This window comes from Dermacentor variabilis, chromosome 9 (genome assembly GCF_050947875.1).
Source record: "Dermacentor variabilis isolate Ectoservices chromosome 9, ASM5094787v1, whole genome shotgun sequence".
Classification (NCBI taxonomy): Eukaryota; Metazoa; Arthropoda; class Arachnida; order Ixodida; family Ixodidae; genus Dermacentor; species Dermacentor variabilis.
The window spans coordinates 10,770,158-10,842,246 of NC_134576.1; positions in this window are offsets into that span (position 1 = coordinate 10,770,158).

Below are 72,089 nucleotides of genomic sequence, written 5' to 3' on the forward strand. Positions count from 1 at the left end.
AGTTGAATCCCGCCACAACGAATAATTCTTAATTCCCCGTCAGTATTTCATAGAAATTAATGCCCTATGTTTCTCTGCACAATGAGTCATTTTTGGCGAGCATTTCCGCTTCAACGAAATTTTTACGGTCAAAATCAAAACCGAAACAATTGTTATTGGCAAAAGAGAACTGATTCACGTGAAGAAATCCCGTGATTGTAGTTTCACCATTGTGGTATCAGTTATCAGTTCAGCACATGCCTATGATGTAGGACTGTCAATGCTATAGAAGCAGAGGTGCTCTCAAATAAAGCACATTCGTTCCTGCCCTGGCTTCCTGCGTCGTGGTCTTTCCTTGGCCACAACAGAACAATTGGTGACAAAGATGGGATGATGCTACGATTCTGAACCAGGCAGCGGTGCAGCTGTTGCGGCGCAACGGACGGCTGGGCCACCATCAGAAGGTAAACATTTAAAAATGGCAATCCCTGTAGGTTCGCAACGTTTCGGAAGCATGCCAGAGTTTAACCCAAGAAGCGAGGATATCAAGTCGTATTTCGAGAGGTTTTAAAATTTTGTGGCACTTAACGAGGTTCAGGAGACAAAGAAGTTGAGGTTGTTCTTGAGCGTAATAGGCAGCACAGTGTACAGAGAGCTGAAGAAAATTTTAGTTCCTGACAGCCCTACTGACAAGACCTTCTCGGAAATAGTGTACTAGAACAACACTTCAGCGCCGAGTATTCAGTAATAGTCGAGCATTGCAAGTTCAAGAAGCACACGCAGCAGGAAGGAGAATGCTTCAAGGACTTTATGACGGAGCTTAAACGACTGGAGCGTAATTGAGAGTTCAAGGCGTTTCTGAATGATGCCTTGAGGGATAGACTAGTGGTAGGATTACGCGAACAAGAGGCTCGAAGTATACAGCAACAGAAGACTTAACCTTTGAAAATGCATGAAAAATTGCGCTCGAAAAAGAACTTGCTGCAAGGCAAACAAAGGAGCTGCATTGCCAGGCTGAACGCTCGACTGACATAAATGTGGTAAACGAGGGAAAGCGGAAACGAAAGCCAGGCCGTTGGGGCGTAAAAAAAGAAGGGGGCACAAGCAGACCGTTTGTTATCGCTGCGGGAAAGGGCACAATTCATACAGGTGCTGGTACCGCAACGCGGAGTGCCGTTCATGTGCAAAGACTGGGCACCTGCAAACGATCTGCCGAGAGCGAAAAAGTCGGCCAGTTGACTATGCTGAAGCGACGGACGAAGAAGCGGATGATTCCGAGACATTTCACGTGTTACTATGCGCATGAGATGGAAAGCGAGGCTACAAAGTTTCCGTGCAGATTGAAGGGAAGCCAGTTTCTATGCTTTTGGATACGGGTGCAGCTGTCACATCGATGCCTGAAAGTGTTTTCAGACAATGGTTTCCGCGGACTAAATGCAAGCCAAGGTCAGTTTTGAAAACGTATACAGGTGAGCCCGTAAAGCTGCAAGGGAAGGCGACCGTAACCGTTGAGCATAATGGCTGCATAACTGAGCTTCCATTGCATATAGCAGAGGATCAGGGTAAGGCTATGCGTACACTTCTAGGCCAGGATTGGCTAGAAAAGTTGCAACTTGACTGGAAAACCGTCAGTGGTGCCACAGAAAACGCTGGTGTCAATTCTCCGCGCGAAATATTTTTGGAAGTTTTCCGCACAACACCGGGCGGGAGTAGTTTCGAATTTCTAAGCCAAAATATCCACAGAACCAAACTACGCCTGTGTTTTGCAAAGCCAGGTCTATGCCTTTGGCTACTAAAGAAATAGTCAGCGAAGAACTTCGGAAGCTAGAAAGTCAAGGCGTCTTAAGAAAAGGTACCACCAGCAAGTGGGTGACTCCCATTGTACCGGTTTCGAAGCGTGGTGGCGGAATCAGAATTTGCAGTGACTACAAAGTAACAATCAATCAAGTGATAAAGACCGATTGTTACCCGCTCCCGCTTCCTGAGGATTTATACTCGATGCTAGCCGGTGGTAAGGCATGTTGTGTGCTGGATTTGTCCTCTGCGTACCAGCAAGTGCCTCTTAGTGAAGGTTCTAAGCCACTGCTCACGATAAGTACACATCAAGGCTTGTACAAAATTCAAAGGCTTTCATTTGGAATTGCGAGTACACCAGCTATATTTCACGCCATGATGGATCGAGTTCTACAAGGAATTCCCAATGTCGGGTGCTATATAGACGACATCATCATCAAGGGTAACAGCGCAGGAGATTTCTACACAACTACCACAAGCGTTCTCAAGAGACTTAGCGAGCACAACATAACGCTGAAAGAGGAAAAATGAAAGTTTTTTCGTGATTCAGTAGTCTAGCAAGGCCACAAGATTTTGAAAGAGGGCATCGATCCCACCGCTGAAAAGATAAAAGCAGTACGAGATGCCCCAGAGCCCAGCACCATCACAGAAGTGAGGACTTACTTGAGTCTTCTAAACTTCTATGGCAAGTTTTTGCGGCATTTGGCAACTGTGGTAGCCCCTCTTTATCAGCTTCTTCAAAAAGATCACAGGTTTAAATGGACGCAACAGTGCAAGAAGGCCTTCGAAACAACTAAGTAAATGATTCTCAACAGTGAAGTATTAGCCTTCTAAGACGTCACAAAGCCACTCGGACTTAGTTGCGATTCTTCCGCTTACGGCTTGGGAGCAACTGCTTGGAAGGTGAGCAACGTGGCTGGCATCTTAAGCAACTTCGTGCCGGCAGACATCTACAACGCCGATGAGACCGGGTTATTCTACGAGATGTTGCCGGCCAGGACGCTCGACTTCAAGGGGCAGCGCTGTCACGGCAGCAAACACAGCAAAATATGTGTGACAGTGCTGCTTTGCACAAACATGGATGGCTCTGACAAGCGTTCGCCATTAGTCCTTGGAAAAAGTGCCAATCCGCGCTGTTTCAATGGATCCCATAGCCTACCTGTGCAGTACAAGGCGAACAACAAGTCATGGATGACCCGAGCTATTTTCACACAGTGCATGGTGGCATTGGACCGCGACATGAAGCGGCAGGACCGTAAAGTTTGCTTGCTTCCGGACAATTGTGGACGATAAAATTATGCCAACTAGCACAAGTTTCAGTTATCTTTCTACTGTCTCTCAAATCCTGCAAAATTATAATGAATACAGTGGAATGCAAAAAAACCTTCCGTAATTTTTAGAATTTATTACTGCAATAACTGCAAGGGTGGTCTCCACAAACTAAGATAATCGGTCTTGTATGTTGCTTACTTTGCCTGCTACATGTAATAATGACATGAGGGATTGAATGCCACATACCTTGCTCGGCTTAGCCTATAGTTGAAGGCCCGTCTTTCATCGTCAAGCTGCCTGGCTGGATAAAGACGAAGAAAATCCTCTCTCAGCTGAAAAGCCTCGTCGCCTACGAAGGCATATGGTGCATTTGTTGCAGAGCCAGGAAGCCAACTCAGTGATGGTATATCCAAGTCTCCTTGAGTGAGGGCACGTCCAAACTGAGTTTTTGAATGTGCCACCATCACTGAGGCGACCCTCGGCTCCCACATCGATGAGGGTGTACTTGCAGTCACTGTCGACCACAGCCATTAGGACCACAGAGAATGTGCCCTGCAATTATGAGCACAAAGCACAAAATCAATACAAGTGCAATAATTGTGACAGCTGCACCAGTCTGAATAAGCACAATATCGGTATATCTCATTGAAGTGCAAAACCAGCTGCCCATATTGTGAAGCCTAGAATCCCAGTAGAACAGTTTGTGTAAAATTTCATCGTAATGCATGACTGAGGAAGTAAAAACACCTCACACCAAGTGCATCCATTCTCCTGTCTTTGAGATTGTTGTCTGCATGTCAGTAAACGGTTATGGCATGTGCAAAGTAATGGAAAGTTTATTGAGCGACTTGAAAGTAATCACAGTTGATAAATGGTCTCTGGCAGTAGCACTAATACATGCACTTGAAATTGTTAAACGTCCTTAGTCACCTGATGCCAAGAATCAATTCTACAGAAGTAACTTGTTAAGCTCTCACAGCTAACATCTTTTCGAACTTTTTTAAAATCTTTTTTGCACCTGTCAAATAATTATGAGGCATCGAGCAGTCCTGCTGCTCCCCGTGATCCCTACTGTATATATGAGATTATATCTGATTTATTTGTGTTTATAGCCATTGGCATATAGCAAGCTTTTGTACATTTACTGCTCTATACATTTTTAATAAAGCACTAGAATATGTTCACCTTTCTTGATTGATTGTGTAGATGTTCTTTGCCACTGTGATATGCATACGATTCGTTTTTTGTTCTTGCTGTTCGTGCTTGCTACCACCCTGTATGCTTTGTAATGTTGATTCTCTTCGCCCCCACCCCCCCCGCTATAATGCCATGAGGCGCTATGGGTATGATGTAAACATAATAAAATTTGGGGAATAATACAGAAAATAAGGCCAAAAGCTTAACAGGATTCTGCTGAACCATGAATTTTTAATAAATGAAATTTATGAGTCATTTGTTCTGCTTTGGCACTGAGTATGTGAAAGTGCCTCTCCACCCGTGCAAATACCAATATTACCAGGTGATCTGAGTAATGTGCTCGTCTGGTCAAATGCAAGTAAACAAAGGTAATGCTACCTTGTAGTTGAAGTAGACGCTGCCAGAGTTAGGAGGGCTAACAATGACAACATATTTGCCGTCCACAGCACCTAGGCAGCTCGGGAACTGCCATCGCATCGAAAAGCCCTGGGCTATCTTCTCCCACTCAGCTCTGCTGGGCACCTAAAAGAGTTGCACAGAATCATCAGTGCTCAACTACACCACACAGTAGCTGATTTGATGTCTGCAAATATGGGATGCTGTTTTGAAATATGATCTCAAAAGTTCGAATGATACATGGGAATGATTTGAGGGGAATACGGCAAAGTTGCTTACAAGTCATATTCAGAAGAAACAGTTTCGAGAAATTTATCGTGCCGGGGCTAAGGCAAAAAAATTAATGTGAGCACTTTTCTAAGTTACGATTCATGAAAAAGCATGGTGGTGACAGGCATACTCACTCTTACAAGCCACTCACTGGATGCAAGGGCAGTGAATTCGCAATTCGCAGCTTTTTATCAACAAAGCAAAAATAGCAAATTGTGCCAGTGAGCACCATGAAGAGAGGAAAGGCAATGAAGATAAATACTGACATAATAAAGATATATGGTTTCGCACTGGATAGTCGCCAATTAAAAGTTCTACGGGGCAGACAATGAGGCTGCAGGAGCCAATGTCGTCTAGAAAAAGGTTCACGGTCATACTTGCAGCCCTCGAACAACATCTGCATCATTTCTAAACAGAACAGTCACCCGCAAAAGTTTACGGGGCAGGGGTTTCACGATGAAGGGGAGTTTCTGCTCTGGTAAAGCGCAATGCTTCCAATTCAATGGCTCACAGTGTAGACAGCAAAATCTACTACGGATCGAAGCTTTTAATTAGAGGCTATATGCACGGGCTTCGCGGAAATGTGTAGCGACTCACATTGCGGTGCATAGCTGAGTATGTGTACGGGGTGATCATTTTAAGTGTTCCAGAATTTTTAAAAATTGTCTGTGAAAGATAGAAGAATTCTTGTCCTTGAGCTGGATTATTCGAAGAGGCAGACGTTACTAGCATGAAAACACATATTTAACTTATAAAGAAAAACTTGCAAGTTAACTTCCTAACTTTAGGGCACATATTGCAATTTATGAAATGTGCTGGTGATTTTAAGACATATCCTTTTAAATTTAATCACTCGGATGACACCAGTTTCGAGAAATAATTTCCAAAGTGTGGGACGAAATACATTGGAGTTTGTTACTTTTGCGCGGAAGAGTGCAATCTTACGGCGAGTTTGATGAGACATATCTCTAAACTGGTCTCATTCTGAAAATTAGTTTAAAGTGTACACACCTTCCAAACTCACCAGGGACAGTTAGTAAATTGCCATATGTAGTGTAAATTAATTGACTGAGAAGTTGAATAGCCAATTTTGACTTCTCATGCAAGTAATGTCGGCCTCTCAATAATCCAGCTCAAGCACTAGAATTATGTTATCTACATCAGGCGACATTTAAAAATCCCGGGAAACTTAAAAATACTCTGCCCATGTTTTGGTGAAGCACACAACAAGCACCACATCTCAGACGCATTATGAAAGCATTCGCTTACCTTCATATAGTGATTCTTCAGTCGTGCCCAGAGGGACCGACATGTGACGTGTATGCACATTCGTGCAGTTTCAATGCCAACACGATATGCAAGTGCGACATTACAGATATCTTGGCCTGATGCCAGGTAACTGTAACACAGAGAAACAAAATCACAAAACATATTTTTGAATATTTAGTTCCATTTATTACCACAATAATTAAGAATGTTTCTTTTTTGAAGTGCTGCTACCATTACAATCTTTAGGTGCCACTTTCTTTCGTGAACAAAGAACAAAAGTGCTCTTGTAAAAGTGCCTAGTATAGTCTAATATGGTACTGCTAGTTGAGCAATTTTTTCTTCAAAAATTGATACCACATTTTAATGTCTTCTTACACATATATCTTAACCTTCCACATTGTATGCCGTTCTGGTGACTGCTTTCTTTTTTACTTGTAATGCCAAGGCAAGCAAGTTCGAGCAAAGATTCCCAAGTTAGACGGGCCTCACCTAGCACTGCTTGTCATAATAGCTTGCAGGTGTTATAAGCTCAGTACAGGAAAAGTTGTGAGAATTAAATTAGGTGCTATGCAACGCATAAATGAAAAAAGAAAACGAAAAGACAACACAGAAAGACTTGTACCCAAGTTTCTTTGCCTCATATGCCCAGTTTTGTGCAGCAAACAGTCCATTAGTAAGTATGAAACTAGTCCCACAAGGTCTCCATTTGTAGAACGCTAATTGATAGCACAACACAGGCACTACCCGCTAGTGAAACCACTACATACGAAGAACTGAATACATACGTACCTTAATGCTATTGCCAGCCGTTCAGCTGGCTCCAAGGGTTCTCTTATGAAGTTCTGACAAGTTAGGTCTGCTACAACAAATGTCAGCAATGTATCAAACATCTGAGGCGTCATACGGTAAAACTTGAAGAAGAAGGCATGGTCGCCTTCACGCATACGCCGCAAATGTCAAAGAAAAAAAAATAGCTGTGAACAGGTTTTCCAGGCTGGTGCCCATCTCTGTGCAGCAAGTATGTCACTAAGTACGCCATACAAGTATGTCCCACTATGTTTTGGTGACATATTTCTAAAGTCTCACAACGCCTTCATTCTCGTGCGGCACTTAAGACAAAAGTCACTACACAAGACCTTTCACGATGTCTGGAGCGTGCCGGAATCGGCGAGAGAGGACAGTTGATAGCCCCAGCACTCCTAGGGCTCGGCGAGTCCGCAACCTACGGACCAGTCCGGGTTCCGTCCTCGATGCCCCGTTAGCCCCTTCGGATTACCGGAGGCGCCAGCAAAGATTACTGAATAATGCTACGTTGTTTACACTTAGTACTCGTCGAAATTTCCTCTAAAAAACCAGATTACACAGCTGTATGGCGCTGAGCCTATCACGGGCCCATTTTTCATCATTCCGACCGACACTGCAGCAACGACTTCGGTGTCAAGCATGCGCATGTGTATTCGGCAGCTAATTGCCTGGCTTGTTTGCTTCACAGGGAAAAAGAACAAAGTTACTTACTGTTGTGTAGTAAAGTCCTTCTTGCTTGCGTGCTGCAAACATGGGCGGAACCCACGATCGTCGCGGTTGTCGTTGGTACCGACGTCGCCTTCTCTTCAGCATTAGCAGCCACGTCATCATTTTCATGACAAGCAACACTTTCTTTTTTCTGGACAACGGTCTCATGATTCAACAGTTAGCACAAAGGTCGAAAGCTTTCAGCGCAGTTCGAGGTCTGACACACCGTACAAACGTACAACCACAACACGCGAGGCGCGTAGCACACGAGTGATGCTATGCCGATGCTGCTGCAGGTTTCGCCGTGCTCACAATACTCATATTAGGTCGCAGTTGAGCTGAATGACCCACAAGGTGTCGTAAAATATGTTTCTGAAATATAAAAACAAATTTTAAGCTAAAATTATTGTGTGTTCTTGCAATATGTAACACATTGCTTAACGTGGCCGTTAAGCGAAGGCTAGACTGCCTTGAACATGGCAAGCTAGCAACACTGCGCCGCCGTGACGAGATGCGCGGCTACGCGCGGCAACCCGTGCATCGTTTGGGTGCGCGCCCTCTTCCTCCGTCGGGCGGACGCGACGTCGAGTCAGCGCGGCGTGTGCGGACGCATTGGAACGCGTACGTCTGATTGAGCAGCTCAGAAACTTTGAATTCTTTATTCGGAACAGCGCGTTCTTTCTATACGTCTTGGCGGTTGCTTATCCGCTTCTGTTAACACAGAACTGCGCTTGTCTGTGCTAATTCCTTTCCCCGCCGATTAAGTTCCCTTCAGGAAGTCCTCCGACTCCTAATGAGCCGGTTATTGTCGTTGTCGTGAATTTTTACGCAGGGTTGCAGAGGCCTCGGCTGGCGTCGGCTGGACGGGTGCATGGTGTAGGGACCGCGCTGGCGGGGGGGGGGGGGAGGAGGGGGGGGGCTTGTGAGCTGAACATTTGCCTCCTCCCCGGGCTTTGTTTGAAGCTGGTTTCGTTCGCTCATCGTCTGTTGGGCTCCCTCCATGGCCTCGTCACACTCGGGCACACCCGTCGGCATGGTGTGGGGGCAGGCTCTCTGGAGTGGCTGGGTTAGATGACTGGCATCGGGTAGCCGTACCTGCGTGCTGGGAATAACAGGCAAGACGTAGATGATCAACGTGCACGAAATGCACTTTGCCCTCCATGTCCACCTATTACGTCACTGGGCTAATGACCTTCACAGTTCGGCCTTCAGTCCTCGCTATTCTCGCCCCTCTGACAGTTTTAACGTAGACGGAGTTTCCTTCCACGAAAAATCGAGATACAGAGCGACCTCGGTCATGTCGAGCCTTGGACTTTTGTTGCGCCTTTTCCATGTATTCTTGTAATGACGGTTTTAGGCGCGACAGCTTTGTACACGGCGCTTTCTTCAAAAACAGTTCAGCCGGTCACCGGCTCGTTACTGCGCATCGAGTTGTCCGATAGGCAAGCAAAAATGGTCTTGTCATTCGCATAGCGTCCTGTGGCTGCCGGAGGTGCTATCGTGGAGTAGTTGCGTGCGCAAGCTTCTTTCTAATGTTAGCAACACACACCTCTCAGCTGCTCCATTAGGCTGCGGGTGATAAGATGGGCTCTATGTGTGACGCACTCCCCATGACTCGAGAAAATCGTTGAACTTCCGCTCCGCAAACTGGGGGACATAGCTCGCATAGCTCTACTTGCTAGTATGCATAGGTTCGATCCAAAACGCAGTAGACGCTCAAGCCCTCTAAAGCTGCGGGCAAGTCTTCCGGTAGCGGAAGCGGTTAGTGCTCTGTTTTGAGCACGGAGAACACTGTGAGCTATAGTCACCACACAAGTGGACACTTGCCTCTCCGTCTTTTGGCACCGCGAACAAAAGTGTTGCCCAATGACTCCGTGTTACGCGCTTCATGACGCCGGATTCCTCACAATTATCCAGCTGATTGCCCACTGGTTCCACCAGAGCGGAAGGCTACTTATGTGCTTTGCAGAACACGGGTTTGCTGTCCGCTATTTTTTTAGTATTTGCGCTTTGAACTTGGAAATTAATCCCAGCTGTTGGGGAAAAAAACGGCGCAAATTTCTGTTTCAGCTCGGTTACGATATCATTTATGTCTACTTTCCCTATGACAGCGGCTTCGTTCCAATTTCGCCTTAGTCGACTCAGCCAGTTTCTTCCGAGTAAGCAGGACCACTGCTTTCTTGCATCATCGACTATTATCAGGGGAAACATGCAAGTCTGCTTGTTGTATTCTACTTGCCCGCCGACCCAACCAAGAATGTGTACAAGCTCGCCCATGTGCGTCCTTAACAGATCAACCACCGCCTCCATAAGCAGGTGCTTCCCATTCTGCCGATACATTGCCATTGGTATAACCGCCACTGAGGCGCCGGTGTCTATTTGCATGGTCACGTTGGTGGCCATCTATCTCCACGGTAACATGGTCGGCTGACTTGTTGCGGGCGATACTACAAATGCGGAAGTTTTCCTCTTACTCTTCCCCGGAGTCATACCGCCAATTTATTTCTTTGTGTGGTTCCCCGCCGGCACATCGTCCCGAGATGATGGTTCGCGCCAAGTTGGCGTTGTACCTGTGGTACCGGCACGTTCTTTCCGTTCTTCCACATCGGAAACATTCTATCGGTTCTGTCCCGATTCCTCGCCTGCGGTTCTAGATAACGGGGAATTGCTGCTGGTCCAAAGAGCTTGCCTATTTGCCTGCATTCAGCTGTGAGGCTGACGCGACGACCTGATTCGGGAAACATAATTTGTTGCCACTGATTCGATGCCAGTTCACAGTCCAGAGCCATCCTGCGAGCTCTCTCAAAGGTCACAACCCCTGCACTGCCGCAAACAGCTCCCACTTGATGTCCGCACACCGCCGCCCTAGTACGAGCCTGTACATCAAGGCTTGGTCAAGAAAGTCACCAAATGCGCAAATTCTGGCTAAATTCTTCGGCTGGAGTATGAATCCCACCACGCTTTTTTGTTCACACTGCACACGGTGGTTGAATCTGCATCTTGACGCTATGCTGGCTTTCTGAGGGCTGTAGCGGTTCTCCAGGACCGCTTTTGCCTCCTCCTACGTTTCTATCGGTGGCGCATGGGATCCCAGCGGGTCTTTAAATACTTCGTACGCTTTCGGTCCTACGACCATCAAGAATGCAGCTAATTTCTTGCTGCCAGCTACATCATTTGCTCCTAGATACAACCCCAACCGTTCCACGTACGAGTGAAACATTTGGGCCTTCTCGCCGAAACAATCGATTGTTCCCACCTTGACTTGCAACGCCGCCCTGCCTGGTTGCCTGCCCTGCTTGATGTCCGCCGCTGTCCCTGGAAGTCACAAACGCCGATCCCATCTTCGTCGCCATATGTCATGCACTGCGCGGAGGGTGACGCGCGCCGGGACGCAGCGTGACGAGCAAGTAGACCAGCTAGCTCCGGACCAGTGATTGCTGTGTTCGGAACAGCGCATCCTTATACGCGGTTGCTTATCCGCTAATGATAACACAGAAGGACGCGTGTCTGTGCTATCAAACTGAGCAGTAGCCCTAGAACTCGAGTGCTTGCGGAGTTCTATTCCCTCCGTATTCGTCTTGCGGAAGTTTTGGCAAGCTGTTCGTTAGACAAAGTGTAGAACTCGCTTACAAAGGCTTATTTTGCTTGCCCGAGAAAATACAATTTATTTCATTGAACACTTTCAAACTTTTTTTTCATATTTCCTCTGGCAGTAGCACAATTCTAGCCCATGAGCTTGTCTACTGGAAGAGGCAGGCATTACTTACAGAAAAAATTGCGATGCGTAATCGAGTAATTAACGAAAATTCACTAATTAAGCTCTAAGCTAGTTACCTTGCGGTACATATTGAAATTAAAAAATTCCAGCGCGTGAGACTGCAAGGCACATCAACTTAAAAAGAATTGTGTGCATGACACCTTTATCGAGATATGCGCCGTCAAACTTGCGGTAAAAATGCACTGTAGCATCTACTTTATTTCCAAACAAAAGGAAATTGACTAGCCATCCCGACCCTGCAAAAGTGCATGGCCATTGAAGCTGCTAGAAAACCACTTAAATGCAGTCTTAGCAGTGGGAGGAAACTGCCCGGTTTCGGTGGCAGAAGTAATTGGCGCCATCTCTGTATTAGGCGAACCCGAAAATCCGTTTCCCTTGCATGGCCTCATAGATCGTCGCGCGCACACGTGCCGATTCAGGTGGCGTAGCCCTTCCCCCCAACTCCTATCCAATCGCGCTCCCTCGTTACTCCCTCGCAACTGCCTCACCTTCGACTATCAGCCCGCTGCATGACGTTTCATGTTTCGTTATCTGCTCTTATCGCGAAGCGTGCGCTGCTGTGCGCTGACCAGCGTGGGTAATTTCGTCAGTTTCGTGGTCCTCGGTAGCTGTGTGCTTGTGCTCCGCGATGTTTCACCCGTTTCACGACTCGTACCGCTCGTGCATCATGCAGTGGTGCACAAATACCTCAAAAACAAGCCCTGTAAGGTTGTTCCGGGTGCCTAAAGACAACAGGTGAGCGCTCAGACCCAAGGACATCAGAAGGCGCATGTACACGAACACAGCCATGTCCATGTGTGGGCTCCATGAGGCTCCGGACGTCGTTGCGCCTTGAATATGCTACACCTGCCTCTTCCCGGTAGAGAAAGCTGACAAATAAATGTTCCTCCTCATTGTCACCTGGTTTATGACTTGCATTTTTCCATGCCAAGTCTCATTCTGCAACTTCAGTAACTTGCCCACCTTTACATACCACCCTCAGTGCTTTTTCTGTGAGTCACGTTCTACAAACGTACTAACAGCGGAAAAACCGCGCGAACAACCTTCATGTGTAGGCATGATGCGCTTTTTTTTTCTTCTGGAAAGCATGAGCATTGCAAATGTCCTACATGCAGATTTTCGCAGTTCGTGTTTATTATACAAACGAGTGCCCAGTAGATACGAGTTAGTGCCTTAAGTGACGCAATTTTATTGCTAACCATTGCATTCGGGTAGAAGGAAAAGTCGTGTTGTTGGCTTATTTTACCTGGTCTTTGATTGAGAAATAAGCCTTTCTGCGAATGTTTTCTATGTGGTGCTGCAAAAGGCGACTACCTTCTGTTCCCGTTGCGGCCGCTACTCAAGTTGTGGCCAAGTGCAAAATGTGATAATGTGTACACCAGTTTTTAGCACAATGTTGTTTTTGTTCTGCCATGTCTTTTTCAGTTCAGCAGTAATGAACATGTCACGCATTTCATATACTTTCGTGCAGATTTATAAGTCAGCTCCTTTTTTTGGTATGGCTCTCAATTAATGTTAGCATTTTATTCTATTTTTTAGGTATTTTGCGTCTCATTGTTTTTCCATTACCAGTGAGTTTTCCCTTTTTACCGTTCGCGGGATCGAATCCCGGCCACGGCGGCCGCATATCGATGGGGGTGAAATGCGAAAACACCCGTGTATTTAGATTTAGGTGCACGTTAAAGAACCCCAGGTGGTCGAAATTTCCGGAGTCCCCCACTACGGCGTGCCTCATAATCAGAAAGTGGTTTTGGCACGTAAAACCCCATAATTTCATTTTTTTTTCTTTTTACCGTTGTTATGACTATGTCATACATGTCGTCCAGTTTTGTGCAATATCTTAGTGCATATATCAGAAGCTCGTCTACATTTCGGTCTTGAGGGCGTTATTTAAAAATGCGCTGCGTAGCGCGCGCATTGCTTGCGAGCTGGCGCGTGGTGCGCCGTAGCGCGCGCGCGATAAATAAAACGCACCTCGTAGAGGTAAAAACAAAAAAAAAGTCAGCGGCGCGCACGGCTTGGGGAAAGGGAGAAGTGAGCGGAGCTAAAGCCCCTTAAACTTCGTAAAGTAGCGACACTCTCGTCCTCCGCCTTCACTCCACCTCGTTTCTCGTCTCTTTCACGCTCCGTCCTCGACCGTGGCGCCGCCTACACTGCTCGAGAGTAGCAACGGCGCCAACATGTGCTCCTCGCCACTCAGTAGACGCTTCTCGAGCAAAAATGGCGCTGATGCACGGCGCGAGGGCCCACGTGATGCTATTAGGCCAATAGCGACACGGCGTCGGCCTAGGCCAGAGCGCGCGAGGAGGAGGCGGCATTCTTCAAAGCGTGGCAGTACTTTACGAAGTTTAAGAGACTGTAAGCGGAGCGGGTAGGCATAATAAAAGCAAAAAGAAAAGAAAACGTGACCCGCCGTGGTTGCTCAGTGGCTATGGTGTTGGGCTGCTGAGCACGAGGTCGCGGGATCGAATCCCGGCCACGGCGGCCGCATTTCGATGGGGGCGAAATGCGAAAACACCCGTGTGCTTAGATTTAGGTGCATGTTAAAGAACCCCAGGTGGTCAAAATTTCCGGAGTCCTCCACTACGGCGTGCCTCATAATCAGAAAGTGGTTTTGGCACGTAAAACCCCAAATATTATTATTAAAAAAACGTTTGGGAGAGGTGGCGCCGCGCGGCTGCTGTCCCATTGTGCTAAAAGTCAAATACACATTATCACATTATTTTGCACTTGGCCACAATTTGAGTAGCGGTGGCAAGGGGAACAGAAGGTAGTCGGCTTTTGCAGCAGCACATAGAAAACATTCGCAGAAAGGCTTATCCCTCAATCAAAGACCAGGTAAAATAAGCCAACAACACAACCTTTCTTTAGACCCGAATGCAATGCTTAGTAATAAGATTACGTCACTTAAGGCTCTAAGTCGTACCTACTGGGCACTCCTTTGTATATTAAACACGTACTGCAAAAATCTGCATGTAGGACACTTGCAATGCCTATGCTTTCTAGAAGAAAGAAAAGCGTATCATGCCAACACATAATGGTTGTTCGCGCGGTTTTTCCATCGGCGGTTACTGAGATAGTACACAAAGACGAACAGTAATTTTTCACCTGTTAGTGCGTTTGTAGACCTGACACACAGAAAAAGTACTGAGGGCGCTATGGAAAACTGGGATAGTTGCTGAAGTTCCAGAATGAGACTTGCCACGGAAAAACACAAGTCACAGACCAGGTGACAATGAGGAGGAACATCTATTTGTCAGCTTTCTCTACCGGGAAGAGGCAAGTGTAGCAGAATCAAGGCGCAATGACGTCCGGAGCCTCATGGAGCACACACATGGACAGGGCTGTGTTCGTGTACATGCGCCTTCTGATGTCCTTGGGTCTGAGCGCTCACCTGTTGTCTTTAGGCACCCGGAACAACCTTACAGGGCTTGTTTTTAAGGTATTTGTGCACCACTGCACGATGCACGAGCGGTACGAGTCGTGAAACAGGTGAAACATCGCCGAGCACAAGCACACAGCTACCGAAGACCACGAAACTGACGAAACTACCCAAGCCGGTCAACGCACAGCAGGGGTGCGATTTTGTAGGAATTCCATTACTTTCTCTAGGCCTTTTGCCGCCATCACTGCGCAGCCATTGGTCGAAACTGACCAGGCCGCGCCCATTTTGTCTGTCAATCACGCGACGTCAGGAACCCGCAAAAACTGTAATCATCATAGTGACGTTGACGCACTCATTATGCGGAGCATAAGGCACGGATTTTTGGCACGGCCAGAGGCAAGGTCGTTTCCGAAGGCATAAAAAAAAATGGCCGCCCCTCTGATCGCTATGGCCGTGGCTCTTCGCCGTCGCCGACGTGAACACGGAGAGCCAGACGACGCGTTTGACATGCCGGATGACCATTTTCGACGGCGTTTTCGCCTCTCGAAGGGAACGGTGCGGTTGTTCTGCGAGGAACTGGGGGGGAAATAGAAGCTGAGCGACCGACGGGACTGTCGGTGGAGCGGAAAGGGTTGTGTGCGCTGCGCTTCTTTGCCACCGGGAGCTTCCAAGCGTCCGTCGGGAGCGAGGAGACGATCTATGTGTCGCAGTCGACGGTGAGCGAGTGCGTGCGACGCGTGGCAGAGGCTGTCGTGAACGCAGGGGCCCGCAACAAGTGGGTCCATTTTCCAAGGACAGCCGAGGAAAAGGCAGCCGTGAAGGAGGGTTTCCTTCGGCGCGGCGTTATCCCCGGCGTCATCGGATGCGTAGACGGCAGCCTCATAGCCATTATCGCACCCAAGGGTGAGCGCAAGGCTGTGTTCATGTGCCGCAAGGGATACTACGCCCTCAACTGCATGTTCGTAAGTATAACTCACGTTTTCTGCGATCCTTTCTGAAAGTTACGTTGCTCTCGTCAACGAGCACTTTCTCTGGTTTACGTTTTACCTCAGATCTGCGGCGCGGACATGAAAATCTTGGCCTTGGACCCTCTGCGACCGGGGTCGGACCCCGACGCTTTCGTCTGGCGGACGACATGGTTGCGCCGGCGGTTCCAAGCGGGGCGCGTCGTGAATCCCGGAGAATACCTCCTCGGTGAGAAAAAACTTTTTTGGGGCGCAGTCACGCTTCAGCAGCGCACAACGCCGTATCCGCTCCAACCCAAACTTTCAACCAAACCACAAGAACATGAGTAAGTCCGGAGTAAAAAAAGAAAACGAAGACATTGACTGCCACCATTGGCAATGTTCGAAGTGTTAAGTTACAAGCACATTATGTGTCTTGCGAGGAGCTGACGAAAGCAACACGTATTAGTACTGACTGCACCCAGTGCCTGCCAGAAGCAGAAGAAATGAACACGCATTAGTGCTACTGCTACTTCTGTCATTGATAGCACCAACAAGTGTTGATTTCTTGTTTGTGGCAGGTACCGAGTAGTGCACTTGTAAATTGGTTAAGAGTTTGTGTCGGGTATGGACATGCTCAACTCATGCTTTTACTCGGGACTTGCAACCCTGAAGTCTACCTTTGTTGAATGATGCTGTAGCTTTCCTCAGTTGACAACTTGCCTCTCGTCAGCGGAGTACTCAATGTACTATTTGCATTTTTGTGCAGGTGACAGTGGCTACCCCTTGGAGCCGTGGCTCCTGACCCCGGTTCCTGGCCATCCTCCAGTGCACACAGCCGAGGGGCAATACAACACAGCACATGCCGCCATGCGTTCCATAGTGGAGAGGTGCATTGGGCTCTTAAAGAGCCATTTCCGCTGTCTTCAGCGATATCGCACCCTCCTCTACGAGCCGGAACGTGCAGCCAACATTGTCGCGGCATGTGCTGTGTTGCACAACCTTCGCCTTTAAGAAGGCGACATAGAATCAGGAAATGACAGTGATGACGACAGCAGCAGCGGCAGTAGTAGTGAGCTTGACAATAACGGCGACCCCATGCCACACAGTCTGCCCCGAAACACGGGGTCTAGAATGCACTACTTGAGAGGGCGGGCGGTTCGCGACAATGTGATTGGCATGTTTGGCACAACTTGTGCGCAGTACATGCGTTATCTGAGGAGTGCGCGGCGGCAGCTGCGACGTCAACATCAGCGTCAGCATCGCTAGATGCATGCACACAGTTTTAAATAATTGCATTGTGCATTTCATGCTGTGAAATTGTAGTTGATGTCTGCGCAATGCAAAGTATTCATGATTTGTTGAGAAATGTAAAAGTTGTTAAAAAAATTAAATTATGGGGTTTTACGTGCCAAACCACTTTCTGATTATGAGGCACGCCGTAGTGGAGGGCTCCGGAAATTTCGACCACCTGGAGTTCTTTGACGTGCACCTAAATCTAAGTACACGTGTGTTTTCGCATATCGCCCCCTATCGAAATGCGACCGCCGTGGCCGGGATTCGATCCCGCGACCTCGTGCTCAGCAGCCTAACACCGTAGCCACTGAGCAACCACGGCGGGTACATAAAAGATGTGTAGTGAAGGGTTATGTAAAGCCTGCATTTATAGTAAGTGAAACAGTATCGTTAGTGGTGACATATGAGATTGAAAGCAAGCTAAAAATAAGTGCATTTTCAAAGTGTCTGCCACAATTTGCTTGTTGGTGCTGTTGTCATCTAGATGCATGTAGCCTGCAGAATTTTTATTCTTACTCGTATCCCCTTACGCATTGATGGACATAAGCGCCTGTCTCCTCACTTTCTACTAGCACAGGGAAGCTCACAAAAGCCAAGATGTACAGTGCTCGTCACACCTTCCGCTCCATGGAACGTGCTGTTGCACGCGCAGCTTCTAGGTCCTCCACCATTTTGTCTCGCAACAACGGCAAAGTTCCTTTCGAGTGACGAAAATGCCGTCCAACTGGTCAACCGACATGTCAAACGCTGTGGCTCCCGTGAAGTGTGTGCACGCACGAGCAGTTGATAGATTTCAGCACTGTGACCTCACTTGTATATAGCAGAACTCAGCAATGTTATACAGTAATATTTGTACAGTGCAAGCTAGCACTAGAAATGTGGTTGCGATGTGTAAATAAAAGCACTAGAGGAAAACTGCACGTTTCTGTATTTCAGCCTTCAACATGCACTTGATTATGTACACATCACATGCGACAGTCTCTACATTGAAGAAGTGTGAGAATCATGAATACTCAATAGTAGAGACATTATGCAACATATCACAGACACGTTGGAATAAATATTGGATCACATTGTTCTTGCATCATAATATATCGCAGGTAACGGCATGCATCGTTTAAGAAAACTGTTGTACGCTGCACAAGTACACAGTAATAACAACTGGCTTAAACTGCACCAGAAACAGAAATGAGCAGGTGCTTGAATGGCACGCCAACCGAATATTTATCACAGCGAAATGTATAGGTACATCACTACATGTGAAAGGAACATGCTGCTGTGGCGCTCTGAAACTGAAAGAACCATAACATCATACTTTGATATCCAGTAAGACAAAGTGCATAAATATTGCACACAAATTGCACCACAAGGGCTACACATACAATGTATCACAACCGGAACGATTACTGAATGACAACAAAATGTTTGATAATGAGACAGATGTGCAAGAAAAGAGACATTCCAGCTCAGTACGTAGTGACACAAACAAATATGCAACAAACAAAAAATAAACATTACAAATGAAAAGAAGGAGCATTGCAAGGAATTTTCATAACTTTCTTTTCTTTTTTGCTGTGTATATTGACAGGTTGCTTCCGACATTATATTAAGGCCTGAAACTTTCACCATTCGATGACAAGGATTAAATTGTAGAACACTTGCAGTGTGGCGTTGTGCTTAAATTGACATGACGATAACTAGGCACCTCAAAATTGCAGTGCCACAGTCGGAATGCCCGCACACACCAGGCCTACTGGCACTTTTGCCGGTGAGCCTGATGGTGTGCACGCTCTTATTGCTGAAGTAAACCTTGAAGAAAAAATTCATGCTGCAATCGCTATGCTACTTATGGTTGCATTAAAGGGTGACTTCACGAATTACTTATTTGCAAACTAGCAATATTTGCCCTTCATGTCATTAATACATCACCAAATTTTAAGATAATCTACAAATTCCTTGCCTATGCTACCTTTGCTTCCCTTGATTATGTGGGGCCTGAGAGGGGCTTGAAAAATTATAGACCGATCAGCTTACTGTCCGTTGCCTACAAACTATTTACTAATGTAATCGCTAATAGAATCAGGAACACCTTAGACTTCTGTCAAGCAAAGGACCAAGCAGGATTCCGTAAAGGCTACTCAACAATAGATCATATTCACACTATCAATCAGGTGATAGAGAAATGTGCGGAATATAACCAACCCTTATATATAGCTTTCATTGATTACGAGAAAGCGTTTGATTCTGTCGAAACCTCAGCAGTCATAGAGGCATTACGGAATCAGGGTGTAGACGAGCCGTATGTAAAAATACTGAAAAATATCTATAGCGGCTCCACAGCCACCGTAGTCCGCCATAACGCAAGCAACAAAATCACCATAAAGAAAGGCGTCAGGCACGGAGATACGAAATCTCCAATGCTATTCACAGCGTGCTTACAGGAGGTATTCAGAGACCTGGATTGGGAAGAATTGGGGATAAAAGTAAATGGAGAATACCTTAGTAACTTGCGATTCGCTGATGATATTGCCTTGCTTAGTAACTCAGTCGACCAATTGCAATGCATGCTCACTGACCTGGAGAGGCAAAGCAGAAGAGTGGGTCTAAAAATTAATCTGCAGAAAACTAAAGTAATGCTTAACAGTCTCGGAAGAGAACAGCAATTTACAATAGGCAGCGAGGCTCTGGAAGTCGTAAGGGAATACATATACTTAGGACAGGTAGTGACGGCGGATCCGGATCATGAGACGGAAATAATCAGAAGAATGAGAATGGGCTGGGGTGCGTTTGGTAGGCATTGTTAGATCATGAACAGCAGGTTGCCATTATCCCTCAAGAGAAAAGTATATAATAGCTGTGTCTTACCAGTACTCACCTACGGGGCAGAAACCCGGAGGCTTACGAAAAGGGTTCTACTCAAATTGAGGACGACGCAACGAGCTATGGAAAGAAGAATGATAGGTGTAACGTTAAGGGATAAGAAAAGAGCCGATTGGGTGAGGGAACAAACGCGAGTTAATGACATCTTAGTTGAAATCAAGAAAAAGAAATGGGCATGGGCAGGACATGTAATGAGGAGGGAAGATAACCGATGGTCATTAAGGGTTACGGACTGGATCCCAAGGGAAGGGAAGCGTAGCAGGGGGCGGCAGAAAGTTAGGTGGGTGGATGAGATTAAGAAGTTTGCAGGCATGGCATGGCCACAATTAGTACATGACCGGGGTTGTTGGAGAAGTATGGGAGAGGCCTTTGCCCTGCAGTGGGCGTAACCAGGCTGATGATGATGATGATGATGATGATGAGAGGGGCGAGGGGCCTGGCTGCCACCATGCCCCAGTGCAGCCAGCAGCAGCTGAAGCAGGCGCTCGTTAGTCTCGCTCGACCGACGCCCCACTTCGAGGCGCTGCCGCTGCAGTTCGAGGCGCTGCGACTGCACTTCCTGCATTCCCGCCACCTCCTCCCTGAGGTGCCGCAGGCTCTCCATGTGGGCCTCGTGGTGCTCTTAGCAAAGATGTGTAATTAGTTTAATTACAGAAGCTCAGTAACAAGGCCTTCGTGTGTTGCATTCATCCGCATTTGCAGGATATTGTCTTGTCATTGTATATTCAAACACTGGAAATATCTTTCTGGCCCATCAAACTTGTGCCGTCGCATTCCATTAAGATGTGTTACATTGCTATACCTGCTTCCTTGAACTTAACGCCACTTTTTTCGTTTTGCCACATAATTGCGTAGATATTTACACATGTTATATCACGCGAATGTGTACAAAATATTACCACAGTACTACACGTATACGTTATGCTTGTTCACTGATTAATATAATCTTTAGAGAGGTCATATGCTCATCAATTTCATACGCAGAAAAATATACATCTGTGGCCTTACACATACGTGCCGGTTTTCCTCCAGCAGTTGTTGGCAGAAGCGGGCGCCCTCTTGAGCTCTGGCTTCCGCCAACTGGCTCTGGCGAACATATTCGGCAGTAGCCGTCACCACGGCACCATCTAGTTCCTGCTGCCTGGGCTGTCTACGGGGTGCCCATGGCTCTCGCGGGGTAGGCTGCGGCACCTGCGGGGTTGGCTGCGGCACGTGGGTGGTAGGCCGCGGCACCTGGGGGGTAGCCGGTGGCTCTTTATGCAAGGCAAAAGCAAAGACTGCTCATTCACTGTTATCCGACCTACACAGATCGATTGTCCTAATCAGTCACTTTGAAATGTCATTATACCTGCATAGCTAGAATAATGAGACACAAAGCAGGTAGTTACAGCAAAAGATGCCACAGAAAGTTGCTGGTAGCAGTAACCTATCAGAAGCACGAGGAATCTTTATTACAACATCATGTCATTTGTAGTCTTGCATTTCTCCTCCATGAATAAGAGCTGGATGCTGGACACAAAGGTAATAACAGCACAGTGACGCACTTTACTTCATAGCAAGATCATGCAGCAACTGTAAACAGCAATGCTACTACAAAAGCTAGGTCACTGCCTTACGTGTAAGGCCACTTGGCCCAGCAACAGCTGCAGGGCCCGACACCACGAAGGCAGTTGTCGCTGGTGGATGTCCTCGGAACTTGTGTCCTGCAGTCAGAGTAGTGTTCGGACATTGCGAGCAGTGTGTGCAATGCGCATCATGTACACAAGTTGCTGCTCAGAGTACATAACCTATAGTGTCACTTGCACAAAAAAGGGCTTAAAACATTTTGCAATATTGTGTTACAACGTAATGCTGAAAATTTGTGAGGCCACAGCAGGTCACGCAAACAACACCTTTTTAAATCCAATGTACGCACCTCGCTATCGGCGAAGAACTGAGGGGGGGGGGGAAACAAGGACCCCTCCTGTCCTCATAAGGACGTCGAGGACGCGGCCGTCGACGCCACCCACTTTGCCACCTCCAGTAGCCCTGCAAACCCGGCAACAACAACGACAACGTGAAACGACGTTACTGTCAGCACCATTAGAAGCTCACCTCTTCTCGCTCGCGGCCCTGGCCGCTTCTTTTTTCGCTTTATGGGCCATCTTGGCCCAATGGTTGCGCCAACGGCTGGTGGTCTTTACGGCTGGCCCCTATGCGTTAAGTACCGCCGCCACCTCCTCCCACAGTTCGTTTTTTCGAGCAGCAGTCATATGTGGCGAGAACTCTGTAGAAGCTCTCGCCAGGTATGGGTGCTGCTCGATGAACTGCACGAGAATAGCCGCCTGCTCTTTAGACACCCGCGACCCTTTTGCTGCCATTTTCTCTTTGTCAACTTGGGAATTTCAGCCGGCCCGGAGCACAGTAAGAAATTTAGAGGCAAACATTCTGTCTAAGCTAAGCGCCTGCATGAAGTGCTCAATACAACTTATTTCTGCCTTTTTATACCACTAATGTAAAAAAAGGTGAAGTCACTACTCACATTTAACGATGTAGCAGCTTCTTTCTCGGAGCGTATCAGTGCAGGAAGTATTACCGATGCAGCGATAACTTTGACGAAGCTATCGTTCTGTCATGGCGGTGCCCCATGGAAAATGCCTTGACAGTTCTCGATCCAGTATGTTGCAAAGTTTGACCTCGGGGGCTACGGATAATTCTTCTTGGCCCTTCTTAAAGTAGAAATTATCACACGTCAGACATGCAGCGAGAACCACACGACAATGCAAGCACTACACGAGCAATAGTTACTCACCTCAATCCTGTATCTGAAAGGGGGGGACGCAATTACGGACAAGCAAGCGGCTGTCAGCTGTTCAGGTAAACAGAGGCTGCCATTTTGCGTGCGCTCAACGGCATGGATTGGATGCACATCCGACTACTATGTGACTACGGCTTCAAAAATAGAGCACTTGCGTTTGCATTTCTTTGGACTGCGGCAGCTTTTGCGTTGTAAGGTAATAAAATGAATTTGCTTTACGCAGCATGGAAGTCCGCTTTTATTAAGTGCCGCTTTACAAAACAAATTGGCTATACAGCCCCGGAAAAAGAGAAGAGAACACGAAAGAAACATCCGGCCAATGAAGCGAGCTCCTGATTGGACGATCCAAGAAACGTCGTGCTTACGTAATCACAATTTCCAAAATCGATGACGTCACGCGAAAAGGCATTGGCATGAAAAAAGTCATTTCTACAAAATCGCACCCCAGCGCACGCTTCGCGATAAGAGCAGATAACGAAGCATGAAACGTCATGCAGCGGGCCGAGCCGCGCGGAGACAGTCGAGGTGAGGGAGTTGCGATGGAGTAACGAGGGACAGCGATTGGAGAGGAGGTCGGGAAAGGGCTCGGGCACCTGGATCGGCACGCGTGCGCGCGACGATCTACGAGGCCATGCAAGGGAAACGGATTTTCGGGCTCGCCCAATACAGAGATGGCGCCAATTACATCTGCCACCTAAACCGGGGAGTTTCTCTCCACTGACTGAGTTGCTAGGCAGGTATCCCTTTTATATATGAAGTTTGGTGACGTCACGCACTGGTTCCTATGCTGCTGTTGCCCCTTTCTCACCGGAGCAGCTTTTGCAACCGTAACTTTACTGGGAAACGCACCCGGGGAGAAGGAACGTGCCTCGCATTGTTCACAGGCGCCTTATCATCCATCATGCGGTTTTGACGCTTGTTTTATGCTTTTCTTTATTGAAATGAATGCCGAGCTGGTGTGTTGTATACCTGATTCCAAAGGAAATATGCACTGTTTTTCGGTTACTTTTTTTTGTTGACGAACACGAAAAATCCCCACCGACAAGAGACTGACAGCTTTGCTGTAAATGTCGTTTTATTATTTGAAGTACAAAAGTTGAAACACGAGTTCATTTCTACAAAAAGTTCGGGAATTCATATCTCGAAACTGGTGCCTTCCTGAGAATTTGTTCGAATTAGATCGGTCTTGCTAACTCCTCGGTTAAAATTTGTAAATTGAATTATGTGCCATGAGGTAATTAGTTAAAAAGATAATTAGTGAATTTATGCTAATTAATTGGTTGTTACATTCAATATATTGTTTAAGTAATGTCCGCCTCTTCGAGCAGACCACCTCGCGGACTATAATTGTACTATCCCACAGGAAATTTTAAAAAAGAAAGTGTTGGCTGAAACATCCGGTACGCAATGTGCACTGTGAAAATAGTTAACTAATGTATATGTTAATCATGCGCTAATGCAGATCACTGGTACTGATATGCTTTCCTTTGAACTAGCGTCATGGTTCAGGATTTCTAGTACATGTACATGTATTGAATACGACTGGTCTTAACTTCAAAATTAAATCAGGCCAAAATCTACTAATCTGAAAAACATTTAGTATTATGGGCTAAATTCCTGTTCTTTCAAATACATATACTATTGCAATCACCTACATAGATTCAACCATATCAAATAAAATTTGTGAAGGTATAACATTGAGAGCCTCTGTATGTGTGACATGCAAACATGTGGAGATATGGCTGCCATATGTCACTTCTGCACCAAACTGAAATTCTTCACGGATGGTCTCTCAACAGCGTAACACTTTGCAAGTAAACAACACCTTACAACTTTGGGTATACTGTTAACACAAGGAAAATTCATGCAGCATACAAGGATGTTGAATGAGGCACATTGAAAAGGCATGTTGTACTAATAGTCTAAAGTGCATTTTCTATAGCCAGCATTTGATGACAATCTGTAGGAGGCAAGAAAATCAGCAAAATACGAATGTTTATTCTTGGAAATTATGTACGTCTGCTTGCCTGGCATTGATTATGACTAAATTTATTAAAGGTCATGAATCCCATGCCACTTTTTGCACTGCTAAACTGGAATATATATATATATATATATATATATATATATATATATATATATATATATATATATATATATATATATATATATATATATATGTGTGTGTGTGTGTGTGCGTGTGTGTGTGTGTGTGTGTGTGTGTGTGTGTGTGTGTGTGTGTGTGTGTGTGTGTGTGTGTGTGTGTGTGTGTGTGTGTGTGTTATGAATGGCATGTCTAGAAAAAACTGACTGCCTATCCGAATCCTAACAAGATTACGGGATAGGGATAAGGAGGACGAAGAAAGGCGTGTCAGCTTATGGCAGACCAAATGGCTTTTGAAGAATATGCGCCTGCCGAAAAACAGAAAAAAAAACATCTATTTAGAGTAAAACCAGCAAATAAAGTTTGAATTATTAACATAAACAAGATTAAGAAATAATCTGTACATTTTGAAGACAATAGAGATGACACCATCCGAAAAGATGCTACTCCCTATTCACAGCTGTCAAGTGTATATTTTAACTATCATTTCTGTAATTCACAAACCATTTTCAAGCAATATACGACTTAATTCATGCAAGTTATCGAATTGTAAAATTTACGACTTCAATTAACACTCACGATGCATAGTTGGTTCTTTTAAGCCTCGCGTTTCAATGACACTGTCTCCTCGCAAGACGGAACAATGGCATAACAACAAATACAACAATAACAAGCACCATTATTAAGGGACCAAAAATATAAACGGGCAGGAATAATCATAATGCCAGAAGCCTGGTATAATTCACTCTATAACTTAAAAAGCCTGTTCAGGTTCACTCAAAGCGTCTCCCATGTTGTTTTGCTCCTTGAAAGCTAACAGTTATGATACCTTTCTTTTACTTTGCATCTTCTTGGCAAGCGACCCTGAACACCAATTACAAATGCAATAACTGCATGTCTTACTCTCCCTCGTATTCCCGAAAATTGTTGTGTCTAAAGTTAGAGAGGCGAACCTCGCAATAATTGACAGCAAGCTCTTACACATGTGGGAAGCAAAGCGAGAACTCCTAAAGAGATGGAAATGTCAAAGACATATTAAGGCGTTCAGCAAACGTATAGCACAGTTCAGTTTCAGTTTATTATACTTTAAATACAATGCATTGGTAAGATACAATATACAGACGAAGGTCCCAAAGTCAAAGACTGCAATGGGACCGTCGGTTAATAATAACAATGTAGAGATGAATTAAAGAAGAGCAAGCTAACTAAAACAAACAAACACAGTCGCAAAAATAGAACATACAAAAATAATACAAATGAAAACAAGTTGTATGTATATAAGCCTATAGTGCACATCATACAAATGACAAATGCAGTGTAATGAATGACGTAAACTTAGTTACACATATAGAACAGCTTAAGGACATGACTAAATGTATGAAAGACTTTATGCTAACGGGTAAACCATTCTACAGTTTTATAGCAGCCAGTGATGATGTCATTTTTTCATACTTAAAATGAACCATAGGTAGTAGAAAATTAGTTAAGTGCAAACCCGGTATTATTGTACGTTATTGATGAGGTGCCTGGAATCAATGAATTGGTATGAGAGCTGTTTAGTAAGTAATTTATAAAACATAATTATTCGATTATTTTGAACAAGTTGGTTACAACAAGGGTGTTTTTTTCATGAAGTAGAGGAGTAGCACTCGTGAAAAACCCACTGTTAGTGATAATTCATATCGCTTGGTTTTGTAAGTGCTGAACAGACGAGGTATGACATATGTGTTTCCCCAGGAAACAATGCCATAATTAATCTGACTGAATGAAGGCAAAGTATAATGCTAATAATGCGTCTTTAAAGAAGTATGGTCTTGATTTGATTATTGCTCTAATACCGAAGGTACACTTTTGCTTAATGAAGGCAATGTCTTGAGAAAACTTAAGGATAGAATCTAATTTGATGCGCAAGAATGATACACAGTCGGAGACGGGAATGTGATGATCATCTAGAGTTATCTCAGGCAAGCCAGGTAGTATTCTTTGGCTGGATCGAAAAATCATGAATTCAGTTTTGAAGGATTGATAATTAATTGATTGGACGAACATCAAGCACCAATATGGTCAAGCTCATTGTTTAGTTTAAGGATTAAGGTTGCTAAAGAATTGTTACGCAACGAGATAGTAGTATTGCCTGCGTATAGTACACAATGTGCCGACTTAAGGCAAGTGGGTAAATTGTTAACATAAATAAAGAATAATAAGGGACCTAATATGGAGCCGTGTTGTAAACCTGATTTAATAACTTTAGTATCAGAATAAGCACCTCCAAAAATACTGTTTGTTCTCTATCATGAGACATCGAAGAACACGCACTCCAGGTATGCAGGGCACAGTGGGATGACACGTGCAGCGGTCTCGAGAGGCAGATGAACGGGGCGAGCGCTTGGCGCCTCTTTCGGCACCTATTAGATCCGGGGGAGACTCGGGCCACTCAAGGCCACAAGACTCGTAGGCTAGTAAGAGATTGTAAAGGCGATAACTTCCTCGACGCAATACGTGACCGTCACTTAAGAAGGCCGAAAGCATCCAGCACACCGAATACGATGGCGTCGCAAACGAGAAACTGGACGCGGAATTTAGCAAAACGGAAATTCGGATGGTCCTGTTCGCACTAAACACCCTATCGGCGCCCGGCCCGGACTGGGTTACCAACAAGACTTTCCGTAACCTAGACGACGAGTCAATCTCCCGACTCGCGACTTACGTCAATGAGTGCTGGCGAGGGGGCTCTCTTCCCGAAGCGTGGAAACGGGCCCGCGTTATCATGATTCCTAATTCAGGCAAGCAAGGTACGCTCGATAATCTAAGACCGATTTCGCTTACGTCTTGCGTCGGCAAAGTCATGGAACACGCAGTTCTCACCCGCGTGGCCGACTTTCTCGAAGACCGTGACGCGTTCCCGCACACCATGCTAGGATTCCGCCCCAACCTCTCCGCAAAGGACGTACTGCTGCAGCTTGAACACCAGATCGTAGACGACACTACCAGCTTCACTAAGGCAATTCCCGGCCTAGATTTCAAGAAGGCCTTCGACAACATTAAACACGAAGCGATCTTAAAAACAATCAGAACATGAGGACTAGGCCAAAGAACGTATAATTAAGTTAGAGATTGCCTCGCGGGCAGCTGCGCATGCATGGTCGTCGGCGATGAGGAATCGCAGGAATTTGAGACGTGTCCGTCCGGCACGCCACAAGAATTCGTCATATCACCAATACTCATTAATTTAGTTCTGCTCGGTCTACCAGAGAAATTAACCGAAGCAGAAAGGCTGCATCGCAGTCTCTACGCGGATGACATGACCCTCTGGGTTCCCGGGGGAGGATGTGACGCTCACGTCGAGCGAACGCTACAGGCCGGAGTAGATGCGGTCCAGAATTACTTATGTGGAACGGGCCTCGAGTGCTCGGCTGCCAAGTCCGAACTCTTAACCGTCGTATTTTCTCCATGCTTAGTATGGTACGTGATGCCGAATGACTCGAGGATGCATCGAGCTGTCTTTGACTTCGATAATCGTTCGTATTGCGCAACGCCGTGCGCCTCGATTAACTCGTCAAGTGAGTTGTGAAGTCCGAGCTCTAGAAAATTGTCGGTGGTCGCGTTGACTGGAACGCCGACCGCCCTCTTGAAAACCTTTCGTATTATGCATTCGACCTTGTTTTTTTCGCCCCGCATCCACTTAAGGTAGGGGGCAACATACGTTATGCGGCTTATCGCGTACGTCTGCACGAGACGGATCGCGTAGTCTTCACGCATACCATTGCGTCTATTCGTGATGCGGCGCAAGAGTCGGATCGTGTCTTCGCACCGTCTCTCCGTTATGGCCATTCCTGCAAGTGTAACCGCAGGATTCTAATTTTGTCTACGTGCAGTACGGGAGTCCCATCTGCCAATATAATGCGCAATTTGGAATATTCCCGTTCCTCGTCGCGCAGGGTTTTACGACCTCTCCTTGTGAGTTTGTAGATTGCGGCCTCGGTCCTCGACCGCCTGATCATCCCGCCGCTTCCAAAGAACATGCACCCAACGCACCACGCCAGTAGACGCAACAAACGAGCAAGCGAAGTTTGGCAACAGCAACGAAGCGGTGTGCGTAGACGCCGCGCAATATGGAGGAGAGAGACGCGCACACGTGGTAGCGGTTGTAGACCGCACGGGTAAGTGCCTCGCGAGCGCCACTGTGACCACGGGACACACGGAGGCGGCCGACGAAGCCGCGATAGCCCTAGCACTCGCCGCGGTGCCGAACGCTGCGATCGTGATCAGCGACTCGCAGGCGGCAATCCGCGGCTTCGCGCGCGGTCGCGTCTCGCGGGAAGCGATCCGCATACTCCAAATTTGTGACGACGGTGACTCGTCATCACCTTCGCAACCCGAAAATTCTACGCTCTTCCTCCTCTGGACCCCGGCACACACCGATGTCCCGCTCGCGGGCAACGAGGCGGCCCACGCCACGGCTCGAGATCTCACACGCCCAGCCGTCGCAGATTATGTGGCCGCCGCCTCCGCCCTCGAGTGCGCGGCATCGGATCTGCCGGATCAGGACACTACGACAGAAATCCAGCAACAAGACTAACTTTTACTGGGTGAACCTGTGCTCACAAAAACTGCTAGGCTACACTTATGGCACAACTATAGCGGCGAACACGGCGGCGGTCGTCGAAAATCTGATCAGCGGGTCAGCGTGTCGGCTTTTATACATCAGTCGTCGAACGTTCCAGAGTAATCGCTGGGACCCGCGTGCCTTCCACAAAATTCTACATTAGTCGCGTTGCGCACACATGCGATTAGACTACACAATGTTCTGTCACAGACAGCGGATGGAAGCATCGATAACATTCCAGAAACTTCCGATACATGCAAGCGCGTCATGCGCAGTGCGGTAACATTTGTTGGGCGATGAAACGTGTCGCCCGTTAAAGACAAACAAGTACACGTGTCAATGTATCATAGCCGCCATGTGGTCAGTAGGCCTCTTCAACTTATCCTGGGCTGTCCAGGACTGCCCGAGATGTTTCACATGCAGCGCTAGTTGGCTGAAATGAACATTTCAGGGAGTCCGGCGCTTTCATGGATGGATAATTTAAGCGGCCAAAGCAGCTCCTTCAGAGTAACAGGAGTTAACGAATCTTAAAGTAAGTGCTTTTGAGCCCTTCATACGACAGAAACTATACGTGGTATGCCGATATCACCCCCAGCGACGGTTACCTCTATAATGAATCTCAAACACCATGGTTCTTGGTGCCAGAAACAACTGCAACAACCTAAAACACGTCATGATAGCCATGACAATACAGCCCAGACAGCACATCAGCAATGGTTCAACCATGGCCCAATGCTGGCAGAAATTGGTACCAATATTAGGCCAATGTTGGCATATTGGCAAAGTGCAACCCAATCCAATGCTGGCCCAGCGTTAAAGCCAAGATTGGACCAATATTATGCCAATGCAGCAGCCATCGTGCTGCCAGCGTAGGACCAGTGTTGAGCCATATCGTTGCCATTATTAATGCCAGCTTTGAGCCAATGCCCTTTGCATGGCGAATATTTTAGATACGCTGACTCTAGAGCATGCAGCCATTCTTACCGCAAACCTTTTGCTAGCGGCATTTTTTAGAACAATTGTCCCCCCCCCCCCCCCAAAGCGTCTTCCTCAATAGTAGCTAGGAAAGCTCGACAAAAAGATGCTATGTCAAGAAGCAGAAGTCTTCTATACTTGCAAATAATAAGAAAAGACTACTGAAATGTACTCTTATGACAGTTTATTTGCAAATAAATTTTCACAAACAGGTATTTTCCGTGGACCTAGATGGGTGACGCTCGGTTATTTTCAAACAGTTTATTTACAGGCAATGCCCTCAGGATGGGAATTGGGCAAGGTGCCCAGGACGGTGCGCTGGCCAGGGGTTAGAGGGCAGGGAGCTGACGTCTGTAGGCAGGTTGGTCAGTGCTTGGATGATGGCGGAATGGTCAGGCCCCCGAGGACCACGATAACGCGGTGGTTTCGTTGAAATTGCTACCATTTCCCATAGCGACTTCACCATTACTTGGAGATGCTTGCACCGTAAAATAAAAAGAAACATTATCAGAGATGTTGGTATGACAAATGTATGTGGCAGTGTTTTCATTTGAAAAATCGCCATACCGCAAGAATATTATAAGTTTGAGCAAAGAGTTCGAAGGGGTAAATCAAGAAACTTTCTTGTAAAAGTTTTGTCAGGTAGCACTTTTTAATATTGCGACATATATAGCATATTTCGTAGAAGGTGTAACAGAGAATATTTAGAACAAACATAAAATGCGCAGAAGCCGGCCGCCATGTTTACACCCCACGCCTAGTCAGTGTAGCACTTTATAATTAAAAAATTGCAGCAAAACCTACTACAGCACAAAAAGCCTAGTTTCAGAGTGCATAGACAAAATGCGGCCTTCGTGCGAAATTTTTAATGTGTAATTTGCGAAGTTCCGTCAGGAAACACTAGCAGAATAGGCATTTATTATACCAAAAGAAATACTGCCGGCTGGAAATGATGATTGACCTAGAACAGTGAGAAGAAGCGCGGTTCCTCGGTATGACTAGAAGGATCAGGCAGCGCGCATGGCTTGATAAAATCAGAGTCGTGGAATTTCGGTGATATTCACAGAGATTTACACGTGTTCTACTCCGGGCACTATTCAAAGGCTGCGAATAAAAAGAGCTATGTAATTACAGGCACTCTACATTAGCCAGAGCTCTTTCAGTAATATGTATACCACGTGATATTGCTTGGGTCATATTGCTCCTTATAAAACTTATAACATGCGCAAAACAAATGCACTCACCATTGTAAGATCCTTGCTTCTGTGTATCCGAGTTGATCCTACATCGAAGACGGTGGCCACCAGCGCCGACTTTTTCTAGTTGTTGTTTCGCCTATATTAATTGTAACATTCACAAAAATTCGTGGCCACTTTGCTGCGTATTTCAAGATGTAGGCTTCTCAGTAGGAATGGCGACCGCAAGCGAGCATTTCGGAACTTTCACGTACGGTGGCGCCGTGGTGCGGCGGCGGCCGGAAACAATCGAAAGATTATACGCGCCGCTGGCTGCCGCCCGTTCGCGTAGCGTATTGGTGTTGCGTATGCTTTTCCTTCCCTTTTGGTTGATGTTTTAATGCGTTCAAAGCTCCTGTGTGATCCTGAAGGACACTTAACATGCTCAGAATTAGCAAACAGAAGTAAACGTACTTGCTGCGTGCCGCAATGGGTGCTGAGCAGTAGTTATGCGGTAGGTGATGTGAGCCTTCACTCAGTCCCACTGGCTGCGTCCATGAGGAAGAAATTGATTATTAAGCTGATGGTCGGCAAAGCTGTCACAGAAACGATGAAGGTTTGCAGTGCGCACTTCATGCCGGAGGACTTTTTTTTTAATACGACAGATGGAGTGACGATTCCGAGCACTTGAAATCGCGAATAGACGCACCTCCATAAAGATGCAGGCATAGCACTATATTACGTGCAGGGAAAGAAATAACGCGCAATCTTAACTCAAAGGTGTTGTAGGATGATTGATGCTTGCGTTCTTGCCACTCATGCCTCTGCGGCTACCTTGGAGCGCAAACGTTCTCCGTGAAGCCTTGTACCTGCGTCGAAATTTCTTGTTCTTGTTAATGCATTCGTGCTCTGCAACACCGGCTTAACATTCCACCATTTTCGAACAGAGAGATGAGTTTCTAATTTGTGCATCGAAGCAAAGTGACGCAGGCGTAGAGGGACCTGGATTTCGTACCACGTCTGCCACTTCGATGCGCGGCTGCAACGTGTGCACAGGCGCGCGTGACCGCACTCGTAAGGTAACAAATCCTAGTCCAACAAACGTTAAACTACTGTGCATGTTCGCGTAACGTACCCTCTGCTGATCTTCGTGTGTATTATTTTATAAAGATAACTGGGAGAATGATGCGAGCATTGCCGCGGACCGGTAAATATCGCCTTTGTATCGCTTGATCGGTCTATCCGTAAAAGTTGCGAAAGTCGTGAAAGCCGTGAAAGTTGCGAAATGTCCTACTTGTCTCCCGCCGTCGCAGCCGCCCAAGGAACGCGTTCGGGCTAGGTCCAGTGGGGGAAAGTGTGGCGTTTGCGCCATTTTCTTCAATCCCCTTTCTTTTTACCCTTTCCTTCTGTGCATCGCTAGCACACCGATTCGGCGCAACAACGCCAGAGTGCTTGCAGTCTTGTCCGTTCTTGTCAGCGCACTCCTATTCGCAACTTTCACGGAGAAATTAATAACTAGAGCAGTCGGTGCAGTGCTGCGGTCGTCTTGCTCAGTGACATCTTGTTTTGCGTCGTCATGTTGAAATGTCACTTCAATTTAGGCCTCCGCTGTCGTTAGCCTGCGTAATGGCTGACATTGGGCGAGCAGAACACAGGATTCGAAGCATGCTTGAAGGTGAGGAAGTCCTAAACGCTGGTCATCTTGTGTGCTGCGGCATAAAAGCGTGCACGTCGACGTCTGTGGTTGTTGAAGGCCTTTGCATGCAAACTTTGTGGCTTCGAAGCAAAGCACACGAGCTGTTGTTTCAGTTTTACCGCGGCGGTGTTATAAAGGGAAGTGACCGTGCTTTCTCTTTGCTATTCTATTAATTCGACCGCTATGAACGGGTACCATGAGCTTTTATACGGTGTGGTTCTCTCTGCAAGTTGTTACTTAGACCGCTTGAATAAGCCGCCGTGTCGAGGAAAAAAAACCTTCCTGGTGTTGCGCGACCGAAGTCCTTTACATCGACGGCATGAGAGGCAGCCCTAAAGCAGCGTTTTCTTGTGCGAAAATTTCTTGCCTAGTTATCCCTGCCTGTGTTCACAAAGCTGGATGTTGAACAGGAGAAGTACGCAAAAAACCAAATCTGACCGCTTTTGTGAGCTAATACGATAACCGCTCACCCTTGTAATTTAATTATTGCGCTTTGTGCGTGCTGTGCAAGCTACAGTCTTGCGGTAGTTTTACAGCCTGCGTGAGTCCTACCGCGTCTTGCCTATAGACAGATCAAGCGATACATAGCCGATATTTACCGGTCCGCGGCAATGCTAGCTTCATTCTCCCAGTTATCTTTATAAAATAATATACTCGCAGATCAGCTGTGGGTTCGCTACGCGAACACTGCACAGTAGTTTAACGTTCGTTGGACTAGGATTTGTTACCTTACTGAGTGCGGTCACGCGCGCCTGTGCACACGTTGCAGCCGCACATCGAAGTGGCAGACGTGGTACGAATTCCAGGTCCCTCTACGCCTGCGTCACTTTGCTTCGATGCACAAATTAGAAAGTCATCTCTCTGTTCGAAAATGGTAGAATGTTAAGCCGGTGTTGCAGAGCACGAACGCATTAACAAGAAAAAGAAATTTTGACGCAGGTACAAGGCTTCACGGAGAATATTTGCGCTCCAACGTAGCCGCAATAGCATGAGTGGCAAGAACGCAAGCATCAATCATCCTACAACACCTTTGAGTTAAGATTGCGCATTATTTCTTTCCCTGCACGTAATATAGTGCTATGCCTGCGTCTTTATGGAGGTGCGTCTATTCGCGATTTTAAGTGCTCGGAATCGTCACTCATCTGTCGTATTCCAAAAAAAGTCCTCCGGCATGATGTGCGCACTGCAAACCTTCATCGTTTCTGTGACAGCTCTGCCGACCATCAGCTTAATAATCAATTTCTTCCTCATGGACGCAGCCAGTGGGACTGAGTGAAGGCTCACATCACCTACCGCATAACTACTGCTCAGCACCCATTGCGGCACGCAGCAAGTACGTTTACTTCTGTTTGCTCATTCTGAGCATGTTAAGTGTCCTTCGGGATCACACAGGAGCTTTGAACGCATTAAAACACCAACCAAAAGGGAAGGAAAAGCATACGCAACACCAATACGCTTCGCGAACGGGCGGCAGCCAGCGGCGAATATAATCTTTCGATTGTTTCCGGCCGCCGCCGCACCACGGCGCCACCGCACGTGAAAGTTGCGAATAGTGACCCCACCGCGTTCCCACGTGCCTGCGAGAGCAGCCAATTCGACACAGCAGCTTGTAGCTGTCTGAGCGCTTGACTGATAGCGTTGACCAGGCTCACGTTGATGCGTTGGGGAGAGGCAAGTGGGGGCTGAAGGACGGAAAGTTAGGCCGAAAAATAAAATCCGGAATACGCGGTGCCAAATACAGGCAAAGACGAGAGGTTGTTGACACGAAAAATCGCAAACGTCAATTAATTTTTCTTTCTGTAAGGGGCATTCATACAAAGAGCTTACTACACATGCACGAACAAACAAATATATTGGAATAGAAGCATGGTGATTATGTCACCGCAACATGCCATCCATGCAAAACAAACAAAAGTTTCACTAACACATATACGCTCCATCTCGATGCAATATACAATGGTTCCATCAGCTCTGTGGCACTGTAATTCTCGATTCTCCCTGGAATTATGATCCTCCTAAGCAGCGGAGTGTACATGCAAAATATACAATGCGCAGGAAAATGCGCAATACCGTTGCTTCTTATGCCCCCATGCACGATTAATAAAGCAGCGGCTAGTTTGCCTGTTATGCGACTTCCCCTGCTTGCTACGCTGTGCACTGGCTTTTCTCTTTAAGGGGCGCACTTCGGTGAAGCCGAAGTGCAAAAATGGCCGTGTACCGTGCATGGAGTTGACATGGGAGAACCAAAAGTGGTTCCACAGGAGGTCACAGCTTGCAAAAATATTTCTGGTTCCTGCGCAGTGTGCCTGTGATCAGTGCGTTAGTTTTCAAAACATGTTGTTCAATCTCAGCAAGTGGTAGAGCACTAAAAACCGACAAGGCAAAAACTGGCTTATTACGGGCCAATGTCCTCTAGTAGCCAACTAGTAACCCTAATTGGCAAATCCGTACGAAACTCGGTCCAATAATTCCCGCCTTGTTGAACGGCAGTGTCAATATTGTTTACTGAGTGTGTAATATGGGCCAACGTTGGATCTCTATTCGAATGGTGCAGCCAATATTCGCGCCACGCGGTTAACCTTAGGCCATCATTGGGCCAGGAACCAGAATGGCACGGCCAATATTGGAACCACGCTGTTAATCTTAGGCCTTCATTGGGCCAGGAACTGCCATTACGTTTCCAACGTTGGCCCGACCTGACGTGCCGCCTGGGAGGTGTCAATGTCTATGTGACTATGTGACTGCGCATGACGGTGAGAAGTGGGTGCACATCACACAGTTCGCACAGGAGCATTTGAAGTGGTGTAAGGACGGCGCGCAGCGAGGTTATTGTACAGAAACTGGCGTCACAGCTTCAGCTGCGAGAAAGCACGAAAGTGGGCGGCGAAAAGTAGCAAAGAACACCAGCTGGTCATTATGGCAAATTATGACACAATGTCATAACATTCGTTTGCGTCTGTTATTTTTGTTTGCTATCAGTGAAGCAGGAAACTACAGGTCATCTTGGCTCTTTTCTTCATTATTATCGCATCAAAAATTCACAATTCCTGGTTTGTCGCACCGTGACTACTTTTTTGACTACCAATCCAAATGAAGCTTTTCCCGCAGTTGGCGATTCTTTGTCTACTTTTCGGAATTTTCCGGCTACTTTTTCTACCAAAGACCTGGCAACCCTGTCGGGGAGCGAGCGGAAAGCTGGGGGCGTCTGCTACGCGTTGAACTTTTCTTGCGTTCAATTTCTACGTAAGACACTTGGAGGCCATTTAACTTCAATCGTGCGGTACGGCATGGAACTTACCCATCTTTGACCGTTCTCTGAGTGCTGGGGCAGCAAGATAATGCAAAAATCATTGAGCTATCTGCCACAGGCAACCTTTAAACATTTTTGAATGCGTTCAACGAAACACCTTGTATATAGGATGCTCTGTTTTCGGAACAAACAGTTGTAAACGTAGCGCTCGTCTTTTCTTTCCTTTTGCCTCTCTGTTTTCTTTTTTTTTCGAGTTCTTGCGCTAAACAGCATCATGTAAAGCATCATGTTAGGTGCCCAAAGTAGGCATTCGATTGTGGCCAACATGCTTCACTTTGCGTTTTTTTTTCGGTGCCCCCACCCCACAGATGAAAAGAAGGCGTTGTTGCGGAGTAGCTAATTGTCGTATGGTGAAAGTTTGATATTGTTACAAGTTCTTTTGCTGAAATCTGTGGGCCACGGGAAGCTTAAGTTGCCAGATACTCTTATTATATTATTGCTGTAGCAACTACATGAACACTACAGGCGCATTCTTGCCGTCGCCATCACCATCATGTTCTGTACAAAGTCGACGGACGATAACATCGTTACCGCGGGCCGCATGCTGTACGTGCGAGTGAAAGCGTAGTGTAGGGGCATGGGTGAGCCTATATGTATACGATGGTTGATCAGTCTTGTGTGCGCAAGGGAGAGAAGCGCAGAGGAAGCGCGCCGCCTACGTAGATTTACGGGATGCCATGTACGTACATTTAAATACCTTGTTGCAAGATTTTGTGTATACATGCCGTGAACTTTGTCTCCAGTGATACTTTTTTGCCCTTTGCCAATCTCTATCATCGCGTTTGCATATTCCATTGTATCTTAGCATTGCTAATGTACTCGTATATTTTGCAGAACTCTTGCAGAACAGAACATACTCAGCTGCAACACGTGGCACAAAGCGAGGATGGTGTCAAACGGCAATGTGGGGTCGCGACCATGCAAAAGATAAAAGGAATATCCTGTGGTGCCATGTCGGGAGGAGTTATACGCGAACGTCACGTAGGCCAGCGTGGCGTCCCAGTCGGGGTGATCGTTGGAGACGTCCATCGACAGCGTCTCTGTGATTCTTCGGTTGAGACGTTCCGTAAGACCGTTCTTTTGTGGGTGGTAGGCGGTGGACAGCTTGTGCTCAGTGCCACAAGAGCTGAGGAGGTCGTCGACAACTCGAGACACGAACGAGCGACCGGGGTCTGTAACTAACTGTCGAGGTGTACCGTGGTGGAGAATGACGTCGTGGAGGAAAAAATCACCGACGTTGGTTGCGCAACTAGTCGGCAACGCCTTTGTTATCGAGTAGCGTGTCGCGTAATCAGCAGCGACGGCGATCCACTTATTCCCTCTAGTCATCGTCGGAAAAGAGCTAAGCAGAACGCTTCAGAGGGAGCTTCAACTGGATGGAGTATTCCGACAGGTGGCAGGGCAGGTTTCTTCCGGCGCTGACACAATTCCCAAGTTGCGACATAACGACGCACAGAGCGGTAGAGACCCGGCCAGAAGAACCGGCGTAGTACGTGGTCGTTTCAACGCAAAACGCCAAGGTGTCACGCCATCGGTGCATCGTGAAGTTCTTCGAGAGCGACGGATCGCAGATGACGAGGAAGGACAAAGAGCAACTCAGGGCCATCAGGGTTGATATTGCGGCGGTAGAGGATAAGTGCAGAACAAACATGCGGCACGTGGCGTCAGTGCTGCCAGACTGCACACCCACGCTGAGGGACTGCAAGGATTCGTCGCGTTGTTGTTCAGCGCGCATGTCGCTCAGGTCAGCAAAAGCGATCACGCAGGTCGCCGGATCATGCGCAGCAGGATCAGCGGGATCGACGGGGTGACGAGAGAGGCAGTCAGCGTCCTTGAGGAGGCGTCCAGTCTTGTAGCTGACAATAATTGAAAATTCCTGGAGCCGCAAAACCCAGCGACCAAGCCGTCCTGTCGGGTCCCGGAGGGAAGGCAGCCAGCAGAGTGCGTTGTAGTCTGTAACGACCGTAAACGTGCGGCCGTACAAATATAGCCGGAACTTGGCGACAGCCCAAACTAAAGCCAAGCACTCCCGCTCGGTGATGGAGTAATTTCTCTCGACAGGTGACAACAGGCGGCTGGCGTAAGCTATCACGCACTCGGTACCATTCTATTGTTGGACGAGAATAGCGCCGATGTCATGGCCGCTCGCATCAGTGTGGACTTCGGTCAGTGTAGACGGATCAAATTGGGCAAGTATGGGAGGGGTGGTCATAACTCTGATGAGAGCGGCGAAAGCGTGAGCTTGCTCAGGGCCCCATGAGAACGGCGTGTTCTTCATTAGAAGACCTGTGAAAGGCCGAGCAACATCGGCGAAGTTTTTATCGAAACGGCGAAAGTAAGAACACAGGCCGACGAAGCAGCGCACGTCTGAAGCAGAACGTGGCATAGAGAAACTGCGTACGGCACGAACTTTTTCCGGATCTGGTTGGACACCGGATGCGTCAATGAGCTGTCCCAAGACGGTATTCTGACGGTGCCCGAATTTACACTTCGTGGAGTTCAGCTGGAGGCCGGCTTTGCGGAAGACCACAAGAATGGCAGCGTGTTGGGTAAGGTGGCTGCCGAACGCGGTAGAAAAAACAATAACGTCGTCAAGGTAACAGAGACAGGTGGTCAATTTGTAGCCTCGCAGAAGACAGCTCCTCATACGTTCAAATGTCGCAGGAGCATTGCACAGGCCAAAGGGCATGACTGCGAACTGATGATGAACTGACGTGATGAAAGCCGTCTTCTCGCGGTCCAGTTCATCAACTGAAATCTGCCAGTAGCCGGATCGAAGATCGATGGACGAGAAGTATTTGGCTCCGTGCAAGCAGTCCAAGGCGTCATTGAAGCGGGGTAGTGGGTTGACGTCTTTTCGCGTGACCTTGTTTAAGTGGTGATATTCGACGCAGAAACGCCAGGTACCATCTTTCTTTTTCACAAGAACGACAGGCGACGCCCAAGGACTGGCTGGTGGCTCGTTGACCCCTTTGCGGAGCATTTCGTCCACTCCTGATTGGATGATTTGATGTTCAGCATGCGATACATGATAGGAACGCCGACGAATAGGATTCGCGTCTCCAGTGTTTATGCGGTGCTGAACAACAGATGACTGGCCAGTCGCCGAAATCAAAGATGTCACTGTGCGATTCAAGCAGGCGACGTATGTCCGTGGCCTGTGCAGAGGTGAGGTCAGATGCAATCATTTTCGCGAAGTCATCCGTTGAGGAACCAGAGCTGTGAGCTGCAATTGGCGCTAATAAACTACTGTCGGCATTCAGAATCTCAATGCTAAATTCGGAACCACTAGAAACACTGGCCAAGAACCTGCCGGCCGGATTCACTTGAGGGCACAGCCTGAAATTCAGAAGCGGTAGAACGAAGTCGTTATTAGTAAGCGTGACCAACGTATGCGGAACAGCAATGTTCCTGTTCAAAAGCACATCGATTATGGGGCGGAGCACATATTCACCGTCAGGAACCTATGGCTGGTGTATCGTATCGCGTCTGACACATGTGCTATGCGTGATAAGCTGAGGGGGCGTAGTCCCACTTCTCTATATATCGTCGCATGGCCAGCTGAGGGGCGTTGCCCCATTTTACTGTTTAAAACAACTGCTCAATAAATCCTCGGCACTCGTGCTCTGGCAACCGAAAGCTTGGGGCCATGCTGATACATGGTGTCAGAAGTGGGATTACGCCCCCTAAGCGTATCATGCGACCGCACACACGGAATACAAGCCAGTCAAGTTCCTGGCGAATGCTGGTTTGTACGAGGGGAACTGAAAATGTGGTAGCATCAGGGCTACGCGAACAGAAAGCTGCAGGCGCCATCGCATCCAGTTCACGTCTAACGATTCGCACCACGTCCTCTGATGGCGATGCATGCTGCTCTGCGGGTTGATCTTGACACGTCGACTTTGCGGCAGTATCAGGAAGTCTGGCGAATGTTTGCAAGACGCGTCCGTTTTTTGCGTGCTCAAATTTTGGCACTCTTTAATGATTGCCTCAAATGTACATCAGCTTTTGCACATGGGCAGATTAAACGCGTCGTCAGCAAAGCCCTTAAGCACGTGCCCGACCTTCTTAGCTTCTGTCATGTCGTGATCGGCTCTACGACAAAATGCCAGCACGTCCTGGATGTACGAGACATAGGACTCATGGGGGATTGGGCACGTGAGGCCAGTTCCTGCTTTGCGGCAATTTTGCGGCCGGCTGGTTTGCCAAAGAAGTCTGTCAATTTCTCTTTGCATCGGTTCCCGCTGGTTAGCGCCTCTTCATGGAATTCGTACCACAACTTTGCCGTACCTCTTAAGTAGAATAACAGGTTAGCTAGCATAAACGTAGGGTCCCATCTGTTGAATGCACTCACGCGTTCGTACATGGCACCCACTCTTCAACGTCGGCTTCATCGGTCCCGCAGAAAGTTCCAGGATCCTTGGGTTGCACAACGACAACCGAAGGTGACAGCGACGTAGCATGAGACGGTAACGTAGGAGACGACAACGACGTTGATCCGTAGTGCTCATCGTCATTCATGGTTCGGACGGTGATGCGACGTCCACTGCGGAGCTTCGTTTGCAGCCGTGGTACCCCGCACCTCCATCAATATGATACGGGGATGTTGGAAGTATAGAAGATTATATTTATAATATATATATACAATATAAGTAACAGTAGTTAAGATGGATGACCCACAACAAAACGCAGCGGGCAGCCTCCCGCGATCTTCTTCCTCTCTTTCTTTATCCTTCCGTAATAATATGCTGTCTATTGGGACTATAATATCGGTGCAGCTACTCAAACTACACGACCGCTTACAGCTGCTCCTGTGCAATACATTGGAACAACAGACAGCTTCATTGAGATTTTTTCATGGCCGTCGCGAATGTTTTTGTATATGCATATATATAATTTTCTGCATTACTAACTCCTGTTTGTTGAATTTACCCGTTTTCCTTGTAACCACTGCCCTCTATAATGATGTGATGGCCCTGAGAAAATGCTGAATAAATAATAAAAGATAAATATCTACAAAAGTGTAAGCAAGGTTCTTGAATGTCAAAGTTTCATAAAAAATATTTTTCTTCAACTTGTTCATTTCATGACCATTTCACATCAGCGGCATTTACTGCTTTGCTGGTTTCGAACTGTTAGAGATCAGTACTTGTAATATATTTTTTACTTAATAACTAGACAGAAAACAAGGAAGCGTTGATATTAGTTATTTCGGACACAATTTTTGGGAGATACGAGCATATCATTTATGACAAAATAAATAGTTTCCTTCTCCTGACAATGTGTAGTGTTCAAGAATTCGTTTGCATATCTTTGGCAATGGCAGTGCAGTTAGTATTTAAGTATTTGACAGGATGACAAATACTATAAGGAGGAGGCCGAGCTGCAGCGTGTGAGATGAACTAGGAAACAGCCGATGCTGTAAAACTCTTATTGCTTCAGGCTTACATGTCGCCTGTAGATTGACTATAGGCAAAAGTTGTTAATCTCGGCCCAACCCGTGGGCTCTTAACCAAGCGCAGGTACCGGCAGATAATACGGAGCTACGTTAGATATGAGCTACTGAAGTTCTGTACTGCTGAGATTGCTTTAGAGTCTATTTGCAGACTTTAGTATACACATAGTGTATTTAATGAGAGCAGCATTCCGCGCAAGTTGGTAATCTATTACTCCAATGGCATTGCGCAACAAAAGCGGACACGGACGTAAGAGAAGACGACACACCAAGCGCAATATGTGTCAATACGACACACAAAGCGCAATTTGTGTCCATTTTTGTTGCGCAATATCATTGGAAACATGGTGTATACCTCCGAATTTGTTGGCCACATGACAGGAACTACGTAGTCATTCTCGGCAATCCCAAGACAAACTTCACAGTTGTCAAAGCGTGACTTTTGCGGCAGTAGAATAAAGAAAACAAAACACCGACGTTAGATGTTAGATGTTATGAGAAATAGATGTTATGAATGCCAACTTTAGTCACAAGCGCATTTCAAACAGGCATCAAGCTCGCAATGTTTGTGGCTGACAATGCGGACTTTGTGAGTGTGCGACGAAACGATGTCGCGCATGTGGCGTGTGCGTTATGTGTTGTCCAATTCTCAGATACTTTTCACGTTGTCCCAACATTTTCACGTTGTCCTGTCACGTTATCAATAATATCGGGTGCTTTTGTTGACTGCACATATTCTGCACTATAAAGCCGTCAATGCTTCTCATTTACTTAAAACATGTGCAAGATCCTCCGAGCCCACCCAGTCCTTCGCGGGCAGTATGCCTGTGCGGCTGAGCATATGCGTAAGTTATTACTGTATTGATTGCTTTCATCTATCATTGGAAAAGAAAATTTGCACTAAGATGCGTGCAGGTATTTCACTTGGCGGTACACTTGAAAATATGCTAGAAATGCACTGTATTACTAATCTTCGTAGGCGATAATGCAAGCGCATGACGCGCCTTGTAACAGTTTCTACAAACAGTGCATTCATCCAAGTGTGCGTTCCAGTTCCATACGATAGTCGACAGCGTTTGTAATACAGCGCGCCAACGCATTTCCTTTCTGCACAGGAAAAAATAACTGAACAATCGAAAACAAACGCAACCCTTTTCTCGTGCATGGCACGCAGAGAGAGACAAAATTGAAAAGGGAAAAGACGCCCGGACTTCTGGGAGCACGCACGCCCACGTCGCCCTGAGCGCCTCCGCATGCTCAATGGCAGCTAAGGTGCCTCGATGCGCTACCCGCTGAGAGCGGGCGCCCACAGAGGCACCCTGATGGCAGCTAAAGCCCCTAGATAATTTCAAAGTAGCGACACTCTCCTCCTCACGGTGCTTGCCTCCTCGATTCTCCTCACCTGCCGGCTGCGCACGGCGCGCTATTCCTCCTGGGCTCCCGCGGACGGGCCGAATGATTCTATGGAGGTGTGTTATTTTGGGCCAGTTGCGCGCTCCAGTGGGGTTAAAAATTTTGAGGAATGCTAATAACAGCATCGATAATGCTGGAGGCAACGTTTAAGAGGAGGTTGCTTTTTTCTTAAAGCCGTATGAACGGGGTATACCGATCTAAAGGGAGCTTTGAGGCGAGTTCTATACTCCCGACAATTTTTCTGCCACATGATCAGATTCTTTACTTCGTGCGTCTGATCTAGTATTGCTTGTGACACATCCCTTTGTGTGTGGCTTATTAAGCGAAAGCATTATACCTCTGTTTCATGGTCCCGTTGTGAGCTACAGAAAATATCACTTGACCGAAGGAAGTCTTGCCGCGGTCACTTAACAGTACACGAACTGCGCCATGACGTAGCACAATGGCATCCAGAAAGAAGGTGGAAACCTCTGAGGCTGAACTAGAGCGTAGAGGAGCGGTCTCTGCGTAACGTGTGAGCTGGTCAACAGCTGTCACGATCCATCGATGACCTGCAGGCGTTAGGACAGAGCGCCGACTAGGTCTATCCCAACGATGGCAAAGGGCGTCTCGGGACATGGGATGGGCTGTAAAAGCCCAGTAGGAGACGAAGTTGGTCGTTCCCCCACTGACACTGGACGCAAGAAGCGACGTACTTGGCCGCAAAGGTAGACATGCCTGGCCAAAAGACACAGCTTTTAACGCGTTGGTAGGTTTCGTGGAAACCCAAATGGCCAGCAGATGGGTCGTCGTGAAAGGCTTCAAGGACTTGTGTGCGCAGCGAACGTGGAAGAACAGGTACCCAGCGGTGCCCGTCGGAGTTGTATATGTAGCGGTGCAGTACATAGCTCTCGAGCTTAAATATTCGCAGCTGTCGACGTAATCTTGCATTTGGTGCAGAAGTAGTTCCGCACAGGCGTTGGACAATGCTGTTGCAGTAGGAATTATAACGTTGACACGAGGCGAGCTGAGTGACGTGATTGGAAGATAACATGCAAGTGACCGCTAGAGGTAATAACGGGAGTCGAGACTTAGTATCATCAAGTGGCGAGCAATCGAGAGATGTACTCAAAGATAATAGTGGCAGGGGGCAGCGAGAGAGAGCGTCGGCGTGTTGATACTTTTTCCCAGACTTGTAGACAACGTCAAAATCGTACTCTTGTAAGCGGACCACCCAGTGACCAAGGCGTCCTGACAAATGTTTGATTGACGACAACCAGCATAAGGCGTGGTGGTCGGTTATGACCGTGAAGTGGCGTCCATAAAAATATGGTCATAACTTTTGTATAGCCCAAACTACTGCGAGACATTCCTGCTCTGTGATCGAGTAGTTCCTTTGGGCAGCCATTAATCCGCGACTGGCATAGGCAACAACAACATAGGCATATGACCTCTCGTGAGGTGATATCACGTTGTAGAATAGTACCGATCCCATGGCCACTAGTGTCGGTGTGCAAACAAGTTGGTGCGTTCTCAGCGAAGTGACAGAGGGCCGGGTCAGTGGTTAATGCTTGGAAAGAAAGTTCGCAGTCGTCTGTCCAAGGCAAAGCAGTGCCCGACGTGAGCAACATGTGCAGCGGCGACGCCATGGCAGCAAAATGACTGATGAAGCGGCGGAAGTAGGATGCTAGGCCCAACAAACTTCTTAATTGTTTTTTTTTTATTTTCATGGCGACGGAAGCGAAGCACGGCAGCAACCTTGTCGGGATCTGGTCGAACGCCATCTTTACTGATGAGGTGGCCAAACACTTTGATGTTTTTTTTCTGGCAAAATGGCATTTCTTTGTGTTGAGTAGCAGTCCAGTGTTTGAAGTGCGTGAGAAAACTTCCTCCAAACGCTGAAGATTCTGACGAAAAATTGTAGAAAAAATAATGATGTCATCTAAGTAGCACAGACAGGTCTTCCACTTTAAGCAATGTGAAACTGTGTCGATCATGCGTCCAAATGTTGCAGGAGCATTACATAAACCGAAAGGCATGACGTTGAAATCGTATCTGCTGTTGCAAAAGCTGCCTTGTCCTTGTCCGCTTCGTGCATGGCGATTTTCCAGTACCCGGATCGGAGGTCTAGACGAGGAATATTCTGCACCCTGAAGGGAGTCAACGGCATCGTCGATTCTTGGCATCGTATATGCGTCTTTGCGTGTGATCTTATTAAGGGCTCGATAATAGACGCAAAATGGTACAGAGCCGTCTTTCTTGCGAGCCAACACAACAGGAGACGACCAAGAAATGGACGATGGCCGAATGAGGTCTCTTTTGTAATCAACGTTATCAGCAATGATTTTCCATTCTGCGAAAGACACGCGATACGGGCGGCGGCGTACAATCGAACTGCTTTCGGTTTCGATGCGATGTACTGCGACGTAAGTGCGCCCCAGAAGCTTGGAGTGAATGCCAAATAAGGCCGTGCGTTTTTACAGCAGTGCCAAAAGGTCTTCTTTCTGCGCAGAAGTCAGATCGGGATTTATCGCGGCCGTTAAAGCAGCGGCAGCAGTATGATCATCAGTTTTGGTAGACAAAGGTGGTGATTTGGTGTGAAGCGGTACCAGCGAAAGAGGTTCGGTGTCAGTAAAGCAAGTCACAGTGGTGCCCGGGCAGAGCACAACTGGCGAAGAAGTAGGGTTACGAACGACGACGAACGCTTTACCGTCCAAAAAACGGCACCAGGCTAGGAGTAAGGCTAAGCCCACCAGAAATGCACCGACCGCTCGGCGCAAGGACCATATCACCATTAACAATAGTGTCGGAAGTCAGTGTCAGAATATGCTCACTGTCCGCGGAAATGAAACAGTCGGTAGACGTGATGAAACGTAGGCGTTGAGCATCGACAGCGGGCGAAGATTCAGTGTCCGTCATGTGAATAGTTCGTTGACGGCAAGAGATGAAAGCTTGGGCGAAGGACAGGAAGTCCCGTCCCAAAATCAACGCGTAGGTACACGGAGATAGCACGACAAAATGAATGTGATGAAGGATGCCATGAATAAAAACACTCGAAGTGCAAACACCGGAGGGGTGAACAAGAACTGCATTAGCAGAACGAAGGGGAGGGCCATTATACGGTGTCTTCACTTTTCGCAATCGAGAACACAAGTCAGTTCTAATAAAGGAAAGCGATGCACCTGTGTCAACAAAGGCTTCAGTTTGGACCACCTTCAACACACACCAAAATTACATTTGACGGGCGCTCCGGAGGAGTTTCGCGTTGTCCAAAGGATGCAGCTTTCCCTGCTGAAGCTGCACTATTTAGTTTTCCGGGCGGTGATCGGAGAACGAAGTAGCCGGTCGAAGAGGGGAAGAGGAGCGCCGCATCGATGATAGAGAGCGACGAAGCGGGAAACGCAATGAACCGGCAGCTTTGAAGTCATGCGGAGCTGGGGAACGTCGTGGATAATAATCGCGGTAAGAACGCCGACGTTGTGGTAGAGGGCCAGAGAACTCGTCCCTTTCAAACGCGTCATAGCCACGCCTTTCATCTTGCTGACGGCGCCGGCAAAACCTTGAAATGTCGCCACGGATTCCGCAATAGTAGCAAACCGACCGAGATGGGCTTCATGCATTGATAGGCAGACGAGGTGGTGGTCTTGTAGTGAAAGGATTCAGAGACACGTGCGGTGCACGTGCCCGTTGTAGTGGCTGATGGGAGGGTGGCACTATAGAGGTAACCTGAACGTAAGTTGGCGTAGGGATAGGGTGCGGGCTCGGGACTTGTGGGCAGGTCACGGCCGCTATCTCTCCCTCACGATATGGCGTAGGCCGTCACCAGGAGCCGTCATGTGGACCTCAGGAGCACGGTGTAAGAATAATATATTTAGGTGTTGACACTGGCCGCCCGCCGCGGCGGAGAGCGCGCACAGATTGTGTTCGCCCTCTAGTACATGCGCCGACCGCAGCGGCGCGGGGGCGCTGCGGAGCAGAGGCCCTTCGCTTTCGGTGCGGCAAGCGGCGTGCACAGAGCCGTATATTCCCTTCTCCGGCGTGCCCTGCTTTAGGTGCCCTTTTAGGCTGCGTTGGTCGATGTTTTGGGCTGAGAGAGTGCATCACAAGCAGTGAACACCACGATCTCAGCTTCCACGTCGTCAGCTTCCATCGCGGACGAGCAAATTTTGCGAGAACTAGCTTTTTGTGTCGCGGTTTGGCACAAGCCGGATTGACAGTTGTGGAAACGCACGTGGTGGCGCGGGCCGACGCCATGGACGGTCGTCGCGGCCTATGTGCATTGTGTCTGTGATCTGTTGTTTGTTGCTGTGACACACCTGTCAACTTCAGCCGGGTCCAGAAGTCTGCTAGACGCAATTATGGGTAAGAAGTGCTTCGTACCCAACTGCAGTTCGGGCTACCGGAGTTGTCCGGATCAAGTTTCACTTTTTAAAGCTCCGTCGGAGCCTGCTCGCTTAGAACTTTGGCGCCGGGCAATTCCCAGAGCAGATAGGATATTGCAACCGAGCGACCACGTCTGCGCGAAGCACTTTCCCGAGCATATGATATCAAAATCGTACTATGCCGAGTTCAATGGCAAGGTACTTTTAAATGTACCGAAGAAGATCCCGGTGCTGTCGGCGAATGCTGTGCCCAGTATTTTTCCCGGGTGTCCGAAATATCTGACAAAACCGACAAGGTCAAGAAAGCCTCCTAGAAAACGACAGTCTACGGCCACGTGTGGCGATCAGTCAAGCAAGCGGCCCGCTCCCGCCGCTGTCGCACTGCCCGTTGGGACGGTCTGTGAAAAAACAAAAAGGCACCGATCCATCATCGAGCCCTCAGAAGAAACTGCAGACATGTGAGTGGAGTGATCAAGGAACGTGCCCTTCTCCCACCATGGAACTTGGAGGCACCTCCTCAAGTGCCACCTCCGTCTTCCTTGGCGTTCATGACGTTAAGGTTTGTTCTCTTCTGCACTGCTCCGGGTACTTAATATTCTAGGTGCTTAGTGTTCCCTGTACATAACTTTCTGCTAACCGTATCGGTCCTCCCGGCATGCCATAGATACCTATAGGTGCCCCTGGATAACGAGATACAGTTGCTTGCAATACAGGTTAATAGTAACTGCCCAGCCCAGGACATTAAATAATTTAGCTGTTGTTAACATACAGCATGATTAAGCCCTTAGCTTATGAAGCAGTCCGCGAAACTTTTGCCTGTAGCGTTTTGGGTTTGGCTGCTTTTGATAGTAGCATATGTTTTATAACAATACCTTAAATCCATTTCCACTGATATAATTTCTCTCATTTTTCGTCAGGACAACCGCACGAGTCCACATCAGGGTGGTCCAGATGGATTGTGTCACGTCCAGACTGAAGCACCATTGGCAGCATGCAGCAGCCTCGGATTAGTCGAGGAAGGTCACGAGGGAGTGTCTGTCAGCGGCCAAGATGAAAAGGAACCGCTCACATTTTCATGTCTCTCGAGTTATGTATCCAGCATTCAACTTCCAGGAGCCTCGTGGGCAACACAAGTTGTTGATAGCTTTGGTGTGGAGGCTGTAGTCTTCACGGAAGTGGCTTTGGCGAAGAAACGCGACCAGGCACCTTTCCTGAGGAAGTCATTAGATGCTACAGTTTCATCCAGCGGAATGCTGTCACTGCGTGCCTTCATTTATGGTCACCCTATAACTGTCAACGCCATAAGCGGCGATGTTGTTCCATGCGGCCTAAGCGACTTGGAGAGTGTGATTCACAAGTTTCACAACCTGCACGTATGCGCTGGTGGCCCCGGTGGCGAGATGTACCACAACATCCAACCCGAGTGTGCATATATCGACGCATGTGGCGTGTGGCGGCACAGAAACTGCATGTTATTTTCTGAACAAGCAAGTTGCGACCGTTGCGAAAGATTGAAAGACACACTCCGGATACATTACTCCCGTATGAAGAAGAGAGGAGAAATGAAGCACATTCGTCTTTTAAGCAGCCCTTCCAAAAAAGCCCGCATTGACCTTTTGCGGAAGGCAAGAATTTCCTGCTACAGGTCCAAAGTGCGACTTCTAAAAGGAAAAAAAAAGCTTGAGGCGGAACTGAGCAAATGCAAAGCCAAGCTTAAACAATTAAATGATGAAACACTTGACCGCATTTCTCGTGATGCGAACCTTACTGAGGCACAGCAGCTTGTGTTAAAGGAATGTGTGGCTGCTGGCAAGACTGGTTCTAAGAATGGACGACGATATTCGGACAGCTGGATCCTGCTTTGCTTGCTCCTTCATATCAGGTCACCAGCAGCCTACAGGTTCCTGATGGAAAACGAAGTGCTCGCATTGCCGTCAGTCCGAACAATACGCCGGTATGTCTCTATGGCGGGATTTAAGTCGGGATTTGACAGCAAGTTCTTTTCTGCTCTGAAAAGGAAAATAGAAAAAATGGACGACTTCAAGCGACATGGGATTATCATGTTCGATGAAATGCAGGTTAGAAAAAGTGAACGTGTCAATTCTCGCACGATGACATATGTAGGGCTGGCAACAGACGCTGGAAACGCTGATGAGCTCGCTGATCACGCCCTCGTTTTCATGTTCTGTCCTTTTGGCGATAGCTACGCTCAACCTATAGGGGTGTTCGCAGCAAAAAATGCAACCAAAGGCTCCATTCTCGCTCAGTTGCTTCTCCAAGCTATTGTGATGCTCGAAGAAGCCGGTGCAAAGATTCATGGGTTTGTCTGTGATGGCGCGTCAACAAACAGGAGCATGTGGAACATTCTAGGTGTTAATGGAAGCCTCAAGGAGAGCTGCAACTCGTTCACGCACCCAATTGACCCTGAAAGAAAAGTTTTTGCGTTTTCTGACACTCCACACTTGTTTAAGTGTGTGAGAAATAGACTTAAGCAGCAGCGATACTTGAAAAACGAAGGACAGTGGATCAAGTGGGAGTACTATGCTGAAGTCTACAAGGAAGACGTTGCCAACGCGGGGGGCCTAAAAGTCTGCCCGAAAATAACGCACTCTCACATATACCCGAGTAACTGTGAGAAGATGCGTGTGAAGTTAGCCACCCAAGTCTTTAGCCGCTCCATGGCGGCGGGTATTCAGTTTTATCGGGAACAAGGTATCCGCAAACTCATAGGCAGCGAGAAAACTCAAGAATTCACGTTGTTTTTAAACAATTTGTTTGATGCACTGAACAGGCGATTTCCAGCAGAAGGGATCACAAGGAACAGCCGAGACCTCGCAATTCTCAAGCATGGAATTGACTGGCTGGACAGCTGGGAAAGAGAACTGGAAAGTGGCAACATTATAAACAACATGTTCTTGACAAAGAGCACTTGCGAGGGACTTCGAGTCACATTGAAGTCCACTTTGGATCTTTGTGAGGTGCTGCTTGATTGCCACAACTTCAAGTATGTCCTAACCAACAAAATGAACCAAGATCCTATCGAGCGGTTCTTTGGCAAAATACGGTTGACAGGAAGCCAGAATGATCACCCTTCGATGCCCACCTTTATGCAGCTTTACCAGACGCTGTCGATCTACAGTATCCTTAAACCTCCGAAGTATGGCAATTGCAAAGTCGTCGAGGGTGAGGAACCATTGCTGGATGCGTCATATTTCAGGGCCCTCATTAGAACAGACGACAAAGTGGCATCATGCCCTGGATTCATCAATCAAATTAAAGAAAAGCTAGACGATCTAGTTTCAGTAGAAGACTGGGAATGTGAAGATATCGTTCGGAAACACAAATCAGACGGAGGGCAAATTACAGACTGCATACTTTATTATGTCACCGGTTTTTTGTGCAGAAAGATGCGAAGAGTTACCAGCTGCGCTGCTTGCTTGTCAGCCTTCAGCGTAAAAAATAATTCTTTTGCTGAAGCAGCTCTAACAAATGTGAAGACCAGAGGGGGTCTTACCCACCCTAACGTCAAGATATTTGACCTTCTAAAGCATACGGAGCGGTTTTTTGTTGACTATGCAGACTGCCACACGGTGTACTGGGACACCATAGACGCAGTGATAGATACATACACGATGACATTCCCATGTGCTGATCACAAGGAAGAAGTACTCGCACAGCTCCTCCACTATTACGTCAGCATGCGTATGAGGCAGCATTGTAAGCACACCAATGCAGTCATGACAAAGCAGTGTCAAGAAAAAAAGAAACAGGCCAAGCTGTGCTCATCCTAGATGATAGAGGATGATTCGCTCAGTGTATCGTCCAAATAAACGAATGCAGTGATCATCACAATTGCAGTCACGGTCTTGGCTCTTGATTACACGAAAGTAGCCCAGTAGGTTGTGATTCACTGTGTTTTGTGCGTAACCTAGTGACTACAGGAAATCACATCTCTCAGAGAGGCTACTTGTAGTAATAAATTTGTTTGTTCAACAGAATGGCTATTCAGGCCGCATTTGAGCAAAAAAAAAAAGCAAATTGTGCTGTTAATATCCCGAAGGGGCATATGGGCATTAATAGATGCCGCAATGGAGGGCTCCAAACTTAGACCACATGGGATTCTTCACATCACACAGCACACGGGCACCTTTTGCGTTGTTTCGCGGCCACCGCAGCCGGCATTACACCTACGTTCTCGGGCCTAGTGCTAGAGACAACCACTCAGCATCGTCGGTGCCGACCTGAGGGATAAGATTGGCAGAAACAACGCCAGTGGCATTTCCAGTAACTATTTGCGTTTCGCGTACCTAATTGTGGACTGCACTTGCTATTAAAAAGCCGCAAATGCACACTTGGATTTTTGTTTTGGTCCCGGCGTTCGCGTGTATAGCGGCAGTGGCGTTCTGCAATACAGCACAAGAGCGCGGGTTCTATTCGTGGCTGCGGAGTAAGTATTTCTGATGCAGGCGAAATGCGGAAACGTCCTTGAGGTTTCTGTGCAAATTAAAGAACTCCAGGTGGCCGAAGTTAACCATGTTCTCAACACGGCGGTCATCTCGCAGCATTGGCGCAATACACTGCTCAAGCAATGTTTGAATGTACGCGTAGGCTCTTCAGGACAAATGTGGGCGCGTTGAGTCCGACCTTTTATATTTAAGAGGCAGTGTAGTTAACTATGCTCACAGCAGTCGTGCGGATGAACGAAAAAAAAATTTGCTATGAACGCATTTCGATAACGAGCTCGGAAGCAGCACAGGGCTGCGTCCTCGCTGCTGTTCCGCCCATTCATGCAGTCTGAGCAAGAAAAACACGAAGTAGCCCAAAATTATTTGGTGTCGACAGCAGTTTCAATCCTTCGTTGTCTTGCCGCACTTCACAAAGCACGCGTACACGCAGCGGCACCGAAAGATCCCGTGGCATCTGCATTACGGCTGCCGAAGCTCGGCGACTAGGGGCCCCTAAAGCCCCTGAATCTCCCAAAGTAGCGCCATTCGCTTCCCTCCTCCTCCGCTCGGCGCGGCCTCGACGGTGGCGCCGCCGGTGGTGGGCCTGCCGTAGCAGACGACGGCTAACACGCTACGGGAGGAAATCCGCAGAAAAGTTCGTTCGAGCCTTGCGGAGCAGTTTTTTTCAATCGAGATCTTTCTTCGTCAGTCGGTAACTGGCCTTTAGAATTTTGTGTTGGAATTGCGGAAGAAATAGAGAAAAGGACCATTATTCAAGGCGTATTTAAGGCGTAAAGCGCGCGACGTTGAGAGTTCGTGTTGCTGAAACACGACGCAAGCTCGCGGTGTACTCAAACACGCGCGTAATTACCAAAGGTTCAGGTGTTGACAGCGTGAAAGTATGTGTACGTGGTTTCGTAGGTTCATTTACGTACCTGCAGGATACTTTTGCTCGGCCGGTGCGTGAGAGATTGCTGACCACACACAGCCGGAATGGCTGTGTGCGGCTGTGTGAACAAGTACTGCTCCAGGAGGGCACATGTAATGGCTAACGGAGGCCTCTGAAGAGCACGTGACATTACAATAATGCAGGCGGCGTCGCAGGGAGTGTTCACATGCAAAATTGGCTGTCCGCGATCTTATACCCCCTTGGCATGCACAGGCTACGGCGAGCCGCATCCTGCCCTGCTTCTAGCTTTGGTGTTCCCGTTGCCGCGTTGGTGTCCTGGAGGCGCCGTCAATAATACGAAAGAATGACAAGGTGTTACAACTAGTAAATAAAATTTATTGAAGAAATACAATCGCGCCGAGGCGCCAACTTCTAATGCAGCGCTAGCGCGCCCGCGCGAGTATTATGAAACGCCATCGAGGAATTTACCGGCGCACGTACGACTCTACGATCAAAGTGCACGTTAAACATCCCCAGGCGAGCTAGATAAAGTTATCCGGAGCCATCCACTACGACCTGCATCCTAGCTTTAGTCGCTTCGGAACGTTAAAAACGTTAATCACCACAAACCAAATCAATACATGCGGGCGTACATTCGAAGCTAAAAGACTGCATCGTAAGTCATACTGAGCCTTGCAAAAGCGTCGAGAATGTGCTAACTTCTGGTGGAGCTCAAAACACACCCTGAATAAAGTCGCTTTGATGTCACAGGCCAGCTGCAGATGCGTGCATTTCACCGCAAGACGAAACTACATGAAACAAAGAGAGCACATTCGAAAAAAAAAAAGTCAGACAACGCGCTAAAAACCACGCAGAGCATGAACACACACTTTTTCGAAACGGAAGGCGTGATCTAGGTTCGAAATAAGAGGTTGTGAGTCGCCGTGGCCCTTACTTCACTAAGCCGTGCGTTCTTTGCCACTTCGTCGAAGTCAGCCCACCTGATCCTGCGAATCCACACTTCTTTTTGCGTTGCGGCCACCGGACGGCAAAGCAAAAAGCTTTTTGCCCTCGCTGTGTCTGTTGCGGCAACCGAAGGCGCAGCAGCATGGCATCGCAATTAAGTTCTCGGCCCTACACATTATATTACGCTAACGCACTCCGTCAGTCCGCCTGCCGTACTTTCGTCGCGCAGGCCCAACAATGGAGGTCAGCGCGCGCTCGAAAGTAAAAAAAATATACAAAAGCGCGGCGCCTGCTCCGCGCTGGAAAGAAAAAATATACAAAAGCGCGGCGCCTGCTTCCACGTGACACAGATCGGCCAATGGGGGAGCGGAGGAGGCCGGGGCGACGGGAAGCGTGGAGGAGAAGGCGCTAGGGTGAGCGGGGTGGCGGAAAGATCTAAGAATGGCGCTACTTTTGAAAAATTGAGGGGCTTTAGGGGCCCCGGGTGCGTAGCGCCATCTGTCAGCGTTCGAGAGAAGCGCAGGGAGCGGCGAACAAGTCCTGGTCGCGCCGCCGAGCGCAGTGTCAACACCTAAATGTATTCTTACACCGTGCTCAGGAGTAAGGTCCCTCTATAATTTTCGAGGTAGCGACATCTGCCGCGCGCGCCACTTAAGAAGTTCCTGTAGCAGACGGCGCCCACGCTAAACTGCGGCGCCGCGGCATTCGTGAAGTGAAAAAAAATCTGCACACGCGCGGAAATAAAACCTACTGGTGCCTGACTGTGGTGAAAAATGAAAGAATGGCCCGAACTGCTAAATCTAGTCCTTTAATTTCAAATGAGCGCTGAAAGAAAAACGCTCAAGAGAGCGGAATGAGGGCTTGATCGCCTCGATTCCGCATGCTTACATTTCGTTCGTTTGCGCTCAATCACCGCGCGAGCCTTGATGATTGCTTGCGCTTAATCCCGTTTGCTATGTTAATTATTTTGCTTGTAAGTGTGCCGCGTACACATAGCGGGTACTTTGAACGAAGAATTCGTGTAAGAAAGAAAGTTGACAGGCCCTTGGACCGAAAAACTTTCGACATAACGACGCTGAAACGTGCGACCCTCACGGTAACTAAACATCTTGTGATCTTGTGTATGTGTGTGTGTGTGGAAACGAGTGCGCCAACAGTCTTCTTGGCGCTGAGTGTGCCTGTCGTGTAGCGATTACACGACGACTGTTGTGTCTTGCGGTTCAATGCTACGACGCAGTGCAACTGTCGTGACATTCTGAAGCCGTGGTATCGTGTCAGCGAGTCTCCTCGATCGTGTTCGGGCTGCCAGAGCGATCTAATCTCGCGGCACACCAACATCGAGCGTAGTGTGTGCGCGTGTGTGAATGCGGCTGACTGTTCTCGTGAACCGTGCGACGACGCCACGTAAACTTGAATCATGACGCGCATTGCTGTGTTTATCCCTTGTCGCCTCCGTGCACCGCTAAAGCCCCGTAAGAATTAGAGGGCCCTTATACGAAACGCACGCGGATTGGCCTAGCTATTACTGCACTGTGTTTTGCTGGCAATCCGTGTATCAGTTCTGGCGTTTTTCTTATGTCAATTTGCAGTTGTGTGTTTTTCATCAGTAAAATAGCTTCGCCGATTATTGAAACATCTTCGTGTGTAAGGGAAACTTGGAAGGAACGAGCTCGTAGCTGTATGTAATCTACATTGATATATTGTATTACACTTTATTATTTGATGGCTGATGGCAGTGGCTATGCAGAATTTGTTTTCAGAAGCAGAGTAATGCAGGCACTTAGGAATATATTTATTCACATATGCAATGCACCAAATACGATTAGGATATGCACAGCTGGATTACTTTTTGGACATATTCTGAAGCGCAGTTAATAACGCACGCACAAACACAGGAAAGTATAAAAGTAGAATTCACTGCTGAAATTTGCTGAAATTGCGCACGTAACGCAATGCGGATATTTGTCAGCGAGTTAATGCGCTTCTGCCCAACTATTTACTTTTGCATGCTAGGTCATGCTGCACTTGCTAAGTCAACGGGCTCATCATAATGCACTAAAATCAATAACATACACAAGCTTCAGCCGTCAACATTCATTCGCGCGAATTAAATACTATCGCAGCTCTGCACACATACGTGTGTAGTTTCTCTCGCACCTTCGTATCGCTCTACGTTACTTTCCTAGCATAGTCGTGCAGTTACCGACGGTTTCAGTCTTTCCGTCCAATTCTATGGGACCACATTTATCTTCTGGTTAGGTTTTGTTTGCCGCGCGGGATGCAAAATAACTTCTTGCCGTCTTCCGTCTGATCTGGGCATCCACCCGCACAGCAACAAGTCATTTCGGTCCTTCGCATCCTAGGTCATACTGAGCTATTCAGCGGGCTCATAACGAACTAAAATAAATATTCACCACAAACTCCGGCCATCAACAATCATGCACGCGAGTGGAATACTATCACAGCTCGACACACGCACGTGTATACTTTCTATCGCACCTTCGTATCGTTCTAGGTTACTTGCCTCGCATAGTCCTGCAGTTAGCGACTGTTCAAAGTCCTTCCGCTAAACTCTGTGCAACCATGTTTTCTTCTGGTTAGGTTCTGGTTGCCGCGAGGGATGCAAAATAACTTCTTGCCATCTTTCGTCCGGTTTCGACACCCAACCGCACAGCAACAAGGCCCTTCGGCCCTCCCGAACGAAATAATCGCAGCAATGTGTATAGCACAACAGGCTAAACGCGCGCACTTCGCCTGGCGCGCAGGAACTTTCATGGCGGCAAAGAGGCGGAGCAAGGTCACATGCCACCGTTCAGCCTATCACAGGCATCGTCGGCTGGCTCAAAACCTGTCGATACTTTGAAATTATTGAGGGATTTTACTCAGGAGGGGTTGACGAAGCTTAGGTACAGTGTACTAGAATATTTTGGGTAGTGGAAAAAGCGGCGGTCAGCGCGTGAGGCACTCTATGTTAACACTATCAGGTGGCGCTAGCGGCGCGTAACCGAGCACCAGCAAGAAACCGACAGTAGCCAGGCAGCAACAAGCACGGAAGTTTTCTTTTATTATTGCCGCATGTATGCGTAGTACTCCCGGTGCAAATGTTCTCATTTGTTTATGAGCGAATTAATCGCAGTAATATGACTTCAGCAGGGCTAAGTTTTCGTCAGATTACCTCAGCTGAGCAGACAGCGCAAGGCCCGAAATGCGTGAATCTTCGCGTTTACTTCAATAAACAGTCATGATTTGCGCTGAGCGGTGACGTCTGTAGTTTTACTCGCGGGTTAGTACGAGCAGCTCCTGCGAGAGGCAAACAGCACGTTCTGGGCACTTCGCACTCGCGCCAGTTCTCTTATCACAGGCGCTCGCCTCTGCGGCACTAGCAGACAGCATCGCCAGTAATGCAGTGAAAACATCGGAATTGCGCCAATGTTAACTGCAGCTATTCTATGTTACTGATCTACGGTCAATGCCAGGTGTTCTGCGCGTTTTTTTGTTCTGGAGTATCCGGTCCCTGGGGTCGCCGGCCTCTCCTCTGGTGTTGTGATTGTCTTCTTTCTCAAACACACAGGATGAAGCTATCATTTTATTTAGTACTGAAGCAGATAAAGTCAGAATTGAAGAAAAAACACTTTTACACACCAAATGTTTATTTAAAATCATTTGTTCAAGACCAGTGCAGCAGGTATAATGACAATACAATTTTCTCAAAGCTGGTGTTTGAAAACTGCTCACACGAAAGCATAAAATAACGAAATAAGGTTCCCTAAATGAACAAGCAAACACGCTCATGTGCAGCGGCTTAGCTTTAGGTAGGTAGCGGTTTCCCTTTTCTGGCACCTGGCGTGATTAAGAGCCCTTACAAAGAAGTGTAGACGTGTGGTCACATAGAAGGCTACCATTTGCACTGTCAGCGACTCGGAATGATTAACACATCCAACGCTTTCTCGCTGCTTTTTCTTTATCATATTGACAATGTCCATGACACTGTCATGATGAAGCTCATGTAAGCTGAAGCAACTAGTGAAGAGGTCTTCCAGTTTACAGATGAACCGGAACAGGCGACCATGGCGGTACAGGAGACCACCTTTGTCCTTCAGCCTCGTGTAGTCAGCAGCACCCAGCAACTCTACACTCTCCTTGCTTGTAAGGAGCAATGCGTGGCACTCTTCACAGTTTGTTTTGAGAACAAACTTCCTTGCTACATATCCACAGATGTAAAAAATTAGCCTTGCATCACTCTTTGCAACAACGCATGGGCCATGATCTGGAACAACATTACTGAGGTCTTTGATGTGTTGATGTGTAACTTGCGATTCGCTGATGATATTGCCTTGCTTAGTAACTCAGGGGACCAATTGCAATGCATGCTCACTGACCTGGAGAGGCAAAGCAGAAGAGTGGGTCTAAAAATTAATATGCAGAAAACTAAAGTAATGCTTAACAGTCTCGGGAGAGAACAGCAATTTACAATAGGCAGCGAGGCACTGGAAGTCGTAAGGGAATACATCTACTTAGGGCAGGTAGTGACGGCGGATCCGGATCATGAGACGCAAATAATCAGAAGAATAAGAATGGGCTGGAGTGCGTTTGGCAGGCATTCCCAAATCATGAACAGCAGGTTGCCGTTATCCCTCAAGAGAAAAGTATATAATAGCTGTGTCTTACCAGTACTCACCTACGGGGCAGAAACCTGGAGGCTTACGAAAAGGGTTCTACTCAAATTGAGGACGACACAACGAGCTATGGAAAGAAGAATGATAGGTGTAACGTTAAGGGATAAGAAAAGAGCCGATTGGGTGAGGGAACAAACGCGAGTTAATGACATCTTAGTTGAAATCAAGAAAAAGAAATGGGCATGGGCAGGACATGTAATGAGGAGGGAAGATAACCGATGGTCATTAAGGGTTACGGACTGGATCCCAAGGGAAGGGAAGCGTAGCAGGGGGCGGCAGAAAGTTAGGTGGGCGGATGAGATTAAGAAGTTTGCAGGGACGGCATGGCCACAATTAGTACATGACCGGGGTTGTTGGAGAAGTATGGGAGAGGCCTTTGCCCTGCAGTGGGCTTAACCAGGCTGATGATGATGATGATGATGATGATGATGTGTTGCTCTGCACCAGTTAGGTTGCCATCTTCAATCAACCGTTCAATGAGGTCCTGCTTGCTCTGCTTTAGTAAGCAGATGCTTTAGAGCAGTAAGGCCTACTCCGCATGGCTTTAGGAGGGACGTCAGTACACCTGGCTCCGCATTTCCATTTGACACAGACTTGGCTAGCCCGTAGAAGCTTAGGCAGCTAACAGTTATTAGGAACTGTTGCGGTGTGGGATGACTGTTGCACGCTGGGGAAGCCTAGAACCAGTGCTCACATTTTTTGGGTAAGTCCTTTTCTCGATGAACTTGTTTTCTAAACAAGAAAGCCATTTTTGGTCGACTGTAACCAAAGAGAATACAGTGCCTGTTTAGTATAACAACAAATTATTACCTTCAGTATTTTAAATATGTTTTTATCACCGAACAGCTGAAATGCATAACTGACCCTCATTTTTTCAAAATTATTCGGGTTGACGTGGCAGCTTCTGATCCCGGGCATAGCTTGAAGAGTAACATTAGTTCCATCGAGCTTCAAGGCTTCTCGCACAGACCGAAGCGACACCTGTAATACACATAAAAGATATATTTTTATTGACAAATACCATCCACATGACTACACGTATGGCTCAATGCTGCTTGCTCCGAGCCCTTACGAAAAGAACAAAATGGAAAGCTGCTATTACCTCGCCTGCTGGGGTGTTGAAGCTCGACTTCAGGAGTCCATTCCTAAGGCATTTTACCAGATGTGGGAAGTCGGATACAAAATGGAGTGAGCGGCTGGGATCCACTGGATGCTGCACCTTGTTCCTAGTGAAAGTTGGAGTTGCCCGAATGCCCATGAGCACCCACATCCTCCTATTCCATGCAGCGCCATCGCTGGTAATAAAATCAACAAATAGGCCTGCTTGCTCAACAAGGATTACAGCCTCTGTCATGATTTTTGCTAGTAGGTTTCCTTTCACATTGCTGTGTGTAGCAAACACGGCAATAATTTGTGTCCAACTGCCAACAAAAGGCACAAAGACAATTACCATCCCGTGGTCACACACTGCATGTTTGTCACTGTCTGGGGTAAAAGCGCCCAAATCAACGAACCCATCAATGTGGCCACCAGGCATCACAGAAAGGTTCTCTGAAAGTTTCATTTCGTCGACCAAGCGTCCTCCATGTTTCTTGAAGACATCCATTGAGCTTGTCTTCTCCTTTAGCACACTGAAAACCTTTCTGCTGAATCCAAATCCTGACCTGTATTCCCTAGTGTAATTGCGTAGGGGGACTTTTGATGGTAGAACAAGGATCTGCTGCTTGCGCATATGTTCATACAGCTTTGGCCCTTTCATTTTCATAATGATGCATTCCAGCATCCACTCCTTCGAGTAAACCATACCTTTTATGCTTTTACGCTTTGCCGCTGCAAAAATGTGTTGGGCTGCTTGCTTTTGCTTAGGTGGCAGGCTTTCTATCTTTGTTTTGAAAACTTCTTTAGTAATGCGACTGTTCTGGTCCTGCATTCTGAGAATATGCTGCCGCAGCGTGCACAGACGTGAGAGAAGGCGCTTTGTCTCTTGCCGGGAAAACTTCAGCAAATTTCGAAGGTTTCTTTTCACTGGTTTCTGCGTTTTTACTCGGAATCTTCTTGCCTGGAGCCCTTTCCTGAGGTAGCGACATGCCAGACAGGCAGTACCTGTAATCAAAAGCATAGTATGTGAAAGATGCTACTTACAAAATCTTAGCACTATGTGATCTTTGCTACAGTGCAGTTTCTGTAAATGAGTGGTAATGCAGGCATTTGGTGGAGTAATTAACAGGCGCATTAGCTAAAAGAAACCTTAAAACCAAAAATACGATCATAAAAAGTATAATTAAAAGTAATCATAAAAGTATAATGTATAAAAGTACAGCAAAAAATATAATTTCGGCATGATAAGCTTCCATTAATGTACATTGTTTTTACAACGATCTTCCTTGCTGATTAAAAGTAATTTCATTGCAGCCTATATTATCTCGACCACCAAATCTAGCTGCTTACCTTTGTCAGTAACAGTCCCTGTACAATACTTGCTGAACACACTATCTTGTACGAGGAGCACAGAAGCCTTCAGCCGGTCTGTAAGGTGTTCAGCGTAGTCGCTGGTGTACTGCTGTCGGTCCATCGCTCCTTTGCAAACAATGGCAATGTATGTTTGGTGAAGAACATCTCGAGCTTCTACCATGGACTTGATTTCAACTTCTTTCGCTTCTTTACTATGAAAATAAGGGCGAGCGAAGACCCGCTTCCTGTCGTCTGAAGTAAACACCAGCAGCTTCTCGTGCGCGACAAGAAATGGATCTCTGATCACGGTAGTTGTAGCGCACACAACTCCATCAAAATCGGGCACATTAAGTCTTGTCCATGAGCTCGGAAGGCTGAGTTTGTCAGCGATTTTCTGCAATGAAGCAGGCTCACTAGGCTCGTTCAAATTTGGACTCACGCTCTCGTCTTGCACGTTGGTGTCGTGTTGACAGGAATCGTGTAAGTCACGCCGCGACAAGCGCACTTTCTTGGTCGGTGCCACAGCACAGGCAGCTGGACGCTTTCTCTCTCGTCGTTTTTGTTGAATTTGCTTGGAAAGGTAGGCCGGCAAGTCGGGCAGCAAGGTTGGGACCGCATCAGCGGTCAGCGCAGGCTTGCCTTTCTTCTCCATGACTACATGCGAACCACTGTTTGAGCGTACGACGCAATGCAAGAAATTACAAGGTATCGGAAACGCTGTAAATGAAGCAGAAACAGCGTACGTGCACAACCTAATTGACTGCAACCTACATTTTGTGCACATAATCCCGCACGATGAACGGCGCTTCGAAGTGTCTTTCGCACACCGCCGACGTTTCCGAGAGTGGCTTGTCGCTGCGGTGCAAATTCCTCTCCCACTGCTTCCGTTGGGCTTCGTCTTTCGGGGCTTTAAACAACGACAACGTCCGTCCATTGAACTCACGGAATCCAGGGTACCCGGTCTTACAACCTGGCGCGTAGCAGTGCGTGTCCGGTCTTTTGGTTTTCTTCTCCATGACTACATGCGAACCACTGTTTGAGCGTACGACGCAATGCAAGAAATTACAAGGTATCGGAAACGCTGTAAATGAAGCAGAAACAGCGTACGTGCACAACCTAATTGACTGCAACCTACACGTGCTACTGCAGCCACCTGCGGCGCCGATCGGCCGATCTCCTCGGTTTTTAGACGCCAGCGCCACGCGCGGCGGTTAACAGAAATGGCAACAGCTCTCTCGTACGCCGCGCCGCGCGCTCTTTCCACTACCCAAAATGTTCTAGTACACTGTAGCTTAGGCGTGCATTTCCTCATGGATGATGGAGTGAGTCAAGGCACGTAGCTCGCTGTCGTTGGACGCCTAGAAATCACATGCGTCAGGGTGTAAGCGGAGCATATGAAGCTCTTCAAGGCGCTGATAAGTACTGATGATGCCTGCGACGGTAATGGGGTTCAGCACTACAAGAGCATCGAATGCCACAGTCCCAGTACCTGTGAGAAGGTGACGTACATAGTCACTCTCGGCCATCAAAGTGTTCACGCGGCGGCAGAGGGCGAGGGCGTCCTCTATGTACGAAGTGTACGACTCCCCCTAGTGCTGAACCCGCTGAGCAAGCTTCTTTTTGGCGATATCGGAGCGGACAGATGAGTTCATGAAAACCTTGCGTAGGTGGTGTTTGAAGGTGCTCCAGTTGACGAAATCGAGCTCATGATTGTAAAACCAAGTAGTCGTGACGCCGGTTAGGTAGAAAATGACGTGAGCAAGTTTTGCAGATTCGTTCCAATGGTTAAAGTTACTCGCGCGCTCGTACAGCTCCAACCAGTCTTCAACGTCGTCCCCTGGAAGTCCAGCAAACACCCGTGGATCCTTCTGAGGGGTGGTCACCATCCAAGAAGGGGTTCCCGCAAGAACAGGCAAGGTGGATGTCGTAGTATTGGTCGAGGGCAGTTGGTAGAGGCGGCGACCCGAGCTGAGGTCCAGGGATGTAGCGTAGGTGAAGCTGGAGAGAGACTGGGAGCGAGTGGACAAAGAAACCGGACAGCCCACTCCACCACTTGTGAGACAAGGATTAGGCAGCTAGTCTATTCTTTATTCTCCCGAGTGAGAGCCCCACCACCAAGACCCACAACGGTGGTGATGAGTATGTACAGGTGATAATATGAAGCATATGAATAATGCTCACAACATAGACATAATTTGTACAATTTACTACAAAATAGCAATGTAAATAAAGATAGTAGTTATTTTAGCGGTAATTTACAAATATAAATCAATGTTCACGTATACGGTGTAAATGCAGTCTAATACAGAAAAATACCCAGAACAATAATTTTCGCTCAAGATAACGCAGACAATTATTTGAAACATAGTTTTATTTTCACGTACAGTGCATTCAACCTATAGTGCGTTCGTATAGTGCAGCATTGAAAAGAGTTTAACTCAGCAATATTTAGACACGGACTCGCTGGCAAGATTCGTGAAATAAGAAAACCTGTATGTAAGTTTCTGTAAATGCAGGCAGGACCGCGTGTGTTGCCAAATTTCCGAAGAGGGCTGTGTACCTTACTTTCAGTGAGACATAAAAAAGATTTAAAACTCTAATTTCACTAGGGAACACAAAATCGATTTCGTGGGTGGTGCACGGATTTCGTAAGTTGTGTAAATATTAAACTTCTTTGTCTACCAAATTCAAGCACTGTACTCAGAAAATACCCAGAACAATAGAACACTATATATATACCTTTCCAAACTATCAAGGATTTTTTGCGCAACCCCCACAGGGATCTGTGCAAAAATATTTTAACATGGACGTAACCGTTTAGCAAGCACCTATTATGTATGTCGAACGCAGTACTTTTTTCTCATCACCAGTGGAAAATTCGCTTGCGCAAACTACAATGTAAAATCACTAGTAAGACGAACAAAGAGGAATTACAATGATCATAATGTACGTGCATATAAAAAGTAAGCGATAATCGTAATTACTCGTACGCACATAGTCTAAAGGGGAAAAAATTGTCGCAGGAGTAGAGTACGCAAATTGACGAGTTATCGTCCTCCCGTTGGCAAGGCAATCGCTCACCGTCCTTTCTTGAGCAATTGCCTTGCCATCTTGACAGCGGACAAAGATCGTCTTTCATTTATTCACAGAGCTTATAATTGTAATAATATGCAACGTTCAAGAAGTACCATGAAACAATCGAAACATTCACCTAATACAAATCTGCTTGAGTAAAACAAAGAACGAAAGAAAAAAACATTGAGTAGTGCCTCAGTTCATACTTCTCACACTGGGGATTTACGCAGATCGATTAGATATTGTCAGGACTTCAAAAAAGAAAAGAAAACAGGACGCAGGACCAGGATGTGCGAATGAAAACCAGCTCTGTATTCAAAGACTACAAGAGCTGACGGGCCAACTTGGTCTTCTCTCAAAAGAAGCCGTGGTCGCTGTTCATGTCCCTTAATTCGTTTTCCTCTGCTCTTTTGCTATCCTTTAGTCGTGACATTAGCTTCTCTTCCTAAAAAGCATAATCCCGGTGCTTTATAGTCACGGAAAAACCACCGGGACACGCTTGCGGTGTAATGAATTCCCTCGGAAAAATTTGGCTTCATCCGGACCGTGTGCACAAGCTCCGGTAGCTGCCGCCGACGCCTTGAGCAATGCGGACTATCGGGAGCAACCTCATAATTGACATCAGAAAGCCGCAAGGACTTTCTCCGGCCCGAAGTAGCGCCTTAACGGTTTATCCGAAAGGCCGCGACGGCGAATGGGAGTCTAAACCCAAACTCTTACTGCGGGCTTGTAGGAGACCGGTCGGTGACGAAGATTATAGCGTCTCGAGTTGTAATCCTGCTGCCTATGAATACGTATGCGACCAAGTCGTCGCGCTTCTTCAGCACGCTGACTGAAGTCTTCTGCATCCATTTCGCTGCCATCGCATTCATGTGGCAGCATTGCATCTAGCATTGTTGTGACTTCACGACCATGCAGGAGACGGAACGGTGTCATTAGTGTTATCTCTTGCCGAGCCATGTTGTATGCGAAAGGGACAGACGGGAAGATTTCATCCCAGTTATTGTGCCCCACATCCACGTACATGGAGAGCATATTCGCGAGCGTCTTATTCAGGCGTTCTGTCAGTCGATTCGTTTGCGGATGGTACGACGTTGTTCGCCGGTGAGCTGTTCCGCTAAGTCTTAAACTGCGTCCAATAGCTCGACTGTAAATTCACTTCTCTTGCCAGTTATTAACACTGCTGGAGCGCCATGCCTCAGCACAACATTCTCTGTAAAAAATCGGGCTGCCTCCCTTACCGTGCTCCGCTCCAGAGCCTTGGTTTTGGCGTAGCGAGTAAGGTAGTCCGTGGCTACGATAATACATCTGGGACCCGCAGAAGAAGTTGGGGATGGGCATAGATGATTCATTCCGACTTGAACAATTGGAGTTTCGGGCACTTCAACAGGATGGAGGAAGCCTGCTGGTCTGACTGCTGGCACTTTTCGCCACTGGCATTCAATGCATGTCCGGACGTAATGTTGAGCGGTCGCCGTGAGCCGTGGCCAATACAATTTTCGCCTTATCCTACGTAGCGTTCGTGTGCAGCCGAAATGACCGGATGTTGCTTCATCATGGCATATCTGTAATACTTCACTCCTGAGAGGTGCTGGGACGACGAGTAAGTGGGTGTTTCCGTTCGGAGAGAAGTTTGCCTTATACAGGACGTGTTTACGCAAGCAAAATGATGATAGTCCTCTTGCCTTGGGACAACGAAAGTGCGACCCTCCAACGTTGCCATTCCGCGTCGTCGGGTTGCTTGTGTGCGATTGTAGTTGTGTTGATAACTCCGAGGAAGGCTGCATCGTCGTCATCTTCTGCATTGGCAGATTCGAATGGGGTACGAGAAAGTCAATCGGCATCCGTAAACCGTTTTCCCGATTTATAGACAATAACCGTGTCGAATTCTTGTAGCTTAGAGCTCGAGCGCGCCAATCGTCCTAATGGATACTTTAAGTTCATCAGCCAACAAAGGGACTGGTGGCCATTGACAGCATTAAAGGAGCGGCCGTACAAACACGGGCGAAATTTCATAACGACCCACACCACCGCAAGACACCCTTCTTGCGTGGTGGAATAATTTGGTTCCGTACGGAAAAGGATTCTTCCATAAGCTATTACTCGTTCAGCACCGTGTTCTCACTGCACGAGTACTGCTCCCAAGCTGACACTCCTGGCGTCGGTGTCAACCGCTGTCAGGGCGTCTTCGTCAAAGTGTCCGATGACTGGGGCATTGCCGCAGTTCGTTGAATGATTGTTGCTGTTCTTCACACCATACGAATGCGATGTCTTCCCTGGTGAAGAGTGTTAACGGTGACGCACTTCGTGAAAAGTTCTTAATGAAGCGTCGGTAATAGGCGCACAGTCCCAGAAAGCGTCTAACTGCCTTTTTATTAGATGGCTCTGGAATATTTGCAACGGCAACTATTTTGTCGTGATCAGGCCGTACACCCTCATTGCTGACCACATGACCGAGCGAGAGAAGCTTTTCGAAGCCAAAGTGACATTTTTCCGGCTTCAGCGTGAGACCGGCAGATCGGATGGCTTGAAAAACCACATGTAATCGCTTCAGGTGCTCGTCAAAAGTTGCAGAAAATGCAATCACATCGTCCAAGTATACTAAACACGTTAAACAGACGTTTGGGCGAGTTGGTAAGACATATTTGAAACAGAACAGCGCAGTGTTCACGGGGACAAGCAGGGAGAAACGACACGGACGAGCGCTGGTCCGTGTCGTTTGGCAGTACCTGGTCCTTGAAGCCATCGACGAGAAATATGGTGCATGTTGCAGTATAGCGAGAGAATCGTCTATACGAGCTAGCGGGTAAAGATAGCGAGGTAGCAGGTCTTTCTTTGTGATCTGATTGAGCTTTCAGTAATTTACGCAGAAACTTAAGCTGTCATCCTTTTTTATTTAGACTAACACCACTCGCGACACCCAAGGACTCTTCGACGGCTGAATAACGTCGTCTTCAAGCATTCTTTTTACCTGACTTTCTATGGCTTCGCGTTCCCGTGGGGCCACCCGATACGGGTTCTGCCGTATGGGCTTGGATGCATGATCAGTGATAATTCGGTCTTTGGCCAACGGCGTTTGACCAACCCTCGAAGTCGACGAGAAGCAGTCCTGAAACTGCTCTACAAGCTCCAGGAGGCTTTCTTTCTGCGGCGGCAGCAAGCTTGGGCCAACATCGATCGATAAATCTCGTGGCACGGGAGGCAGGCTGGTGCGACCACCTTGTTCTACAGTGAAACCGTCTGTGACCTGAGTGAACTCTTCGATGTACACTACTGTCATGCCTCTTGTAAGACGCCGGCGCTCATGGCTTAAGTTCGTTACGAGAGCTTTTGTGTGTCCACAGTTAATGTTGACGGACGCCTCCTGCAATGAATGTGCCATGGCTGAATATCAGCGCTGGAATTTGTTCAGCGTTGCTCGGTATGTCGCATGTCACCGACAGAAGGACGCATGAGTGCGGTGGGATGGTCACGTCATCATCGGCGACGCGTACACGTCTACGTCGCTGCTTTGTACAGAGTACGACTGAACCTGGGTCGATACTAAACGTGACTGACCTGTCCTGAATGGTTAAAACGGCGCCATATTCACGCAGAAAATCCATACCCAAGATCAGGTCTTTGCAACGCTCCGGCAAAATGACAAGAGTAGCAATGAAGGCCGAGGCACCGATATTAATACAAGCGGTAACTTTGGCCGTGGGCGTCATCAATTGGCTTCCTGCAGTTCTCATGTAGGGACCTGTCCATGAAGTCTTGACCTTCTTAAGGCAAGGTTTTGGCTTATGATAGAGAAGTCCGCTCCGGTATCTACTAGCGCTGTCACTGGGCGTCTATCTGTGTAAACGGCGAGGTCGGCGCTAACAATTTCCATTGGAGTCGGCGACGTCGCACAGTACGGTCGTACTGATGACTTTGGGGGTGTTGTAACATCTCGAAGGGCGGCAATATTCCCACCGAGGTCGTGGCTTTTAGTTTCCCCGACCAGGACTAGGAGACCTGCCCCGGACTACATTGGCAGAACTGCTACGGTGCGGTGCAGTGCTCGGTACAGGTGACGGAGAGCGGGGACGACGATACAATGGAGCGAATGGCGGTCCTGGCGTGGGTACGCTGGTATCGCGTCCGTTTTCTCAACGAGCGCGAGGGAAGGTGGTTGCAAAGGTCTGGCATCCAGGGTCACGAAACGGGCAAGAACGGTAAATATGGCCGGCTTCCCTGCAATGGAAGCAAAGTGGACGTCGGTCGACGGAGCGCCACAAGTCCGTCTTGCGAACAAGTGGTCGATTGAGGGGTGGCCGTTGCGACCAAGTTGGGGTAGTCGGCGCGAGGTAGTCGGAGGGCGTTTCCACGGGCGCATTAAGCCGCAGCGTCGGCGATGGCGGCTGGTGGTACGGACGGGTTAACGACTCGTTCTAAGGACGAGGCAGGGATGGCGAGCTTTGCGGCGCTGGGATTGGATGAAGTACGGCCGATGCGTAGATTATAGACCACTGGTCTGGCAGCGATTCGGGCAAAGAAAACGCTTACCTGATTTCCCGCCGTACAACGTCTGGGCAGAAGCCACCACATGTTCTTGAAGAGTCAGCAAAAGGTTGTGAAGCTCCTCCCGAACAACATTGCGGATGAGTTCATGCAGGGAACACTCACTGCCGCCACTCTGAGCAGAGGCGCAGACCGATGCGCTGCTCGGTCAGTCGTACTGTCGGCACCGTTGTTGAAGTGTTCACTCGTTCGTAGTAGCCTTCTTGATAAACTCCGCAACAGTTGTCAGCGGGTTGCGAAGAAGTCCGGCGAACAGTTCCTCCTTACGACTCGCATCAAATGTCGGATTTTCTTTGTTTCTGGCATCGCAGGGACAGCTCGGCGAAAGAGGCGGGTCATGTCCTCCGCAAGCATGGCGACGCTCTCATTCGCTTTTTGCATACGCGATTCGATGAGTTGCTAAGCCGAATCGCGGCGATCGTTCTTAACGAAGGTATCCAAAAGTTGCTGCTGAATTTCGTCCAAGGAAGACTGATTGATTGATTGATTGATTGATTGATTCTTTATTGGTTTATCACATATACATGTGATGGGGGGCAAAGGGAAAAGCCATTCAAGGATGGCTTGAGGGAGTCCTTCACCCCCACGCTGGCAAAGACAACAGCAGAGGCACACACGTCCTGTTCACATGGTCGTACACTTTTGCAAAACGATCATATTAAGCAGAACATTGCCATAAACCTTGGCAAAACCATAAAATTAAGCACATTAGTTACTGTCCTACGTAGGGCAACATGCGTTAACATACTTTACTTCACCTCAGCATCGAATGACAGCACATTTCATAACAATGTACGGTTAGTAATAGTGACATTAAAACAATATAAATAAACACCAATCGTAAACAGCTCTAGTGGTCAATGTTAGGCTAGAAAGAATGTGTACAAGTCAGATAATGTTGCTTCGCGAATATCGATTTGTTTTTTATTAAACTCATTTAGTAGACGTGGAAGTTTGTTTTGGAGCATTTGCCGACCATAGCCAGTGCGACAATATGGAACATTCCATATTTCTGTTGTTCTAGTGGCATATGATGCTTCCTTCAAATGGAGATTGAGTGTTGTAGTCCCCCAGAACAAATGACAATAGTTTAGATAGGAAGCGAAGAGGGCGTTATAGATTAAGAATTTTATTGACTTCGGAATTAAGTAGCAGTTTCTGTTCAGAATTCCCGTTATTGCACCTAACTTTTGTAATATCGCATTGATATGCTCATCCCACTGCAGTGATTCTGAAAAATGTACACCAAGTACTTTAATAGACCTAACTAGCTCTATCTCTGAGCAGCGATAAATTAGGTTACGTACTACTGAAACCTTCCTGCCTATAGAATGAAACATCACAGCCTTTGTTTTCTTTGCATTTATCTTTAATTGGTTATTATCTGCCCACGTGCTTAGTTCCTCTAAAATGGCATTACCTTTATGAAAAAGTTCGGCATCTGATGAAGACGAAACAAATATGCTAGTGTCGTCAGCATAAATTATAAGTTTACCTTCTGAAGATATATGGACTATGTCGTTTATATATAAATTAAAAATCAAAGGCCCGAGAATGCTACCCTGCAGTACTCCTGAGATTATTTGCTTTCTTTCAGATACCATTTCATTCACTGACACAAACTGACGTCTTTCCGAAAGATAACTTTTCAGAAGCATCAGGGGAAGCCCACGAATGCCATAGTGACTTAATTTGTCAAATAAAATTTTATGATTTATGTAATCAAAGGCTTGCGTAAAATCAACAAAAACACCAAGAACAAATTGTTTTTGTTCAAATTTCTCCAATATATATTCTTTCTGGTCGAGAAGAGCTAGTTCTGTTGATGGATTTTTTATAAATCCGTACTGGCATTTCGTTATCACGTGCTTGTTACAGAAAGGATATAGTCGATTATAGATTATTTTCTCAAAACATTTAGAAAATACAGGCAGTATCGACACTCGTCTATAATTCGAGACGTCTTTTTTGTCTCCTTTCTTATATAAAGCCACTACACGAGCCACTTGCATTTTGGATGGAAAAACACCGGTTGAAATACATAAGTTATATATATATATATATATATATATATATATATATATATATATATATATATATATATATATATATATATATATATATATATATATATATATATATATATATGTCAGCACAGGAGCAATTTTATTTATTACGTATTTTACTGGCCTTACTTGCAGCCCATCAGCATCGCAACTTCGGCTGTTTTTTAACGCCAAGAAAACAGCGCTAACTTCATGTTCTACTGTTGCTTCCAAAAAGAATGTATTTGCATTCGGAGGATCTAGAGCTGTGTAGGATGCACGTGGCCCAGTGTCAAAATCTCGCTGCACGAAATAGTTGTTAAACACGTTGACCATGCGGTCACCACTGACTGTTCCCCCACCGTGCAAGACTTCTGTCACCGGTTCCTTCCTGTCGCTCCGTCCTATAAGTGAATTCAACTTGTTCCATAATACATCTCTTCGTTTAGAACAGGAAGAAAACAGATGAAAGTAATACATTTCCTTTGATTTTTTAAGTTCTTTGTCTAAGGCATTTCTAAACCGCTTAAATGCACTTAGGTCTACTTCTTTACGCGTGCGCATAAACTTCTTAAATAAACGATCTTTTGTGTCAATCTTGTGCAAAAGCTCACGTGTCATCCATGGCTTTCGACAGCCTTTCACCATTTCTAGTCGTTTGTAGGTGAAGTGTTTTTTGTATACTGCCGAAAAACAACTCAAAAAAGTATCATAAGCCACATTGGCATCAGTAGAGTGAAAAATATTGTCCCAACACACGTTACTTATATCCAAATAGAGAGCATCCAGAGCCTTTTGCGAGACACGCTGGAAACCAGAATCAACATCAGTGTCCACTCTTGGACTGTCGGTCTTAATACAGCAGCATATTGGCCTATGGTCACTGATTGGGTACGAAAGCACTCCTGTTGTAACCAAGAACTCATAATAATTTGTTATAAACAAATCAATAATGGTCTGCGAGCACATGGTAACCCTTGTAGGAATATTTACTACGTTTGCACAGTTATCACATGAAAGCAAATTTTCGAACTCAAATTTTTTTACATTATCGCAATTCATATCTATATTGCAGTCTCCGCCGATGACAACATTATACTGATTTTCATTTACAAAAGTAAGCAAGTTATCTA